The following is a 72,089-nucleotide window of genomic DNA, read 5'->3' on the forward strand; positions in this document are numbered from 1 at the left end:
AATACACATGCTGCTGCCTAAGTAAAGAACGTGTACGTCTCCACATCCACCAGAAAGGGAGGGAGAGAGGCAGACAGAGGCTAAGATAAGTCAGAGAGGGGTGGGAGAGTAAAACTTAAGCATGTTTGTGTCACACACCTACCAGTGCAGGGTATCAAACCCCCAACTGACTATGTATTGCTATCACATGTCTATGCAGTTATTGGATGCGCCACATAGGTTACATGTTGAGGAACCCTCCAAACGTATATGTGATTTTGAGTGACATCTGCAACAGTGATATGTTAGGTATACGGTAGGTGTAGTACACGTGCCTGTCTGCATGAACAGGTGTAAGCATCAACACAGCCAATTGACAAACTTGGCAGAGTCAGAAATACAACTCATCACTAGTTAGATTGCCGCAACACAGTACTGTGCAGGTATCACATGCACCACAGGGATTATACAGAGATTATACTGGCAAAGGGTATGTGGAGGTGTCTGACATAAGACAGCATGCTTCAGTATGCCAATGGGGGTTGTAGTGAGTGTGAATGTGGTCATAGGCATCATACACCACACACAGACACAGAGTGCCAGTACTGACATGCATGGGTGCATTGCTTCATGGGTGTGTAGTGGTCGACTGTGCCAGACTGCTATACAAGGCAAGGTGATGGGTATACCTTGGCATCAGGCCACATGACAATGGTCTGCAGTGTGGCTCAGGGGTGTAGTGTCTGGATTTGCCCACACAGGTGGGAATTGTAGTCACCATCAGGTCACCAGGGTAACTATTGTGTGTGGCCATTGCTGTGCATTGCTTGCCTGCATGTGTTCCTTAGTCCATGACATGGATGGTGTCTGGGATGTGCACACGTCCCACATGCATGTTCAGTGACTTGGAATTGTACCTGGGGTGTCTGCCCCACGTTGTGTACACAGATTGTTATCATCAGATGTGCCAGTCCTAGCCTCATTTGGCGTGAACTGTTAATGGACAGTAGATCAACCCTGCACCTACATTGATAGCATGATATAGGTATTCCCTGGTGTCAGTGGCATCTGTCCATACAGGGCATGTGTTTCAGGCATGGTATGTCCTTTGTGGGTCACATTTGATGGCACCACAGATGTTGCAGGTGTCCAGTGGGGAACATTGGGAAGGTGCACTGTCTGCATGTATGTGCCTATTGGACTGATGGACAGGATGCCATGCCCTCTGTAGCCCACTACAATCACATCATGGTTACTATCAGTGGGCAATATGCAGGGTATTACCAACATAGCGGATGTAGCCTAGGCAAGTGTGTGTGTGTATGAGACATGGGTTGAGAGTGTTCTCTGGGTGATACAAGGGTTGCTAACTTTATTCGCTTGGCCTTGATGTTACATGTAGGGGTATGGATTTGCACCCCAGCCTCTTATCTATTTCACATCTGTTATCCCTGTATGGTGGACATTGTGACATATACTAGGGCCACCATATAGGAAATATGCAAAACCCACTCTGTGATGAGTCCAGTTATTGCACACTCACAGCCACCTCCACACAGGATATGAATGACAAACACAGACACAGACACACCTGCCATGTCTGGGATTAGAATTCCTACCTAACTAGTTTAGTACACTACAGCACTATACAGTTATAGGACGTGCCATGGAGATTACTTGAGTACTCCTTCCCCAAAGGTGTATTTCACAGTGAATGACATCAGCAGGATTGCCAAATTAGGGCATTTGAATTGTAGTGAGTGTGACTAGCCTAAAAAGCATTGCTCTCTACACAGACATAGAAACACACATGCAAACAACCACACCTGCCATGTGTGGGAATAGAACACCTACCAGAGTTCTATATCACACTACACCATTATAGGACACACCACAGGGATTAATGGAGCATTCCTTCCCCAAAGGTGTATTTCACAGTAAATAACATCAGCAGGATTGCCAAAGTAGGGCATTTGAAAAGCATTGCTCCCTACACAGGCATAGAAACACACACATAACCATCCACACCTGCCATGTGTGGGAATAGAACCCCTACCAGAGTTTTACATCACACTACAGCATTACCCTGTTATAGGACACACCACGGGGATTACGAGAGTACTCCTTCCCCAAAGGTGTAATTCACAGTGAATGACATCAAAAGGATTGCCAAAGTAGGGCATTTGAATTGTAGTGGATGTGACTAGCCTAAAAAGCATTGCTCTCTACACAGACAGAGACACAAATGCACCCAGTTGCCATGTCTGGGATTAGAACTCCTACCTAACTAGTTTATCACACTACAGCAGTATGCAGTTATAGGATGCACCACAGAGACTACTAGGCTACAACTTTCCCAAAGATGTATTTCAAAGTGGATGACCTCAACAGGCTTGTCGTAGTAAGGCTATGGGGAGGGCAGTTTGTGTGCATGAGCCATAACCCATTCATCTAGAGGTTGACACACCACATGTGGGCACACACACGGTTATATTCTACAAGTACATGCATGCAGCTGCTAGATGATTACTTCTTTGTACAGTCATGTTGCACAGCTAGCACTTGAAACACATAGTCTGCAATGCTGACGGATACCAGTGGCTAATGTCTACAGTGAGTGACATTTAGACCTCATGTGGTTGTAGCCATTTGGCTGTGTGCTGGGTGGGACAGGCCTCATAATGGATGGCTCCTTGTCGCAGTCAGTCTCTTCCACACATCTATGTACATCTACGTTTGGCTTTTTATAGTGTGCTGTCCTTGGATATATGTCTGTATTCCTATCTACTGTGTGTGCAAAGCATGACTGTTGCATACTGAGGATTGTCTGCACTAACATCTGCAATTGCCAGATATGTATGGTCCACTGTTGTTTGCAGACATGGGCTTCATTTGTTTAAGTGTGTGAGCATGCCCAGTATTCCCTTCTGTATTGAATGTGTGGATCGATTCCAGGTAGTGTGTACTCAAGTGCAGACCTTTGTGTTGTACACCTACAGGTAGCAAACTGTATCTGCAGGGTATCCATCGATCATTTGGCAAAATGGGGACAAAGTGTGCAGGGGATAGTGTGTACTGTAGGTGATTCTGTCTGTGCTGCTTCAGCTACATGGTACTGCTGTTAGCAGAGTTATTCAGATATGTGTACTGTTATACACTGTGATGTTTTCTGTCCTCATGTACTGTCAGGTGGACATTCCTGCTCACAGTGATGTCTTGGGGGACAAGGGTGACTGCAGCTGTGTGCGGTATTGTGGGCAGACGCCTACATATTCATAGTAAGTTATGCCATTCTGGAGGGGGAGCTGCAGACACTTGCTGCTGGATCTGTGTATCTGGTTCAGCACCTTGGTACAGAGGTGGCAGAGGATAACGTACTTGTACATCCATTGACTTGGCAGTATGGCCTTGTATTGCTGTGGCAATACTTCACAACTGTACAGATTCACACAGGTTACCCAGAGGCAGGGGCCATGAGTCAGGACATAACCCCTATTGCGGTGTATGGGCATGTATGTAGCCACCCATTTATGTGTTTGCAGCCAGGAATAGTGTGTGCACACAGCTTTGTGTCGAACCTTGCACATTCTATGCTGCCAATGTCCCCACCCTCCCCCTCTGTTATTCTATCCTCTTCCACACATTATGCATACATTCTCTGATACTTTCCCCTAAGGTTATCACCTCATCACAGCTGAGTGTTGGTGTTGGTCCAGAGTTCATGCAGTGGGACATGGTGGCCATTTTACTGTGGTTTGTCCACATGGCCTTGCATATGGCTTATGCAGAGTGTGTTATGTTGTTATTTGGGTGTCCATGACATAACATGCATTGGCAGTATGTGTGAGACACAGGCCATTGGCAGAGGCCTGTGGGCCATTAGGTGTTGATGCGGGCCAGATGTGGCAGGCCATTGCATTCTATCAGTCCTACAGTCTCAGACCGCCATACAGTATATTCCCCTGGGGTGACAGGGTAGGTGTGCTAGGTGTTCATGCCAATACCTTCTATCAGTCTTGTTCAGGTGGTGTGGATGCTGTCAGGGTGCTACCTATGGCTAGCGACACACCTGCACTGCATGCTGCATTCATTCGCTATTGCCATATACAGGTAGGGTCATATTGTACTATTCCTCACAGCAGGGATATGACCAGAGGGATACCTGTGGGTGGTGTTTGTGTGAGCTGGGTGCATGTGTGCTATAGACACTACTTTCATCTGACACACAGATATGCATTGGGCATTCCAATTATGCTGGCATGTGCAGGTACATCAGCTGTTTCCCAATACATCAGTTCTACCTCCTTTGTGATCTGCAAGTGGTCAGGCAGACAACACCGGTATCCCCTACTATAGGGGACCAGATAATGTGATGCATACCTGTATGTACAGTTGCAAGGGTGTCTCCATTTCACAGTGACACAATATATACTGTATGTCTGGGGTACTTCCCCCTGTGTACTGCTTGTATATCTAGCCCAACAGCCATGCCATGTCAGTCTTTCAGATGGTGACACATATTACCACCATACATTTACAATGGCTTACTGGTAGCATGTGTTATACTGGTTGGTATTGTCTTTGGCACTGCAGTTCTGAGGACTTGTCCCTGTCATCAGCAGTAGTGAGCAATGGCCACCAGATCTTACCTCAACGTGCATACTTGCTGACCACTCTCACACAATATGAAACACACACCAACCTAACACACACATACCTGCATATTGTGCAGATGCTACGACCTATTCTGCTACCTTGGCCACCTCTGTGCATCTGTGCTCTACTGGTATTGTACCTACACATACATGTTACTACATTTCTACATAGGGTTGTGGGGGGGGGCACACCTGACTATTACGATGTGTGTACATCGGATTGGGGGTGCACACCAGACCGTTACTACATTTCTAAGTAGGGTTGGGGGAGCACAACCAACTGTTTCTACATTCCTACACAGGATTGTGGGAGGGGGCACACTTGACTGTTACTACATTTCTACGCAGGATTGGGGAGGGGGGGTAGCTGTCTGTTTCTACATTTCTACACAGTGGTTGGGAGGGGGCACACCTGACTGTTAGTACATTTCTACACAGGATTGGGGGAAGGAGCACACCTGACTGTTTCTACATGTCTACATAGGAGTGGGGGGGCACACCTGACTGTTACTACATTCCTACATAGGATTGTGGGGGGGCACACCTGACTGTTTCTACATTTCTACACAGGATTGGAGGGGGGACACACCTGACTATTTCTACATTTCTTCACAGGATTGGGGGGCACGCCTGACTGTTACTATATTTCAACACAGGATTGGGGGGCACACCTGACTGTTACTACATTTCTACACAGGATTGGGGGGGCACACTTGTACATATTTGCTATGACTGCACTGGTATGTCAGGTATTCCATTTCATTCTGTATTCTAACCTATCATGCTGACTAGAGGCATATCAGTGTACTACAGGTCTTAGCTTTGATTGACCTACATATTAGTTTCTGACTTTCTACCCTTCAGAACTAACATCCCACTGCCTGACCTGCTGTAGTCTGTCTGTGTAGGCCTGGGGGGGTACCCATATGCATCATTCAAATGCCATAGCACAGCCTTTGTTTGTGCTTGTCTACACCTGTCCTGCTGGCTGAGACTGTTGTTGAGTATGTGAGCCTCCCTGACAGGCATGAGTGAGTCATATGGACACACATGTGGCCCAGCACATTTCCTGTAGTGAGTTTTGTCACCCTGTGTAGTACTGGCTACTATAGTGACACCAGCATTTGTTACAGATCTCATGGTGCCACTATAGGTGTCTACTATCTGCTGGCATACAATTCAGCCACCCAGTTCCCTTGGATGCTCGCATCCATACCATAGATACAGGTAACAACATATTCTACTCCATTTGGCAATTGGTAGGTTGAGTGACTTGTCTTGTGGGTGTCCCAGTACTGAGGGTGGTGCTGCAGGTCTGCCCATGTTGGATGCACATAGTACACTCCCTACACATGGTTGAACACAGGTGGTGTCATGTTTGGCATCCGTTTTACTGTATGTGTGAGTCAGAGAGAGGTGTCATTCCCTGGGTCCCTCCTGTGTCAGTGTATGTGCTATGTGTTGCTTCTTTGCCAAGGCCAGGGCATACTGGGCATGCCCCCTTCTGCCTACTGGGGCAGGCTCAAATTGTTCCTCCTCTGAGTCACTCTGTGCCTGTGCAGGCCTTGGCAATGGTGGGGGGGGGGGTTGTGTGGTCCTGCCCCATGCTGTTTCTGTTGCAGCTGTTTCCACAGGATCATATTGTGTAACATGGCACATACGATGACAATTTGGGTACATGTAGCTGGTGAGTACTGCAAGGCTCCACCGGATGTGTCCAGGCACCAGAACTGTGACTTGAGCATCCCAAACACATGGTCTATTATAATTCTGGTCTGTGCATGTGCCTCATTATAGAGTTCTTGTTCGGGTGTGTGTGCATTTCTGGTGGGTGTCATCAGCCAAGTCTGCAGTGTGTAACCAGCATCCCCCACTAGGTGACCATAAGGGATGTCCCCATTGGCAAATCTCTGGTACAGTTGCATCAGATGCCAGATGTGGGAATTGTGATAGCTTCTGGGGTAGCCATCACACACATTCATTATTACACCCTGGGCATCAGACATGACCTGACAGTTGATAGAAGGGAAGCCCTTGCGGTTGATTTAGACCCTACCCCGCTTTGATGCATATGTGTGTGCAGTCTATAGCACCCACAAACTCAGGGTATTCTGCTATTTGGTGGAACAGTTGCATATTGCTGGCCAACGCCTCACAGGTGTTGGGGAAATATACATGCTCACCGACATGTGCTGACATGGCATCCAGGAACTGATGGAGTACCCTGGATGCTGATAACTGTGAGATCCCCATCATATCCCCAGTTGGCCTTTGGAAGGTACCTGTAGCTAGTATTCTTAAGCCTACACATACCTTGGTATCCACTGGGATGGGTTCCCCTCTGTTAGCTCTGTGTGTCAGGCGTGGCCGGCACAGCTCAACAATTTGCTGTAAGAGGTCCCTGTCCACCCTATAGCACTCCAGTATCTCCAGCTCATGTAACCCCTGGTAGGTTACCCTGGGTCTGTACACTCTTCTCCATCTCCTCACTGTGGGTTGGTCAACAGCATTCACATCCTCACCACCCTCAGTCTCCTCTTCCACATGTTGTATGATAGCTATTGCAGCCCCTATCATTTTGTTGTTTTGTTTGTTAAACCTTCCCTGCTTGTATACACCAGTGGTGTAGAGTATGAGACAAACCAGAGGGAAAGGTGTTTGCATAGTTTATAGTAGTGTTCTGGGCTGGGCTGGTCTGCTGCCTGTGTAATTGGCTGATTCTGATACATTTCACCTGCCAGTGATGCTAGTTCTCCTAAATTACCTTCCTACTGCTGTTTTCCCTTCCCATTGCCTTCCTGTTTAAGCCCGGGGGCACACCGTACAGACACAGTGCTCAAATGTGCACAGAGCTGCTATTTCCTGATTTACTTTTTTTCCTTTAAATTTACCTGGTGCGTGGCATGCACACCCGCTTAGTCAACGTAAAGACTGCCAGGCAACCTCAGACATGCTATGCTAAGCTTTGAGAAAATCGGAGCCACAGGGCTCCAGTCCACTTACAGCATGCCTGACAACCCCCCCATGATGTCAGCTAACTCCTAGGCTTGCACCAAGCTATTCTTGCTCTTACACTGTTGGGAGCTGACTAGCATGCAGGGTAAATATGGGATTCACTATCATTCCCCTCATTTGCATAGGATTGCCTGCTAATGCATAGCTACATGTCCCACACTGAGCCTCCCCCATTAGCAACCACTATTCATTGGCCATGTTGTCTTCTACCTGCCATTGAGTATAATAGCAGAATAGTGATTTTAGTTAGAATGCTTATTTTAGGTTTATTTCCTTATATTCCCCTCGATCCGGTTTGTGAGCCGCTGCCCTATGCTTAAACAGCCGAGATGGCCTAAAAAAAATAAAAGTTGATTTATTTTTTTTCCAAGTGTTTTCCATGCCAATGGCCCTTATAGTTGGCCATTGACATGCTTTATACATGATATCCACCCTTTATTTGGAGCTGTCATGGCTCTGTTTTGTAATTTGTAGAAATGTACTGCGTTACTGGCGGAGTATATTTCTGAAGATTACACTAGTCCTGCACGGCCAGTTTCCAGCTTCCTGGATCACAAATTCACCTCATTTGAATGGGTTTCTCCTGCAAATGGGTAATTTGCATACAGGGGCTGAGTCTGTGCAGGACTAGTGCAGGAGCGCTCGTGCACACTCCTACAGGTTATTCCTGGATCGCAGGGCAGACATATTGCCTGCTGGAGCTCCTGCACTAATCCTGCATGCCATGCAAGGCTTACAGAATCCAGGGGATAATTTATATTACAAAAAGTATTTCATTTTAAAGGATTTAATCTTTAACTGGTTATTGATACAATTAGTATTAACATTTTCAAATTAAATTCTGTTATATGGTTAGACTGTTTTCAAATGCAATAAAAAGATAGACAGCTAGATAGATAGATAGATAGATAGATAGATAGATAGATAGATAGATAGATAGATACTAATTATTTAATTAACATATGTCAAATAATCTAATCTTTTTTTATCAAATACTTGCTTATTTTCACAACAGTGCAGGAAACTAATACCATAAGTAACAAAGGCAATAATCCCTTAATGGGTTCTTACAGTCCTTACTGGTAGAGGTCAAGAATATTTTCAGACAATAGTGCTTCTTTGTTCCTTAGGCAGGGATTACAGCTCTTTATAATGTAAGAGAGGATTGCATCATTATTTACTTCAGTCTAGGCTTTTAAGAATCTAAAAAGCAAGTCTGAGAATGCCTTTCCCATAACAGTTATAGAAAGTAATACTGAACTCAAATGAACAGCACTGAAAAGCCATTATAAATAATGATCCTTGCCTTATTTAAGTGAGTGACCTATTTAAGCACATTGTTTAACAATGCTATTCTAACATCAAAACTGCAGACTAGTTGTGTATGTTGTTTTCTTCTCATAACTATTTAAATTTCAATGAATTTTTATAATTGTATATAATTCAAGTAAACATGCATGAGAGCTAAAAACGAGTAAAATATTTAGGAAAGCTAACTGTAAGATACCAGATTTTTGCCTCGGCTTATTTTTGTCAGCATGTGTTTGAAGTAATTGGACAGTGGAACTGCTTGGCACTGAATACTGTTTATAACAGTTTGCATATGGTCCTGCACGTTTAAAAGGACTGCATTTCTCTTACCAACAGTGATGAACATGTGACTGTTATTTCAACATTTATCAAACATTAGTTGAGAATGCACTATTACATTAATAAAATCAATTACTAGAGGTCTCATTCTATGTATTATATACATCTGCTGTATTTTGAAATGAAAACTGTGCAGACATTTAGTACCACAGAACTCCCAAGGTCCATTCTGTATTATAATTGCACACATGAAAGCATATTTAAAATATGCATCTGTCAGCTTTTTATGGAGCAGTGAGGAGATGGAGTCAAAACAATTGCGGACATCAATGCCCACATTAAAAGACAAATTTTAAATAACAGCTGAATAAGAAAATTAATAGATTATGCAGAGCTGTGTTAATATGCATTTTCTGAAGCATACACCATTTGCACCTCTGTATGGCATTATTTGAAGGCAGAATTAAAGGTTGCCTGCATCTAAGATCACAGTATATAATCTGTTTTTTTTTTATTCATGGTGTATATCACAATGTTTAGAATAACTTCTCTGCGAAAGTCATCAAGGAGTAATTTGTATATATCTCATGGGGTTCTACTACACAAGGTTTAAGGTATTACATAATGAAGACTCTAACGCTTCGTAGGTCTTTCTTGCAGTTTTTCCTGAATGGTTTGTCTGCGTGACCTTTTTACCCCTTGGTTTGCCTTTTCCAGATATGCTCACTCAAATAATCGTTTTATTGCCACTTTATTGAATATCCTCACTTGTCTTATACTGGATTGTTTTTGTCCCTGGATCTCCAGTGAAAATAGGTATCCAGCTGGTCATTCATTGTTAGCAAATGCAAATAAAATAAAATAATTAGTTTTGCTCACATCAAAAGTCAGCTTCTCTCCACTAGACAAAAGCAGCAATATGTGTAATAGTGGATGAAAACTTCTTTTTCTATGAATACTTTTGCCATTACAAGATTTGATACTTTTAATGTCACAGCAACATGTATTATAGCAAGAAAATATATTTTGAAAGGATCCATTACTTTCTACAAAATGACTCAAATGTGATTGGGAAACACTAACTCAGGATGTGATAAGTCTGGGCACTGAGGTAGCACAAGGGGTTTATAGGGGTTTCACATGCACAGCAATATGTTATACTATGCAATCTGACCACCAGTCTATGTATGAGACTCAGTTGTCTTTTATGGGGTGAGATGAAATGGGATCAAACACTCGGAAAAGAGAAGTCACATGGCCTGTCTACCTAATGGGGTCTGACTGTTTTCTTTTTGGCAAGTTTGGCCATTTCCTTCTTTAAGAGATATCAACCATTAGGAGGTTGACTGAAATTACATACAGCTGGTACTAACTCCTGTGGATCAGGTGAAGTGGTTTATAGTGCAATTCCAAAAAGCATAATTCAAAAAACAAAAAAAACACATACAAAACTAATATATTTAACATCTCCATGGCTGAATTACAGCAGATAAAAAAGAAACTAAACACCAAACATACACCACTGCCTCAGATAATTCAATAAACTGGGATAAAGTGAACCACAATATTTAAAATTCAAACTGCAGACCCTCACTTGTACTTCCCACACTGAAGTGTTGTTATGCCATGCAAGACTCTTTCTAATTATTGATTATGCTGTACCACTTTTACTAGTCCATGTCAAGGGTGGGACTATGCTTTTTAGTGCTGCATTTTATTACCTTTTGTTAGTTCTGAATTTGGGTTAGAAAAATGTAGTCACTGGATTTAGTACAGCATTGTATGTCTATGTAAATACAGACGATCTTAGAAAAGTACTATTTAAACTGTGAGGTATGTTGTTATTTATTTTTTTCTTCCAGAACATACCCTTCACATTTAGTTCCTAACTATTATTTCACTGCATATTTACTTCTCAGGTCTGAAACTTAGGGTCTGTGTTAAATGTTCGAACATCCAAAATATCAAACATTACATGGTCAAGACCAAATGTTTGACATTTGGATGTTCGAACATAAAAAAAAAAGTAAACACAGAAAAAAACACTTTACCAGTGTAGGCAGGGGGGCAAGCCCCTCTGCACCCCCCACACCCCCCTACTTAAATATACCAACTCCAAGACTGCACATCAGTGCAGAAAAGGTAAATTCTTCCTATCCGCACCATACAGTGCCATTGAAAGTCTATTGTTGAGCACTCAAAATTTCGAATGTGTGGTCTCGACAATGTAACGTTCAAAATTTTGAGCGTTCAAAGATTTGACAGGTACCCGAAACTTATATCTTATTCATTCTTCTTAGAGTCATGACAACTCTTTCTTTCTTAATGTGTTTTGGAGAAGGCAGCACTGAGTCATCAATAGGTTTTCTCTACATAGTACAGGGAATCTGCCAGCTTTATGAATCACTCCAGTGAAGTGATAGCTAATGATCCTGTTTCTATTCAGTCTATCCTTCTGTAACTCAAAGTACTCACATTTCTTTTTTGATTGATTTAACTGCAGGTAGATAAATAAATGTAAACTTTCAACTGATTATTTTATTATTTATCTACATAGGGTGTAGTGATCACCCTGGCAGAGGTTATGAAAGACAGTGGGATTAACTGGCAGTGTGATTCAGATCACCCCATCTTACCCCTTCTGGTCAGCTATGGATTTTCTCTTACATATCTAAACCAGGGCTACCACCATTAAGAGACCTAAATCTTGTTCTACTAGGACTATATAAATCCAGTGTGACACTACTCCAGGAAACCAAACTAACAGAGAAGGAAGCTGTACAATATGAGATAGTATTTAGGAGGGAATCCACGGTTACCCAACCCTGCCTGTGCTGGAAGGATGTCTGTACTGATCAGAGAGAATCCGCACCATGTAAGGTAATCTAGTACAAGGATGAAAAAGGATCATTGTCCTATACAGCTCTCTTCTTGGGAGTTTAGCATTGACAAGTTCATATGGTCCCAGTACCAAATTTTGTTGTTCATCTTCTGTTTGAATGAGTGCTCAAAATACCATCCTGCTGAAAAATCATTTGGACTGGCGATCACAGTCTTGCACTGGAATCTCAGTTATGCAAATTTGTGAGTTAGAAGGAGAGACATTAAGCCCAACAAAAAGATGTTTAAAAATATTACAGGTGCAAAAGGCCTAATAGGTGTGTGAAAGCCTAGGATCTCCAGATATCAAGCTTACACATTCCATATGTCTGCTGCTCTTCACTGGAGTAATTTATACTTCCTGACATGTTCCCTGCAACTTAATCCCCTAAGTAAAAAGAAATAAATCAAATTATCGCATATATCTGGCTACTCACTTTATCCTCAGCCTAAGAACATATTTGACCTCCCATCCAAAGAGTTTCTAGAGTTGAAACCCTCTGTTAATATAAAATCATAGAAGAGGATAATTTGTTATTCTAGGAATATGTCAGACTAAGTCAATCGCTTTCCTCTACGGTAGTGATCAGGAGATTTTTTATTTTAATTTATCCAGACCAAAAAGCAAAAAACAAGATTGAAGCTAACTCCCCCCCCCCCCAATTGTTAGAAAAAAATTAAAGATTTGGAAAGTCATGGAGAGAACACAAGTGGTTTGTGTCCAGTAGATTTTCTGTAGATCACTTGGAGGTGCTAATAAATTGTACTGAGTGGGCAAAAAAGAAAGGGGAGGTAAATACAGGATAGTCCTTATGGACATGCGGAAAGCTTTTGACTGTATTTAGTGGGATTATATGGAACAGGTATTGCTGAAAGTGATATGGGAAGTATGATTAATAGATAGGGCTAAGGCTTTATATACAAGCCTGATCAATGAGGCTCTTCATAAATGGAGATGTATAATAGGAAGTCCATGTGACAAGGCTGCCCCTTTCATTGGCATTATTTTCTGTGGTGCTTGAGTGTTTCAGTCATATAGTTAGAATAGTCTTGAGAAGTTAACAGGAAAAACAGAGGAAAAACAGTATTTGCTTATTTGCTGATGACTATCAGAGGATGTAAATAGAGGATCTCAGGGATTCTGAGTCTATTCCAGGATTTTCTGGACACATTGGGTTTGACATTATTCCCAAATAACTCTGTAGTTGTGAGAATTGGTAATAAGGGAAGATGTTTGGTGGTACTAGTAGAGATAACAGAAGGGAACAGATGTTTATGACTTCTGGTGTGTGAATCATTTTATACAATTGAGGAGGAAATTACAGAAAGTGTAAAGATAAAATAGGGAAAATCTGAGATAAATGGGAAGGAAGATTTAATATGTTAGGGTGTATAATACGTGTATGTCAGAAAAATATGTATTAGTAATATGCTTAGTGCATTTAAGGCTTGAAAAGGGTTAACGCATTTATTCTATTTCATACTGCATAAATCTGTACGAATTGCAGAAGTTTTCTAACCTTGTATTGTCATGAAATGTGCGCAGCTATTGCTTATGCTTTGGAAATTTACAGGGAAGCAGATAATTTCTGCTTGTGTCAGGAAAATAATGAATAGAACAATATCACTTGTATTAATGTTATGTGACTTAGACAAGGAGTTCCGCTTGTGCTGTGAGAAAACACACAGCTGCAGAAGCTATAGATAATCAGAACAAAGACTGCTTGAAAATATGAACTGCAATCAGCATTTGCTTGTGTCTAAGTTAGAAAAGTACCTTGAAATGTAACACATGTATTAGAACTACACAGTAGAAGTTTGTAACGGGCTAAGGCCCACCAAGTCCAGGTTGTTTTTCTCAAAATGTTTTTCATAAATCCAGTCATGTCAGCAGAAAATCTGAGTAACATCTGCTGTAGAACAATACTAAAAGTTGTGTTTGATTACGTCAGCCATAGAAGGCAATGTCTTGTAGAACCGTATAAGAATAGCATACTTCCTGTTAGTAGTTAGGCAAAATCCTGTATTTGCATGTTTTTGTCTCCTTGCAGCAAGTTATTAAATGTGCCTTAACTGAACCTTATGTGTATTGGTCTTTGAAGTTTTTTCCTTTGACAGATTGGTCCTTCGGACCGGAAACCCTCACTTCGCCTTGGATCAGACAGGCCAGGTGGCTTGAAACCGTACGGGGAAGAAACCACATCAGTTCTTCTTATTTGAAAAGCCCTCCGACTGAATTGTCGTACAAAAGAGGCCAGCCACTTTCTGATCTGCGACTGAAGGACGGGTTTTCACTAACCAGGTGATCAATCACGAAGGCTCAGGTAAGGTGAATCTACTTTTTTTTCTGTTTTAGATCAGGGAGAAGATTTGTACTGTTTTTGTCAGGACTGTATTTTTACAAGTCAGGGACAGAAAAGATTACTGTCTTGTCATAGATCAGGGAAAACAGAGTAGGTAGGCAGTCATTCTGAAGAGACTATAACAAAATCCGTGGTACCATGTTAAAAATAAGGAGTTACGTAATGATTAAAAGGTTAGAACAAAATGGGTAATAATTGCACAAAAAGACCCCAAAATCCACCGTTAACCAAAGACGTGAAATACATGCAGTCACAGCGTGCTGATAATATTAAATACTACTCAAAATGGGTTAATAAGTATGAATTTGACAGTAAATTAGAAAAATCCTTGCTTGTTAAACTTGTCAAACAGCTTAAAACCGATTCCAGAGGTCGGGTAAAAAAGCAGCGCCAATTAGGAATTCCTCAGGCACACAGGTGGATTGAGGAGGTAAACCGTAGGGAACAAAAGAATAATGATTCAAAAGCAATGTTTTTAGATAAGGAGGACAATAACTTAGCAACAGCATCGGCCCCTTCACCTCCCTTACCAGAATATGAAGCATGTGAACAGGTTAGTCCACCCCCACAATATCCTGCTGTCACCGTAAATAGAGACACAACAAAAGAAAAACCGTTTATTAGAGATCCCATTGAGACCAGGTCTCGAACATGGGCAGGTAACTCAAAAGGGGACATTGAATTATATCAAATGGGTAGGAGTTCACGATCTATGAGTGAAGAAGAAATATGCCCACTTATAGAAGTGCCTAATCCTCAGGCATGGCAAGAAGGTCAGGACCCAACTATTCTAGTGTATAGACCCTGGACTCCAGAAGACATCCGGAAAGCCACTGAGGGAATCCCCCATCCAAAAGTTAATTTTAGAAAGTTCTTAGAAGATTTACAAGGAATGAGGCTAAGTTATAATTTAGACGAAGAAGAGGTAGAAAAGGTAGTCAGACAAATTGTTGGACCAGATTGGCACATGATTAGTGGCAACTGGAATCCCCGTGAAGCTGCACTCAGGCCCCTCCCACATAGCAGCACAGAACTAGACAACAGAGTGAAAGGTCTTACAGACCGAATCTCTGAGAAATGGAAGCCTAGGGCAGACTGGACTTGCATTAATCAATGCATCCAACAAGAAAGTGAAACCATTGACAGATATTATGCCAGACTGTTAGAATGTTTTAATAACCATTGTGGAATGCAGGTTCCTGAAGATCAGACACAAGATTCCCCATATGAGCAGCAGTTAAAGAATGCATTTTTGAAAGCAGCATTGCACCCATAAGCAGTTTCATTACAAAGCACATGGTAGATCATCGTACAAGCAGGTTACAGTCATTACTTGAATATGCTAGGCATGCCGAAAGGCACTTTAATAGCAAAAAGAAAAAGAAAGCCTAAGTATTTTCAGGTAGAAGATGGAGCAAAAGTTTATGTAGTACAGTCCGGGAAAAAGGGCAAGAGAAATGCCCAGGGAAACAAACAATCTGATCAGTGATCAGAGGACTTTGAAGGGCGAAAGAAAAGGGGTGGCAAGAAAAACAAGAGGGCAACCACAGAGGAAGACAAGGAGGGTGAGGACTGACTATATGATAGTCAAGAATCACTAGAAGGGGATAGCAGAGAAAGGACAAATGAGAATGTGATAGAGGGAGTAGAGGATGTGACAGAAGAAATAGAGGAAGTGCAGGAAGTTACGGATAATGAAGAAAATGAAATATTGGATTTAGCTTTATTGAGCTTAGAGCTCTATTTAGCAGATGCAAAACCAGAAGTTACACTCCTGGTAGAAGGGAGGGAAGTCAAATTCTTGTGTGACTCAGGGGCATCACGGACCCTGATACATCCCTCCAAACTGCCAGAAAATTCAGAGTCACTTGATTACATACTAGTGAAAGCAGCTAATGGACAGCTGTATCGGAAGCCCCTCTCCCATAATATTGTAATGACTGATCCTGTTTCAGGATTGACCCAGAAAAGCAAAATTGTTGTTTCTACAAAATGCCCAGTAAACCTCTTGGGCAGAGACCTTATGCAGCTATTTGGTATAGCAGTAGTTCCGACTATGCAGGGTATGGAAGCACAGCGACAAATTGATACCTTTGCAGTGCAATCGGAGGGCGAAATGTTCTATTGGTACATCCAGGACTTGGTTACAACTGGTCCAGGGGCAGTGACCGAAGAGTTGATGAACGTAGCCATCAGCAAGTTCCCCTCCCTTGGCATTGATAAACAACATTTGTTGCACTGTACTCTGTATTATTGTAACACACCAGGACCTGATAAGGAATATGAGCAAGAGTTGTTTAGAAATCGTGCAAACAGATTGATATTACGTAATCTGTACTGGGACATGGAAGGGAACAGTGTAGCCAGCTGTTCATTGCCCCAGGAGTTCTTTGCACTCTATAAATCTAATTGATTACCACATGTTAGCTTAACTAAGGACAAGAATGTAAAATGGGTAGACTTGGGAGAAAAAGTCATGAGATGGGAAAAGCAGACAGAGTTAGAACTGTCAGAACAGGGAATACAAATGCAGAAGTTGAATTGGATAACTCAGACCCACCCAGCCATGCACTTGCAGTCTAGCAAGGACAGCTGATTAGCACTGCTATTAAAGGAGGAAGAGAATGCCTTACAGAATATACCAAAAACTCTTTGGTCAACAGGAAAGTCAGATGTAGGACTTATTCGTACAGTGGGACCAGTTACTATCATGCCAAAGTTAGCATTTAGACCACAGAAAAGACAGTATCGCTTAAGAAAAGATGCAGAGGTAGGAATCAAACCTATTATAGCAGCTTTACTTAAGGAAGGGGTGCTGGTGGAATCTCCTGACTCACCATGTAACACACCCTTATTTCCTGTTAAGAAAGCGAATGGAGAGTGGCGTATGGTCCAAGATTTACAAGCTGTAAATGCCGCAGTAATACCAAGGGCACCTACGGTGCCAGACCCACATTTATACTCTGTTGAATGATTTAAAACCTCAACAGAAATATTTTTCTGTGGTAGATATCAGCAATGCGTTCTTTCGATACCGATACACCCTGACAGCCAATATTGGTTTGCATTCACATTTCAGGGGAAAAGGTATACATATATGTGACTACCACAGGGATATTGTAAAAGTCCAACAATATTCTCACAAGAAATGGCAAGCAACTTGGCGGGATTTACCCCACCAAGAGGCAGTCAGATTTTACTTTATGTTGATGATATCCTGCTGGCGGCCCCCACCCAGCAAGATTGCAAAGAAGATACCATAGCGCTATTACAATTTTTAGCCACTGAGAGACATAAAATAAACAAAAATAAACTGCAGCTTTGGAGAAAACAAGTTAAATACCTAGGATATGTAATATCCAAAGAGGGTAGGACATTAGATGAGGACAGAAAAGTAGCGATTTTACACCAAAACCCACTACCAAGAAGGAAATTATGTCCTTCCTGGGTACGACTAATTTTTGCCGGAGCTGGATTCCAAACTACGCCTTGGAATCTGCACCGCTGACTAACCTGATATATAAAAAGCTTATGGCAGCACAGGATTTGTTACAATGGACACCAGAAGCAGAATCTGCTTTCTGCAAACTGAAACAGTTAATAGCATCCTCATTAGTTTTAGGATTACCAAACTATCATAAACGTTTTTTCCAAACTGTAGATTGTAAGCAAGGTTATATGACATCAGTGTTAACACAGCAGCATGGGGACAAGCAACGCCCTATTGCTTATTACTCATCACAACTAGACCCAGTGGCACGGTCTTTACCCCACTGTGTACAAGCAGTAGTTGCAGATGGAATGGCAGTACAGGCTTCGGCCTCAGTAGTTTTGTTCCACCCTCTCACATTGAGAGTGCCTCATGCAGTTGCAATTATTTTACTGCAAGAGAAGGTAGCATATCTTTCCCCTGCTAGGCATCTTTCCTGTATGACTATATTGTTGAGCCAATCTCATATGACAATTAAATGATGCATGACTTTGAACCCTTCTACCTTGCTCCCAACCCCTGCAGATGGCACACCGCACAGCTGCCTGCAGGCAATTGAGCAAAAGACACTGCCTAGAAAAGATCTCATGGATGTCCCCTTGGACAATGCCAAGGTGACATACTATGTGGATGGCTCGTGCAAAAGGGGTCCTGCAAGACAGAACCTAGTAGGATATGCAGTAGTTTCTGATACTGAGATTATAGAAGCGAAACCCTTACCACACAATTATCTGCACAGGCAGCAGAATTGATTGCCTTGACATGGACATGTACCTAAGCAAAGGGTAAATGTGTGAACATTTTTACTGACAGCCAGTACGCTTTCTCTACTGTACATGTTTTTGCGCAACAGTGGAAAAATCAAGGAATGATAACATCTACTGGCAAACCAATCAATCATGCACAATTTATTTTAGATCTTTTAGAATCTGTTCAGTTACCTCAGAAAGTAGCTATTTGTAAATGCACAGCTCATACCAAGCAACAGGATAGGATTTCAAAAGGTAATGCAAGAGCTGATACAGCTGCAAAGCAGGCAGCTTCAGAAGTATTTCTTTTGAATGAGGAATTACAACCCTCTGAGATTTTAGACTTAGAAATGTTAAAAACAATGCAGACACTTACTACGCAGGCTGAAAAACAAATGAGGAGCAATTCTCAAAAAGGGGCTGTACATCTCTAAAGAGGGGAAACCGATATTACCATCTAATTTGTTTAGATATGCAGCTTTGTTGAGCCATGGGCAATGCCATGTCTCAACAGGGGGGATGGTACAGCTGGTGAACCAAGTGTTCACGACATATGGATTCTTAAACTACTCTAAAAAATTTTGTTTAATGTGCCATGTTTGTAATAAACATCATGCACAAGGGGCGTTAAAGCCCAAGCAAGGGAGTTTCCCTACACCACCGTATCCATTTCATACTATCTGTATGGATTTCATAGAATTGAACAAATGTGAAAATAAGAAGTATTGTCTTGTCATTGTAGATATGTTTTCCAGATGGGTGGAAGCCTTTCCGACTAAAAATCCAGATGCGGCTACCGTAGCAAAAATTCTCGTTAAAGAAATCATCCCTAGATTTGGCATTCCGGAAAGGATCTACAGTGACAACGGTACACACTTTGTAAGCCAAACCATACAACAGTTAAGCAAACATTTTAGTATTTCTTTAAAAAATCATTGTGCATATCACCCGCAATCTGCAGGGTTAGTAGAGAGGCATAATGGGATTTTAAAGAGTAAGCTAAGGAAGTTAATAGTAGAAACACAGAGAAATTGGGTGTACTGTCTGCCCCTGGCACTGTTGAGCATGAGAACTGTTCCAAATGCAAAAGGATTGACTCCTTTTGAAAAACTATTTGGAAGGGCTTATTATATACCTCAGTGGAAACCTCTCATGCCCGCAGACCAGGAAGCTGACTGTACACTAGCAGAGTATATGAGAAATTTGTTGAATTCTAAACATCTGTTGCAGTCAAATTCTGTTTCAGATAAAGAACAAACCAGACCATCAGAAGTGGCAGTGGCACCAGGTACCTGGATCTGGGTGAAAACAATAAAGAAGAAGAATTGGGCATCACCAAAGTGGGAAGGTCCATATCAAGTGCTTCTGTCGACACCCACTGCAGTCAAGATCGCAGAGCGTGCCTTGTGGATCCACCTGACGCACTGCAAACTAGTTAAGAACTTTGAACTGGACAAAAATCTTGGCACATGTCAAGAACAAAAATGATAGAATCCAGAACAAACAGGAATGCAGAACAACCATTTCCTCAGAAGTATTGCATAATCATCCTGTTAACTGTACTAGTGACAATAATCTTTTTGTTGTGGCCATTCCTTTTTCCAGCCACACAAACTGAACCGAATAAACGTGAAGCGTTACTCATAGACTGGCACCCAAACTTCAACACTTACCAGGCAATTAAATATGTGTATGCTGAGACTTTCAATGTTTCAAATTGCTGGATTTGCACAGCTTTGCTAACAGCATACGGGGGATTATTAATGACTGCAGTCCCCCTAGGGGTCAACAAGACCTGGGAAAACTTGATTTATGATACCTCAACCATTACATCACAAGATAAAATAGCATTGCACTTGTCTGTTCCACAAAAGGGAACTGTGTGTTTTTATAAAAATGATACTGTTCAGGTGGGTTGGAGCAATTGCAATGTGACTGTTCCTTATAAATGTTACACTAAAGCTAACAATGCAGGTTCTTATTGTAATACAAACTATGATTCATTTCTTGAATTGATGCACAAAACAATTGATGAAGTAAAACATAATTCTGTTCTTTATAAACAACTGTCTATAATTGATAGAAAGATGTTTCATGCAGGGCAAGTGTATATTCTTAGCAAAGTTATTACTAAAGTAGAGGACTGTTATTTTGTGTGTGGCAGAAAGGCATACAAATGGTTACCTGAGAATTGGTCTGGCAGTTGTGGTTCCGGCCATATGACACAATGCAGTTTTACCTTGAGGAAAAATTCGGAATGTCCGAGAGGTCATCAAGTAACCCGTTAAGAAACCTGAAAATCCAGTGGGACAAATCGATGCGTGCTGGAAAAACCATCATTCTATAGGCGATAAACTGACACACATGGACTTGAGTGACAGTGTTATATCGTGGGCAGGCATATCACCAGCATATGGAGCAGTGAAATCGATCTGGGAGCTGAGAAAACTGTCTAAACATCTCGAAGTAATGAGCAATGCAACTTTTTCTGCTCTCGAATTGGTGACTGATGAACTGAATGCCATGAGAACTGTAGTGCTTCAAAACCGCATGGCTCTCGACTTCACCCTAGCGGCGAGAGGTGGTACTTACGCTTTAATCCAGGAGGAGTGCTGTTCGTATATTCCTGACCATAAACACGAGATAGACAATCATCTTGAGGTAATTCAGCAAGTGTCGGCCATGACCAAACCAGGACTAAACCCACTGATGGATTTTTTCCAGAAATGGTTTGGGGGGTGCGGTACCATCCTAATGAACATCCTGATCACCATTTGTGTAGGAATGCTCCTATTGGGAGTATGTGTTTGCTTTGGCATCTCCTGCATGAAAAGACTGATTAAAGACTTTATAGACATGTCAGTTTCTGAAACCTTATATCAAAGTGCTGAGTTTGAAGAACTATAGAAAAACTGAAATGCTTTCATAAGTTTAAATTGAATGACTCTCTTAACTGCAAATCCTGAGTAGGAAGAGGTTAGGAGAAGAAAAAACTGTTTATGCTTATTTTGAAAGTAGAGTAAAAGTATTAAAAGGGGGGAAATGTCAGAAAAATATGTATTAGTAATATGCTTAGTGCATTTAAGGCTTGAAAAGGGTTAACACATTTATTCTATTTCACACTGCATAAATCTGTACGAATTGTAGAAGCTTTCTAACCTTGTATTGTCATGAAATATGCACAGCTATTGCTTATGCTTTGGAAATTTACAGGGAAGCAGATAATTTCTGCTTGTGTCAGGAAAATAATGAATATAACAATATCACTTGTATTAATGTTATGAGACTTAGACAAGGAGTTCCACTTGTGCTGTAAGAAAACACACAGCTGCAGAAGCTTTAGATAATCAGAACAAAGACTGCTTGAAAATATGAACTGCAATCAGCATTTGCTTGTGTCTAAGTTAGAAAAGTACCTTGAAATGTAACACATTTATTAGATCTACACAATAGAAGTTTGTAATGGGCTAAGGCCCACCAAGGCCAGGTTGTTTTTCTCAAAATGTTTTTCATAAATCCAGTCATGTCAGCAGAAAATCTGAGTAACATCTGCTGTAGAACAATACTGAAAGTTGTGTTTGATTATGTCAGCCATAGAAGGCAATGTCTTGTAGAATAGTATAAGAATAGCATACTCCCTGTTAGTAGTTAGGCAAAATCTTGTATTTGCATGTTTTTGTCTCCTTGCAGCAAGTTATTAAATGTGCCTTAACTGAACCTTACGTGTATTGGTCTTTGAAGTTTTTTCCTTTGACAGTATAGTAAGGAAGAGGATGGTATTGTTGCATTTAATGTGTCTGAGATGACACTTACAAGTATGACTGCATGAGAGGATGACTGGGGAGACACAAAGGACATGCAATAGATTAATCTGGAGCAGTGGGAGAGGGTGCTGAGAGCAGAGAGGAAGGTGAAAGAATAGGGATCCCTGATGTTAGAAGCTATATCATCTCCATCAACATTATACAGAGGATAAGAAGAATGGAGGATAATGGACAGTAAGGGTTAGACGGGAAGAAAGCTAGGAAAGGTAGTATAAGTCGACATATAATGGAGTACAGAAAGCAGAGATAAATGGAGAAAAAATTATGTAGAGAGATGGAGGTCCAAATAGAGAAGTGAAAAAACAAAAGGTCATTGATAGTTTATAGAGGGATACCAAGACAGCAAAACTGCAGTCTGAGGAACTGGAAGATACTAGGAAGCCACACAAAGTGAAATATGAAAGCTGATGGCAGCAGAAAATGGCTGAAGTATGAAGAGATAAGAAGGCAATATAAGACTGACATTGGTGATTGGTAAGACTGATGATTGGTAAGACTGACATTGGCGATTGGTAAGACTGACATTGGTGATTGGTAAGACTGACAATTGGTAAGATTGACATAGGTGATTGGTAAGACTGACATTGGCAATTGGTAAGACTGACATTGGTGATTGGTAAGACTGACAATTGGTAAGACTGACATTGGCGATTGGTAAGACTGACATTGGTGATTGGTAAGACTGACATTGATGATTGGTAAGACTGACATAGGTGATTGGTAAGACTGACATTGGCGATTGGTAAGACTGACATTGGTGATTGGTAAGACTGACATTGGTGATTGGTAAGACTGACACTGGCGATTGGTAAGACTGACATTGGTGACTGATTATTTCACAGAGGCTTAAATGCTAAGATTCCAAAAGTTATGGTTTGAGTAGTAATGAGGGGAAAACAATGATACAGATGATAGCCACAATGTAAGGGAGGGGTGGGTAAGAGTGAAAACAGTCAGAACAGGAGTCATTTATAAATAACTGAGGGGAGGTTGCTACAGTAGATGCTATGGCAAAATAAAGAGAACAATGGGTGAAAGTAAGTGAATCATGGAAAAGTTAGAGATTTTGGGAGTGCATATGGGAAATGTTAGGGTGGCTTACAAAAGCTGCCCTTATAGGGGATATGTACAATTCGCTAGTGCACATATGAAATAGGACTCCAAAGATGGTGTTTAAAATAGATGAGGACCATCAACTAACTGTTGGAGATGCGGTGAAGAAAACACATTGTAATTACTTATGTGGCAGGCTTGTAAAGTGATGAGAGAAGTTTGGAATCTGACTAGAATAGTACAGAGAATAGTGTTTAAGACAGTAATCTGAGGCATATTCATTCTTTATGTTTGTATTGTGCCATGAAGAACAGTTAGAGCTCCAACTAACACTGGGGAAGTATTGAAAATGATAGCAAAACCACTGGAAGGGGCAAGTGGATGAGATTATAAAATGTGGGTGAGGAAAGTCTGAATGGGAAGCGGTGTATAGTTAAAGAAGTTATTTAAAAGTTTGATCAAATGATGAGGACTTGTGCTGATTAGAGAGGTCAGGATGAGTGAAGTGATAAGTATGCCAATGAAGGCATCAATATTGGGGTGACAGCAAGGATGTCTATGAAGGTATACAAAATAAGAGACAATATACTTGTATATATGTGTGCCTTTCAGTCTCAATAGAAAATTAGGTGGACCAAAGGTGCAAAATAAATTAGTGTGAGATAAGATGCATTTCATAGTCAGTTGCAAGTATACATTGAAATGAGATGATGTACAGTATTAGGGGAGAAACAACATTGTAAAATGTGGGAATAGTGAAGGAAGTTAATTTGAATTGTAAGTGAAGTAAATGCATGTATCCGGCCTCTATGTTTTATGGTATGTTGGAATAAAACACAAGTGAGGTTTAGGTTAATTGGTGAATATTAGGTTAACTACCTTGAAGGGTCATTTAAGACAAGCCAATAACATGAGTTCAGAATCAAACTCTGTATCTTGTGTTTATAAGTTGAAGACCTTAACCATTATGGTAAACTCACCCACCTCACTGCCTTTGTGCAGTGCAAAATAAAAGAGAACAGAATAAGAAGAATAAAGAAAAAAAGGGAAGACATTGCCCACAATGCATGTTCAGCTGATCCACATTCTCATAAAAATCTATTGTTTAAAACCCTGGCTGGATACCTTGAAGAATGGCCTGTTCCTGTTTAGGCTCCATAGTATGAAGCAGCACATAGGGGCCTCAGGTATACATCAAATCAGTCAGCTCATTATACAACAAAGAAGTGGAAGAAAGAGGAAAACTATTGGATTCATTACAATGGCTAATTATCCCTCTTTTGATTCAAGAGAGACTAATGCAAATGTTTTCACTTTTTGAAATGTTGGACTGAAATTAGCGAATGGTAAAGAAAGCGGGTTGTTCAGATATGATGTGACATGGTTACATAGCGTAAGCCAAATGCATTCCCCATTGGCAAAACCAACATGTGCCTCTATTACCACTGCAAATCTTGACTTGACAATTAACAACAGGACATCTCCAGGATGTAATGGGCATCTTCTTGAGTTTCATAAGTGAGTGATTCCTCTAGTTAATGGTTTATTAATGGGCTTTCAACAAAAGGGTACCTCACCAGTATACTTTCCAAAAAATAGAGGAAATACTTACCAACCTCATCCAAAAGCCTAAAACAGATCACATTAAGCCAGAACATATCAGGCTTACCTTGTGTATTCATTTGTAGAGCAAGATTCTGGAAAATATTCATTCCATTCTTTTAACCTATATTGCCTCAGCCAATTTTTCCAGTGGTACTTTAGGGATATCCTGTTAACTTCCAGCATGTTGGCATCACCACCGGGTTACCTTCATCAAAGCCATTGCTACTGCTAAAGGATCCCTGCTCCAATTAGCCATCCTTTGCACTGTTTGCATAACCAGTATATATTAGATTGTTTTGGCATTGATCTTACCTTCAGACAGTAGATGAAGGTGTAATTTTCCATTCAGTTTGTCTTTCAATCTGTCTACTTCTATGCAGACTGCTACATAAGTTTCAGCATTCCCACTCCAGAAGATCTCCATGGGCGGCACCCTTTGTCACCTTTCTTCTTTCTTTTACCATCAAATCCATTTAACAAACATTTGAACAAATTTGTTTTTGGACCAAAATCCTCACTGAATTGTAGACTACACCTGTCTTGTTTTATGTAGATAATTGTCTGGTGCTGACATCTAACTTAGAGTACACCCTTCCTGCAGTGTGCACTGTCCTAGCTTTTCTGCAACCTTGTGATGAAGAATCAGCTAGCAGAAATCTATACTTCCCCTCCATTATAGCTTCACTTTTAAACAAATCCCAAAATGCTTGCCCTTGGAGAAAAAACATGCCTGCTATGACACATTTTTCTTTTTATCAGTGTCCATGCTGAGACCCTAGACTTCTTACTGAAAGAAGACTCTCAGAACACCATTGAGTCATGTATGAGGCAGTCTCCCTCATGTCTGGCAAATTGTTTTTGAACTAGTCAACCTCATATTTAACCTCCCTTGTCAAATACTATTTCCTCAACATATTACCAGGTTAATCTATTTATTTATTGCATTTGTTTACCAGGATAGTCCAACTGGGCAGAAAGCTACCCCTTTTCAGTGGAGACTTGAGGAGAAAAGCAACAGAAAAATGCCAACATTACATAAAGAACATAGTAAGCACAAGTATACAAGCATTCAACAAATATAAAAAAAATCAAATAGAGTATCATTAATTAAAACCAGCACCTTGTAATAATCAATGAAACTTCTTCAGGTAAGAGAAACAAAAAAATAATTATATAAAGAACTTACTAAACAGAGGTTTACAAGTAATCATCAAATATACAACATTTAAGCATGTTGTTGTTTGTCTTTCAGCTTTTTCCCGGTAAGGGGTCACCACAGCGGAACTCCGGTCCACTAATGATTGGCAGTAGATTTTTATGCAACGCCGAGATGCCAGCTTGATGCCCAACCTTCAACGAAGGCACGCCCATTTACGCACGCATGTCTTTCAAATGCTACCCAACCACAGGGAGGACATGCAGACTCTACACAGAAGGCACTCCCAAGCCAAACTGAGAATTGAACAGGAGAACATCTTGCTGTGAGGTAACAATGCTACTGCTGTACCACCGCAGAATACAATAACTATACAGCATTTAAGCATAATATCACTAATTCATTGCATCATGTTAAGAGCTATGAAACATCTTTGGAAAAGAACTTGGTAGAAGGAGAGAAGAGGAAGAAATGAAGGATTAGTAGTAGGAGGTGAGAGGTAATGTTTAAGGACAAGTAGAAGCAAGAAACCAGAAGATATAAAGGATAAGGAAGAGAGTTTGGAACAATAACTAAAGTGATAGTGCTTGGAACAAAAAGGAGAAAGTATGGGGCCCGACATTTATCATCTAGGAGTTCTGCAACACTGGATGTAACACATGGAGCAATGCAACACTTCCCTTCCTTATAACTTCACATATTTTAAAGAAGTCCCAGTACAAAAAGTCCACTTTTCTGTAAGAGCCAATGAACTATACAGAGACATCCTTTTTTATCTTAAGAAGGGATGTTGGATAAAGTTTGTCTGACTTGAGTTGCTATCAGTCGGCCTTTGCAGTGTTTACATGCAGTCTGTCAAAACTGTTCTGAACTCACTTAGCTTGTCAAGACACTACTTTAACTTCTGATCTAAGTGTTCAGTATGTGATGCATGTGCAACAAAGAGACAGTCTGAGTTACTTCAAATCTATACTTGCTATACCCAGCCATGCCCACATAATACTAAATTGGAGTACTGGACATTTGTCTGGCAGCTATATGCTTCCCCCAAGAACAGAATGAGAATCATCTGAGATTATCCAGTCTCTGTTTCTAAAATATGTCCCTAATTGGTGTTTGTATTGAAAGTTCTATCTCTGTATGTCCTAGTACAAACTAGTATAACTTTTTGGAAACTTCATATAGAGAATGACTAATTTATGTTGTAATTTCCAAAGTTAATGTAGAGAACATATGGATTAAGTTGTGTCTTTCGGCTTTTCCCGGTTAGGGGTCGCCACAGCGGAAATCCGGTCTGCTAATCATTGGTAGTTGATTTTTACATGCCGAGTTACCAGCCCTGATGCACAGCCTTCAACGAAGGTATGCCCATTCACGCATGTCTCCACGCAGAAGACACTCTAGCTGAGAATCAAACCGGACAGCGTCTTACTGTGAGGCGACAAAATATGGATTAAGTAAATGCAGCAATTGGTTCACAAGTGGCTGTTCATCATCTGATTGTGTTGATCCTCCCAAATAACTACTTCTGCATTTCCCCAGTGTCCAGGGATACTAGGCTCTACAGACACACACACACACACACACACACACTTACACACACACACACACACACACACACACACACACACACACACTTGGAAACCTTTCATGCAAGATATCAAAACATTATCACATATAGAATAAACATTGATACATGTTTTACACAGAGGATAGCTTTTGAAAAATCATATTTATATCACTGAAGATAAAATCATTATCACTTATAAATGATGGCTGCACAGCTTGGAGACAATGTTGGCAAATGCTGAGTCTCCAAAATGATTATTGGATTGGGGGGATGCATGAGGTTTTTCTTTTAAGAAAAATTAAATGATGTTTTCTTCTCAGGTTGCCGGATTCAAATTTACTAGTCCTGGTATATGTTTGTTCTATTTTTAAGGACTGAAGGTCAAGATGGATAAACATATTCACTATATTTCCTTACAAAGAAAACACAGTAACAACCCGCAGAAATTCTGGGCTGCACTGAACAACATCCTCCAGCCAGGAAAAGCCACTACACCACCACCAAACATTGAAGGCACAGACCTTGACATAGCCCCAAACTTCAAAAACTATTTTACCTCTTCCATACTTAAACTCATAAATGATATAACACCCACAACCCAACCACAACCTCCAAAATGCCAAGCCAACTCTACCCCCTTCTCCCTCAAACCAGTACCAATACCTACCATTCAAAAACTGTTAGCACACCTCAAACCAACCACTCTCGCAGCTAACACTCTACCAGCTGAATATCTCCAAATTGCATCTAAGGCCATTGTCTACCCCATCTCCCTACTAATTAATAGATCTATTACTGAATACACCATTCCATCCTTCTGGAAAACCTCATATATCATCCCCCTCCACAAGGGCGGCCCGTATACCAACCTCTCCAACTGCCGTCCCATTGCTATCCTATCACCCCTATCAAAGATTCTAGAAAAATATATACACCACCAACTCCTCACACTCCTATTGTCTAATAACCTACTATCTAAAACCCAGCACAGATTTAGACCATCCCACAGCACCCCCACTGCTCTAATTAACTTCTCTAACACCATAAACTCATACAGGAGCCATGGGAAACTTGTCTCTGTCACCTTCCTAGACTTATACAAGGCATTCAACACAGTTTCTCACAATAAACTCTTAACCTGCCTCTCCGAACTTAACCTCAATAATCCCACCCTCCATTGGTTCAACAGTTACCTACAAAACCACTCACAGTCTGTTAAATGGGTGAGTTCCCTATCCCTCCCACTTTCCGTCACATATGGTGTACCCCAAGGCTCAATCTTAGGCCCCCTTATGTTTAGCATATTTACAAACAAACTCCACTTAGCAACCACAAAAGCTGATATTGTCCAGTACGCTGATGACACCACCCTAATCTGCTCAGCACCCAACATCCATCTTCTACAAAGTAAAGGCCAAGAGTCCTTCACTGAGATAGAGAACTGGCTAAACTATCATCAGCTGATACTAAACCCAAAGAAAACACAACTGTTATTCCATCCAACTAAGCCCAATGACCCAACCTTCTCCATTCTCTCAGGCAACAACACCCCCGTCACCCCAGTACCAAAGGCAAAAGTACTAGGCATCACAATTGACCAACAACTTAAATACAATAAACACATATCCCAAACTATCTCTAAAGTCCACAAAAAGCTAGGATACCTCTATCACAGCAAACAGCTCCTCACTTCTACATCTAAAACTGCCATAGCCAGAACTCATCTCTTACCAACATTACTTTATGCCTCTCCGGTCCTAACCAACATCAATAAAACTGGCCTGAACAAACTCTCCACATGCTACAACAAGATAGCTAGGTTCACAGACAATGCTAAATCACACTCTCACCACTGCCCATCCCTTCATAAACTACACTGACTAGAATTTCCAAACTTACTAATCTACCACCAACTCAACACAGGTCATCAAACTCTATACCATCGTGAGAAAATCCCAGACCTAACTGGCATGTTAAAGTTACACAATTCCAGTAGGGAACTACGATCTAGTAATAAAGTCCTGATCAAAGTCAATCCATGCAAGAACAGCTCTGGAGAAGCCCTATTCTCCCATGAGATTGCAAAAGCATGGAATACCCTCCCTCCCGACCTCAGGTTACAAAACCACACATCCACATTTAAAGACCTCCTCAGATCACATCTTTTCACTAACCCCTTTTGCAACTGCAATGTGCCCCCTTGAATCCTCCACCACCATAGGCAGGTAGTCAGGTTACCCCCCTGAGGCCTCGGATGCATACCTTTCAATGCCATCTTGGTCCACCCATGTGCATTGTATATTTTGTAAATATGTACTTACTCTCAGTACCTTATGTACACATTTTGTACCAGTAAGGCAGGATGTCTGACCACACAACTGCACTATGAGCATGTATTGCATATAAGTGTTTTGTGCTTTTTATATGTTAGCATTGTACCACTTGTTATCCTGCTACTATTATTGCATTACCAGTCTTTGCCTTCTAAATAATGTTAGTATCCCACCAGTTGTTATTGTTTAACTACTATGTACTTGCACTGTAACTTCATGGAGCTTTTCTCCCCAGGACTCCGCTGAAAACAGACACTAGCTGTACAGTCGGATTATCCTGGTAAAACAAATGTTAAATAAATAAATAAACTGACTTAAGGGCTGGTAAGAACACTATGCATGTGTAGTAAGCATGCAGTAAGTTAGGATGGGAAGTAGTTATGAGTGTCTGATTCTTTAAAAAATGCTTAGCTCTCTTCTCTTTAGTAATACCTTTGCTTTGCACTACACTGATTAAATTACTTTGTGATTTAATATGGTACTCAGATTGTTAGTGTTTTGATGGTGCACTTGCCTTTAGATATGATTCGAAAGATAGAGAAGTCAGGAAAGTATATGGTATAAGCTGTGTATAGCACTGCCTTGTTTTTTATGATGTAAATGTTATAGGAGTTATTTTTGTAACTGCAGGGTCCCCTTCAAATAAGAAGAACAGAGCAGAGTTGTTAGACTACTGTAATACTCTTCCAGGGCCATGGTAGAAAGACACACTTTTCAGAAAGATGGCAAAAAAGCTATTGACTACAAAGTCCTAACTGAACACTAAATAAGATTAACTGCTCAGCATCATTCTAAAGGCCCGCTTGGGAGTTTTCTCCAAGATAACTATCAAGCCAGATGTCTTGAGTACTTTGACAGATCACATTGCACTAGGTGTGGTAACAAATGAGAAAATTCAGTGTCCTAGTCAGGAATCTTAGCTAATCATTTCAGCTGTGCTGAATTTCTCTCTGGTGTAATTGTGCAATATCTGCCCATTCCCTACATGAAAAACATATAAACTAGAGAGAGAATGATAGATAAACTGTGTTGTTCTTATTTATTTATTTTTTTATTTAAATCTGTTGACTAGCATACAGGCAAATGTAACATAATATGATGCATAACTTATGCCTAACACACACAAAACAATGCTGAGGACAGTTATGTACAACAAATATATTGGTAGGAAGGAATGTGGACAGTTACAGCTCTGCTCCACACAGAGTACTCTGCAGATTTTTGTTTATAGGATATTCTGACAACCTCAGTGAGCTTTGTGCTTGTCTTATATAACTGACAAAAGCTGTTTCAGAAGGGATGGCAGTGCTAATGCAGTACAATAGTGTTGAAAAACAATGACTTTAAAGTGGTACAGCTGTTGCCATCAGCCATCACTTACTACTACTACTATATAGTTTGTAGTGCCCATCTCTGAGTCTGCCAACTCACAAAGGGTAAGAAAGGATATCGTCTCAGAGAATATCTAGTAATGACATCATCAAATGTACCTCACCAAGAAGAACATCAAGTGAGTGTTATATGACTAGGCGAAATGTAATACCTTCTCAATGCGACTCCATTAGCATTTTTTGATGGGGAAGGGGTTGCGCACTGGTTCTCTGTTGATCCATTCAACCCCTCCCCCCGCTCCATAGTATAGGAACTTACGTGAACATGAAAGCAAAGTCAGTGGAGTTTGTAAAGTTTAAAAAATAAGTTATAAAAAATATAAGCTGTGAAATTGTACAAAAGAGAAAAATATAATGACAGCAATGAGAGGCTGCAGAGAAACTATTAACTCAAAATAAATCACAATAAATAATGCATTATTGCACTGTAGAACTCTTTTCTCCACTCATCAGTCACCAGACACTATCTGCAATGAGCACTGTTTTGCACATCATCTTCATCAAATAGTTCTGTTTTTTTTTAAATAGGCTATAATGTTGATTTCCAGGATTCTGTAACCATTTATACACTGTGCATACAGAAGCATCTGCTTCAGTATTGGAACTGTTATCATGTAAAAACAACCGAAGGAAGCAACAGGCCATGGCTGTAGAAAAATAAAAGCAATTTATTCCACACAAGACAAAGGTGAGTGCTTTCGTGGACTAAGCCACTTCATCAGACGATAAAAACAGAACAAAACCCCATTTTATACCATTTCAGAACAACTCAATTGATAAAATCCCCACCTTCATTTAAAGGCACACAACACACAAATTACCACTCTCATGAGATTCACTGTGTCACCTGAAAAAAGCTTAAAGTCAAATTGCACTTAAAATAAAATTCATAGCATAGAGATGTACAAATAGGGACATATAAATATATAGAACTAAACATATGTAAGTACAACTACTTAAGCAAATCCCTGCCTAACAAAATAGGCTTAATATTTATTTTATCATTCAGTCCCTTCCCTGTACTAGCCCTAAGTCTCACAATCCATTCAAGTTCTTTGGTCTCAACTCTCAGTTTCATATCTCCACCTCTGCCATTGTCTATGACCCTATCTATGACCATAAAAACAAATATATGTGTTTCTCCATGCCTCTCAACATGTCTTGCCAAAGCATTTGTTTCCACTAACCTCCCTATGTCATAACAATGCTCTCTCATTCTGTCCCAAGTCTCCTGGTGGTCATACCAACATAGAATGACATACAGGCCAGAAAATGGGCCAAGGAAATAATGTTGACACTATTACAATTTGCTGAGAGTTTAAATTTAAACACTCTATTCATATCTGGATGCTTAAATTCTCCACTGGTGTCTATATATGCACAGAAATTACATCCATTGCAAGGGAGAGTACCACAGTCACTCACAGCACAAGCCTGTGCCACCCCGGGTTGTAACCGAGGTCCACATAATATTCTCTTCAAGTTCTTTTTATTTTTAAAGCTGTACTTCGAGGTTTCCCCCACAAACTGTTTAACCTCATCATCGGCACATAAAATATTCCAGTTCCTGCGGTGGATCTCCCATAGTGCCTTGACATTACTGGAATAAGTAACTGAAATCTTCATACATTGAGCAGTATCCCTTACCATAGATGATGGCAATACAGCATCAGAAAAATCAGGTCTCCCCTCATTATTCCTACTATCCAGAACTTCTGTTAAAATACCTTGAAGCTCATTATCAGCATAACCCCTCTGTAGGATCCTTGTTCTAAGCTCATCAAGCTCACCCTCAAACTTAACTTGGTTTGCTGTTAATCTAGATGTTCTGAGTCCTTGCCCCCTAACAATATTTTTGAAAATATGCTGGGGGTGCATACTTGTTCTGTGTAAGCAACTGCTCCTATAGCAATCCTTCCTATGTATCTCAGTCTCAAAACAGCCATCAGACCTCTGGTTCACCTTCACACCCAGGAAATCAACCCAGTCAAATGAACTCTTCATCGTAAATCTCAGAAAAGGGGTGCTTCCATTCAGATGTGAAAAGAAGGGTGCAAAACTAGATTCATCCCCCTCCCATAAAAGGAAAAGGTCATCTACAAACCTCCTATAGAACTTCAGGCACTTGCCATACTCTCCCATGAGATGTGCCTTCTCCCAGAAGGCCATGACAATACTGGCGTAGCCACTGACACAAGAAGTGTCCATGGCTACGCCATCCAACTGCTTGTACAATACACCCTCAAACATAAACAGATTATTATCAAGAATGAGCTCCATGAGTAATGAAAGGAAATCAGTGCATTGCCTATCATACATACCATCCCCTAACAAATACTCTCTAAAATACTCAACTCCCACCTCATTGGGGATGACAGTGAATAAGGGTTGCACATCCATAGTAAACAGCAAAAGCCTACCTGCATTCTGATATGTACTAGTGAATGAATGTAGGTCCCTCAGGAACTGTTTAGTATCTAACAAAATAGTGCTGTTCCTTCTAAGTACAGATTTGAGATGTCGTTCAACATAAATGGATAGAGTTTCCATGGACCAACCCCTCCCCGACACAATGGGTCTCATAGGTGGCTGCAGTGGGTTCTTGTAAACTTTAGGGAGACCCTGTACTATTGGAATCACTGGGTTTTAACAATAAAATAGTGAAACAAATCCAAGTCAATAATATGGCATTGCAAACATTCATACAGAGCATTATATATTGAAACATTACACCTCTGTACTTGCTGAAGATCAACCTTAAAATAAAAACCTTTGGCGAGACATGTTGACGGCATGGAGACACACATAGATTTGTTTTTATGGTCATAGATAGGGTAATAGACAATGGCAAAGGTGGAGATATGAAACTGAGAGTTGAGACCAAACAACTCGAATGGATTGTGAAACTTAGGGCTAGTACAGAGAAGGGACTGAATGATAAAATAAATATTAAGCCTATTTTGTTAGGCAGGGATTTGCACTTACATATGTTTAGTCCTATATATTTATATGTCCCTATTTGTACATCTCTATGCTATGAATTTTATTTTAAGTGCAATTTGACTTTAAGCTTTTTTCATGTGACACAGTGAATCTCATGAGAGTGGTAATTTGCATGTTGTGTGCCTTTAAATGAAGGTGGGGATTTTATCAATGGAGTAGTTCTGAAATGGTATAAAATGGAAGCTTTGTTCTGTTTTTATTGTCTGATGAAGTGGTTTAGTCTACGAAAGCACTCACCTTTGTCTTGTGTGGAATAAATTGCTTTTATTTTTGTACAGCCGTGGCCTGTTGCTTCCTTTGGTTGTTTTTACGTGATATTTGACTGTTTTTTGGGAGCACAGCTTACCATTACCACTTATTCTTTGCTTTTCTACATTGGAACTGTTATATTTGTATACTGGTGAACTGCAATGAAAAAAATAAAAATAAAAAGACAGCAAACAACAAATGTCATTTTCCAGGATCAAAGCAAATTTCTGCCTTCATTTGTTTTATTAAGATCATTCCTACATGTAGTATGGTTGATGCAGGGACACACTGCTGACCAGGGTATCACCATAGAAAACTGTAATGATGTTTACCAAGGCAGGCTTATTCTAGACATATACTTAGCACAAACACACAAGAATATAGAAGAATGAGCATGATATTTTGACTTATGGCTTATCATTAGGCTGTACAGCAAACCGACGTGGCCTCTCAATTGCACTTCTCCTGAATGAACATGACTCAAGCACATGGTTATCCAGATACACAGATACCCAATGCAGTTGTAATGACAAAAATGTAATATTACAAAAGAAGCAGTAACCTTACGCTGATACACCTACAACCTTCAGCAGTTTTGGTCTGCCTTCAGTGGTAATGCAGCTTGTTTACTTTACAGAATTGTATTTTTGGTTATTACTGTGTGTTACACTCTTAACTGGTGCCAGTATTTGTTTTGGTCATCTCTCTGAGTTTGTCAGTTTGGAAAGAATAAGAAATAGTACTGTCTCAGAGACTACACCAAACTCAATATTATTTGCTGCAATACATATTCATTTAAGAGAATTTCTCAATGCGATTTCGTTACATGTTTTTCCTTTGTGAACTAATTATGCATTCATCATTTTAGCTTCCCTGCTCAGCAGTAAGACACACTGTAAACTGCTTTTATATACATATATGTAGGGATGGTCATGTCACATGTATATTCCTATAAGAATAGTCTGTTAATTGCTGACTGCCTTGTCATGCTTTTAGCCATTCTGTTTTGACACCCTTGTTCCTTTATATGTTCCTGTTATTCAGTTTATACTCATAAAATGTGTTCATTAGCACTATAACGTCTAAAGTACCATGTCTTCTAATACTCATTACATGTAATATATAACTTCATTGCCTCATGGGACCTTGTTACATGCATCGTGTTGTTGCATTCTGACATCTACTGAGTATGGACTATGCTGCGTAGTACATGCCATTTAGCAGCCTTGTATAGCATATCTAGTGTTAATTCCTGAGGACGCTAGCTATCATTGCACATTATGTATATGTTTATCTACTACATGGTCTGTATAAGAGCTTTTCATTCCTTTGCACGTCACACTGCTTGTATTGTTCTGTAGCTTAACAGTGGTCAGAGTGTCTGTCTGCATTATGGCTATGATATCTAGAAGGACATTTAGGTTTTTACTGCAACACCAAGTCACATTTTCAAGGTATGGCTATTTTGATTCAGTACTTAATTCAGTGCATCTCCACTGCAAATCCATAGTTTTGTCATACCTGATAAAATCTTCCAGCCACAGCTATGCAGAGTAAATATTTATTTTGGTGTACTTTGGCTGAAGCAGTGTTTATTGGGTTTATGTTGTAGGGTACTACCTATATATGTGACTCTCAAAAACATACATTTATGAGGGCCTTTGCTTGACTACATCAATAGATTTATTTCAATGCAAGTTACTGCTATTGCTTTGGTTCACTATACCTTCCGTTGTAATTTCCAGAAAATGGTACGATGGAAATCTAAGAATTTTTTATAGGTGCAAGTAAAATATTCAATATTTCATAATGACTATTGCTTAAGAAATTTTATTTGGACATATATTAAGTCCATTTGTAATATACAACCATTATGTATACATTTTTCTTTCTTGATTTCTTCTAAGGTGTTAAATAACTAGCTTAATGGGCTTATTATTTGAATGTAATACTTGGTCTACCTAAAATAAAAGCCCTATTTCTAGAATATGATGAAATATAGAATTTTCTCAAATCATGATAGCAGTAGTCTGTTGGCTTTTCCCAGTTAGGGGTCACCACAGCAGAACTCCAGTCCTCTAATGATTGGTAGTGGATTTTTACAGTGCCAAGGTGCCAGCCCAACACCCAACCTTCAAAGAAGGCACACCCATTCACCTGCATGTCTTTAAACATCACTCGACCGCAGGGAGGCCATGCAGACTCCACACAGAAGGCACTCCAGCCGAGAATCAAACTGGAGAACCTCTTGCTGTGAGGTGACAACATTAACTGCTTCACCACCACAGCTATGTCACCAGCAGTTCAATCACCCTTTTTCTAGTCTAATGCTAAGGCTACATAAGTGTGTTTCATAATTTGCAACAGATTATAATGAAAGTTGACATGACTACATCGAGTGTCACCAGAAATGGTCACAACTTATGTAATATTAGTTATTGAACATAGCCATAAAATTGTGAAATTATGCTTTGACAAAACCTGATACAAAACAAAGAGTTCAGTTGTAATTGTAATGGTAGGAGGGTCATTTTCTTTGAGATTTATGCAGTGTTACCTATTAAACTGTATTGCAGTTTGCTAGCTGTTTCTGACATAGTATGTTGCTGCTTACATTTGTCACTCAGGAATTCTAAAATTGAATTAAAAATTAAGTATGTGACTGAATTGTTGGCAGGGTTCTTATTGTGGTGAACAACACTCACACATACAAAAGCAGCTGCAGTTATTTGAGTTCTCTGAAGAACAAGTATAGTGTGTTTGCCATTATGGCCCAGCTGATTGTAATTGCAAGTTGTGACTGGTTTTGTGCATGGGAAACACAGAACCCAGACTGTAAAGAATGCTTTCTATTATTGTGTCCTTGGTGGGAGTATCCTTAATACAGATGCCTGCTGTGTCTTGGAATTTCCTCATGTTTAAATGTCTCCGAATGAAAGGAACACTGTCACCCGACAAAGGCCTGATACTGTCTATATGCTGACCTTAATGACAATGAGAGAAAGTTAAGTGGAATTTTAGCATACTACTATCACTCTGGTACAATAATGTATAAGATCACTTTAAATTTATTCTACAATATATTATTTATTAATGTTTTGTCTATTAAATATATTTCAAAGTGGTAAAAGTACATTTACTGCTGTTACTATGCACAATATGGGGACAACATTAGAAACTAGCTTTCCTCATACAAGTTGTGCAGCTTCCGATTTTTTACTGATAAATTCTATATTTTCTTTATACTTATTACCTTTATTGTTAAGAACTTTTACTGAATTAATAAAAAACAAAAGTTCTGGATTGCAGTGGTGTTTAAAAGACGCATAAACTTCAGAAGGAAAAATAACTCAAGAAATGTGTAATAGTTCCATTTCTTACTTTACAAACTAATAAAGAACGTAACTGGAAATATTTAAAATTATTTTACAATATTGCATTATAAAGTTACATTGTAGCCATACAGAATGAGAACAGAATAGAATATCATAATATAGAATCTTTTATTTCAAATCTCTCTTGCAAAGTTTTATTCTGAAATTGAAAATGTAACATTATTAATGTAAAACTTGAATAGTTACTCATATCTAACAGCTGAAGGCCCTCAGAATAAGTTTACCATTAGTCATACAAAAATAAGGTAGACCTGTCTAAAAAACAATTCAGAAATATTTAATTTGTGATTTTTCTTCAGTAATGGTCATGTGCTATATTTATTTTGTGATGAGTGCACAAACATTTAAGACTGAAGAATAGATGCAAGCAAATAGTTTTGCCAACACCAAGTAATACAGGAACAGAATGCCAGTGCTGGTAGATCATGTCTAATTTTGTAGTTATGTTGTAAGCAAAGAGGAACAAACTACACTGTCAAAACCCTGATTAAAGTGTTGTGTGAATGATGAAGAGGTAATCTGTCACTTGATGCCTACTGTCCTCTCTATAAACCATGCTTACATTTTGTTCCACTACTGTACACTGTAACATCCCTCATAATACTTCCACTGTCCGAAATTCATAAAGTCACCTTGTTGCATGGCACACATAAATACCATATGTGACTGAATGTCCTGAAAAGCCATGAAATATTTCATATACAAAAAAATCACTGGCACATTTGTCTTATGGTAAAAGACAACACAACATTTTTTTCATTTCTGGCAACTATGTTACTGTTACTACTAGTACTGTTATTACTATTAATATGTACTGTTCTTCTATTGCAAACAGAAATATATGAAATGTATTCCTAGATGTCCTGGTCTATGATATGCAGTTTGGACAAGCCATGTATAACAAGCTTTGTGTTCCCCACAGCTGCATATTAACAACATGCATGTCAGTCAGTTAAGACTCAATTCATGAAAAAGAGCAACAAGACAAACTGTAAGGTCAGGCAGCCATGCAATATATTTTGCTGAGCTCTCAGTAGGTGGAAATTTGTAATCTGTTTGACCACATAAGTGTAGAAGCAGAAGATCTGATGTGTCTATCAGATCATCCTACCCTGAATCTGTAGATGATAGTAGTGTGCTCATATAATTCAGTGACAAATTATTTCAGAAGACAAAAATTCTTAAAACTGTGAGCCATGAGCCATCTTTTCCCTTGGACTCTATATGAAAAAAAGTTGGGTTGCTTCTATGTAATTTCAGGCTTGGGATAAAAATATTTATGATGGCATTGTATAAAAATCTACAGGACTTGAATAAAGTAGCGTGGTGGCAGCAGTGCATGGTGGCCAAAGTTAGGAATTCTGTAAAACAGAGATATGGTGAGCAGTGTGTGCTTCATATCTATGGGTAGTCATTTTAGCTACTCAAGCAAAAGGCAGTTTGGATATTTAAGTAGGAATTCAGGATGAATAAACAGAGGTTGTTTGGTATGGTATGGTATGGTGCGGTGTGGTATGTTATGGTATGGTACGGTATGGTATGGTGTGGTATGGTATGAAGACTCACCAGGCAGGTACCAGGTCTATATTCTGTAAAGGGAAGATGATTTTCCTGAGTATGTATGATATCATATTTCCCAAAAGCCATTCCATTTTGGTGAAATAGCAGGTAGAGAATGACATTGACACACATAAGCTAGACATTTATTCTGGCATTTGTAATCATCTATTGTTTTTCTAGGGAAGGGAAAGGAGGAATACCTCATTATGTTTTTCCAAATGTAGTTTGGCAGAGATGCCAAAAAACATGGGCCAGATTCATTAATGCCTACACTAAGTGTGTGTACACTAAGTATACTCTAAGTGTATATGATCTGTATTCAAGAACATCCCTACTACATTTTCTGTGCTTTCTAGTCACGCATAAAGATTACACTAAGTGTACATGCAGTCTACACTTTGTGGTAACCTTAATGAACTGCCCTTGATGTTTAAGGCTGCAAGAAAATCAGTAGGAAAACTAAAATAAGGAGGAAGAAGGTATGAGTTATGCTTGTGTTGTCTGTTAACTCTGAATGGTGTACACTTAGTGTAGAAGTTAATGATCCCAGGGATTATCATCTTTTTTATCAGAGTTGATGATGTTCTTCGTGTTTCACTGTTGCAGTCAATACATTTGGGTGATCTACTGGCAGGTTGCCCTCAGTCGACCTGAATATCAAAGTATTGGGTCCTGTGTCAGTTGCTGTCTCCTCTTCCATGACGTCAGGTCGTCAGGGGTATAAAACATGCAGCCGATGCCATTTTATTTAGTCTTTCTTGCCGCGCGGTGCCCGAAGCAGAAGCAGTTTGCAAGTGCCGGTCGGCCGACTCCTGAAATTTTCGCATTCGAGTTTCAGAACCGAAGTCTTCAATTAAAGCTAAGTACCCCATTGGAGAAACTTTTTGTTGCTTTTTACCGATGTCAGTAAAAGTTAATAATTGCATTACTTGTGGGAAGCAAATACCTCATAAATATTTTCATTTGTACTGTATTCCTTCCTAGGCCCAGATCATAACGTGCCTTGCTGTCGGTTTTGTGCTAGATTTAACCAACGCACTATTAAGCGTCGGTATATTTCTGCTTCTAAATATTTTGGATCCAGATTTAATTACCCTGAAATGTCATTGGATAGCAATCCGACTACCGGAGTACACAAAAAATCCAAAGAAAAAGAGACAGACTGTCGAGGTCCAAAACCAACGACAAAGCTTCTCCTAAGCCAGTCGCCGGTTCGCCTGTACTCAGTCAGGTGCTTTCGCAGCCCCTGATACCCGCTACTTTTGAGTCGCAGGCCTCTACCGAGACCCATGCGGTATGCCGTGAGATTCTCAGAGTATTGAACCCGTGGATATCTCTCCCTCAGATAGGTCCAGAGCCCCTGAGCAGGCACCAGCTTCTGAGGGTGTTTTCAGGCCTCAACATTTTTATATAAAACCGATGCCATCTTCAAAAACAAAAACAAAATCAATTTCTAAGTTCAAAAAAATGATGCATGAGCCACGTGGCCAGGCCCCTATGCCTAAAATACAGATGATCAAAATGTCTGAGGACTTTATTACCTTGATCAGGGGTTCCCAACCCCCCCTGCTAAGAGGCCTAGGCAAGACACTGAATATGAATCTTCAGATCAGGTTTCTATTTCTTCTGATTCCTCTTCTGATAAGGAATTTTCTATACCACCCTATGAGGATTCAGATGCAGAAGAATCCATTGCATCTGCATCTCCTCCTGAGGATTAGTCTTTTGGAGAAACCTTGCATACTTTAAGGGAATATTTTCATTGGGAGAGTCAGGATTTCTCTGAATCAAAAAAGAGACTTAGGGATGTTCTTATTCTTCCTCAGCATAGGCCTTTGGCTATACCTCCTGTATTAGACATTGTTGATGATGTGTTTTCGGAATCAAGCATGACTCCTGATTCCCTACCTCCGGCTCCTAGTAAGCCAAACAGATATTACAGGGTTCCTGACTCCCATAAATTTCTATTCAAAAATCCTGCTGCCGATCCTGAAACTATCTCACAGGGTCCCAAAGCTGTGAAGGCCTCTACAGCCAAAAATCCTACCCCTTCTGATAGAGATTCCGGGGCGCTGGATAGATGGGGAAAGAAGGTTTACACATCTGCAACCTTGGCAATTAGGGCCTTAAACTGCCAGTTTCATATGATTAAATATCAACAGCATGTTATGGACCTATTGAAACAGAAAATGATGTTGATTTCTGATTCTTTGCAAAATAAAGAATTACAGGAATCATTGCATGCAGCAGAACAGGTTGGAAAGCATACTTTGCAATGTGGTGTTGATTCCTTGGAGGCCTCTTGCAGGGCCGCAGTTACTGGATCTGTGATTAGAAGGCATGCCTGGATCAAGGAGCAAAATCTGCCTGATCATGTTAAAGCTAAATTGTTGGATGCACCTTTACAGCATGATACTCTGTTTGGTAATAAGGCAGAAGAGGTTTTAAAGAAAATGGAAGACAAAGCTAAATCTATGCAAACTGTAAAAAATTTCTTACAACTGCAGCCACCCAGATTCAGTAGGCACTGGCCTACTAAAAACTGGTCCTTTCCTGTGTCCAACAGAGCCTCTCAATGCAAATCCAGGCGCTCAAAAGGCACTAGATACCAAATGCAGTGTTCTTACAGGTCAAAGCAATGGGGTGCCTCTACCTCCAAATCTGGAGGAAACAAAGCACAACCTCTACCATCACCAAGCACTTATCATTTGACAGCCCCCTTGGGGGGAAAATTAGCACTTCATGCTCAAAATTGGCAGTTAATTACCCAGGACAAGTGGGTATTAAATATAGTATCCCAGGGGTACAGATTTCATTTCCATACTTTGCTAATTTCAAACGGTTGGCCAGATCTGCCACAAAATCAATGGGCAGAGGCTCAGAAACAAGTTACATCCCTCATGGATATGGGGACTATTCAACCAGTACCAGAACAGGAAAAGGACAAGGTTTTTATTCAAGACTATTCCTGGTACCCAGAAAAGGCAATGCCTGGCATCCAGTACTAGACTTATTAATTTTGAACACGTTCTTGGACATTCCAAAATTCAAAATGCTGACTTTACAACAGCTACTGCCCATGCGGGGCAAGAACACTTGGCTAGTGAATCTAGACTTAAAAGAGGCATACCTGCATATCCCAATAAGGCAATTGTGCAGAAGATACCCCCGCTTCAAGGCAGGTTTTATGCATTACCAGTTCTCTGCACTGCCCTTTGGCTTATCTACTGTGCCCAGGGTCTTTACAAAGTGCCTGGCACCAGTAATTGCATTCTGCAGACAAAGAAGCATACAAATGTATCCTTACCTGGACGACTGTCTCATTCAAGCAGAGAACAAAGACATTCTTCTTCAACATCTGGCATTTGTAAAAAGGCTTCTAACATGCCTAGGGTACATAATAAATGAAAAGAAATCACAACTGGTACCCTCTCAAAAAATTACATTCCTGGGTGCAAGCTTGAATACAACTTCCCAGATGGCTTACATTATGCCAGAAAAACAAAGGCAATTGACTATATACTTCAAACAGATGGCAACAAAAACCCAGTTATCTGCAAGACAAATTCTGCAGTCTTTGGGGTTCATGGCATCCTGCAATCTACTAATTCCATATGCAAGACTGCATATGAGGAAATGGTATCTAAAAAGTTTATGGAGTCAGCATTGTCACAGTCTGGAAACAATGATTCCTCTCATTCCCTGCCTACAACAGGAGTTTCTTTGGTGGGTAGAAACATGTCACCAAAATAAGGGACGGTCTTTCAGCCTACACCCTGCCACCCAAACCCTAACTACAGACACATCAGACTATGCTTGGGGGGCCCACCTGGTGGGGAGATGCATTCAGAGCATATGGAACCCAAAACAAATGCATCTGCATATCAACCAGAAAGAGATGCTAGCTGTTCAAAATGCCCTGACAGCCTTCAAGATCTTACTTCATCCAGGACAACTACTGATAAAGATGGACAACACCACGGTTATGTGGTACATAAACAAGCAGGGCGGTACACATTCCTACCCCCTTTGCAGACTAGCCATGGCATTGTCGGACACAGCCTTGACTTACCAAGTACATCTTCAAGCTCAATTCCTGCCAGGAAAACAAAATACTCTGGCAGACGACCTAAGCAGAAATCTTATGGACCCTCATGAGTGGAAACAGGATCCACAAGTCTTCAGCATGGTAACACAGAAATGGGGGGAGCCCAGACATAGATCTATTTGCCTCTCCCCAAAATTATCAACTGGACAAATTCTGCACAAGGACTTATCACAGACAAGCATGGAAAGTGGATGCCCTATCCTTCAGTTGGAAAAACCTATCAGTCTATGCCTTTCCTCCTCTGCCTCTTCTTCCCAAGGTCTTACTAAAGGTCAGACAGGAAAAAACAAAAATGATCCTAATTGCTCTGGACTGGCCTCGCCAGGACTGGTACCCAATTCTAAAGAATATGTCTCAACCCCCTCCTTGGTACTTGCCTCAAATACCTCATCTACTGTCTCAGCAGAACAATCAAATTCTGTACACTCAGCTCCAAACTCTGAACCTGGCAGCATGGCTGATCATGTAATTATTCAAACAACACCTCTCAGTAAATCTGTGATAGATGTCATTTTAGAAGACAGAAGGCCTAGTACTAGAAAATCTTATGCTGATAAATGGAAGAGATTCTGTGCTTGGAACCAAGCACAAGGAACGGACACAGCAAAACTAAATATTCCTCAGATTTTACAATACTTGACTGAGATGCTTGACAATGGCCTACCTTTTTCTTCAATAAAAATCCATGCCTCTGCCATCTCATCCTCTGCTAAAACAGTATCTTAGAGGGGCCAAAAATGTAAGGCCTCCCAGAAGATCACCAACTCCTGCATAGGACCTCAATTTTGTGCTGTAAAAACTCACCTTGCCTCCTTTTGAACCAGCAGCTACAGCAGATATAAAGTTTTTATCTTGGAAAACAGCTTTCCTTTTGGCAACCACTTCAGCAAGAAGGGTTTCAGAACTACAGGCCCTCATGGCTGTGGAGCCTTTTATTACATTTTACCCGGACAGGGTGTCCCTCAAGACCAACCCTTCCTTTATGCCTAAGGTGGTATCCAGTATGGCTCTTAACCAAACTATTCACCTGCCAACATTTTACCCAAATCCGCAGAACAAGGGCGAGTGGATTCGGCATTCATTGGATGTACACAGACAAATAAGATTCTACTTAAACAGGACCAAATCTCTAAGAAAGACTGAGCAACTACTGGTGGCATTTGCTGCAGGATCAGAGGGAAAAGCTATAACAAAGCAGACTATTTCCAAGTGGATAAGCCACTGCATTTGTTTCTGCTACTTGCATCATGATAAACCAGTGCCCAAGGGAATCAGGTCACATTCCACCAGGGCTGCATCTACCTCATCAGCTTTTCTCAGAGGAGTTCCAACCAAAGACATTCTAGAAACTGCTACTTGGAGCTCTGTTCATACTTTTACAAAGCATTATCATTTACCTCTCTTCTCTAAGTCCAGGGCAGGCTTTGCCACTGCAGTTCTGCAGGGCCTTATAGCCGCTCCTAATGCTATTTAGCTCCATCCTCCCAGCCATAGCTTTGGGATTCTACCCAAATGAAAGGACTGCAACAGTGAAACACGAAGAACATAGTACAGTTTTGTACACTTACCATAAATGTAGATGTTCGAGTGTATTCACTGTTGCAGTCCGGGTTACCCACCCGCCATCCCCCTTTTTTCTAGAACTTCTCTTTCCTTCACTATATTCCAAAGCCTTTGTGGTGTATTTGCTTTTAGATGAAGGTAAAGTTTATGTTGATAAAAATGCATTTACTTATATATTGCTGTTTATATATATATATATATATATATATATATATATATTTTTTTTTTTTTTTTTTGCTCCCCATTTGGGGGGTACCTGACATCTGGGGCAAAAAAAACTGAATAAAATGGCATCAGCTGCATGTTTTATACCCCTGATGACCTGACATCATGGAAGAGGAGACAGCAACTGACGCAGGACCCAAGACTTTGATATTCAGGCCGACTGAGAGCAACCTGCTAGCAGATTACCCTAATGTAATGACTGAAACAGTGAATACACTCGAACATCTACATTTATGGTAAGTGTACACAACAGTACTTTTGGCATCTCATTTTCAAATCAGTAAAGTAAAAAACAATGCAGACGTACCAGGATCTGAAGAAGATTTTACTGAAAGTGCTTATCCTACTTTCTCTTCATTTGTTTTGTCTTTTAAAAGTTTTATTAAATCACGGATTTTATCACGTCTATGGTGGCATGTCTGCATTGTTTTTATACTTTGGTTCTTTTTTGGCAAGACTACCTTCAGCAGTGTGTACTTAGTTTTTGTTTCATTTTCAAATCAGTGGAAGATTTTACTATATCTTTACAAAGTGTTTATTGTAAAGGGATGCAGAAAAGTCTGTTCAATAGAAGCCAACATCATCTGCAATGAATATTACCTTGAGACTGGGAAGATTAATAAGTTTCTAACTGAATGAATACCAGGGAGCCAAGGACAAACTCATTCAGTGCAACTTTGCATATTTGTTTTAGAAATTGCAATTTAGCAGTAATCTGTCAAACTTAATTCAAGACAGCTTCTGAGCCAGACAATGGTTCAGACTTTGATCCAGTAGCCTGTAAATTCCTTTAACAGGAGCTCATGAAATACTGAGTGACTGATAATTTTACTGGGTCAGTGGGTTTCTATTATCCTTGTACTTAAAGGTGGGAACATGTAGAGCTAACATCATGTACCATGTATGGTGTCTCATTATATAAGATATATCATTAAGGTCAGCAGAACAAATCCCATTCTGTAGCCATTCCTGAATATGTAATGCTGCTGACACGGTAGACCACAGCTGCACAGGAATGATGCAAGGATACTTGGAAACTTTTGCTGTACATACTACAGTGTACAACTTAACTGATTTGGCAAACAGTACCTGAAGAGTTCAGAATCTAAACTTTCTGATTCCATTGTTGCCCCATTAAAAGAAAAATCTATGCTTTGTTAGGAAACCTGCCATATATCACTTTTCTTCAAGCTTTAAATGTAGTAATTAAAAACATGGCTTGTGTCACTCATTCTATGTTATGATTCAAGATGAACAGTAGTAGTGGTAGGGTAGTTCGTTTCTATGTTTTATTATATAGAAACACATCAGGATGGATAGCAGCAACAAAAAATATAAACAAACTGATTAGGTGACAGACCATTACATACATGCATGCTTACATCTCAACAGCTCTCTACAAAATGGCTGTCTTGCTTACACGTGCTCAGTATGTATGCACATGTGCAAGCCCATGAAAAGCTTCTTAAAGGTATGCACACATACTGATCTACATCCTCCATCTTTAGTGAATTGCCCACAATAAAATGACATCTGGAAAAGACATGCAATTATACAGACACTAAGAAATAAACACAAAGTTCATGTCCAAGCTGCCATATATCTGGAGCATGATCTGGAAATGCGACCTGATCTAGTGATATAGCATTTAGGACTGGGTTTAGCAACAGGGACAGTCATTGGTGAACAATTTGTTTCAGGAGTTTCAGGAATCTTCTCAGGAACAGGGATATTTTCTGGAATGTCCTCTGGAACTGGAACACTGGATAACTCATTCTGAGATCTACATTCTTTTTCACAGGCAAGATGCTGCAATACAGGCTTGGATACTGGTACTAAATTTTTCTGATTCCGCCTAATTTTTGATTCCACAATGTATAATCTCGGCTCTGGGCATACACTTTTCATAACTCCAATCTGATCAAAACCTTTAGAGGTCTGCATCCTCACTATCTCCCCTTCTCGTAATGGATTGAGCAGTTTGCAGGACTTATCATAATAGGACTTCTGGGACAAACACCTTTTTATAAGTTGAGCTCTCACTACTTTGTTGTTCTTAGCACAGGGAACCAACAGATTACTACTAATTCAACAAAAGCCTTTATGCAGGTGAACCAAGATGTTTATCAAGAGAAATATTTCTGAGAATCAGGAGATTCAGAAGAACATCGCTATTGTCTCATTTTGACTTCTCCAATAATTGTTTCTCACTTTGAACTACACGTTCTGCCAGACCATTTGACTGTGGGTACTTAGGGCTACTCATAACATGAATAAAGTCCCACTCTTCAGGAAATCTCTTGAACTGCTGGCTTGTAAATTGTGTAACATTGTCAGAAATAACTTTGTGCGGACTACCATGGACTGCAAAATGATGCTTCAACTTAGTAATGACAGTACTGGATGCTAGATTAGGAAGCAGGTCAATCTCAAACAAATTTGAATAAGAGTCTACTACCACCAAGTGATGTTGACAATTCCATTCGAAAATGTCTGTAGCTACTGTCAACCAAGGTAGTGCAGGAATCTGGTTTAAGTGAAGTGGTTCTTTTTGTTGATGTGGCTTAGTACTATTACATACTGAACAAGATGAAAGTACTTTCTTGATATCCTTTGACATAGCAGGTCAAAATACTAGTCATCTTGCCCTTCTTTTGGTAGAATCAGTTCCTGGGTGGCCATGATGCAAGATGGTAATATACTCTTGTTGCAAGGATTTTGGAACAATCTCTTTTGGACCTTTAATGAGGATTATATTTTCTGAAAAAATCTCATCTCTGTAAGGAAAATAAGGTTGTACTTCTACTGGTAAACAAGATTGCTTTGAAGGCCATCCTCAACTGATAAAGTGGTTGAGCTTCTGAAGTACTGGATCTAAGGCTGTGTGACTTCTAAGTTCATCAAGATGTGTGAAAGAAAATTTCTCACTTCATGACTTCAAAATCAAGTTTCTCATTTTCATGCTGTTCAGTGGTAATTCTGGGTGATCTGAATAATGTATCAGCAAGATAAAGAAGTGTGCCTTTTGTGTATTCAAGATTGAAATTATACTTTTGCAATTTCAACATCGTGCATTCCAATCTGGCAGGAGCTGTATGCATAGGGTTTCACAAAATAGTGAATTTCTTCATCACCATAAGCAACATCATGCATTGCAATCTGGCAGGAGCTGTATTCATAGACTTTCAGAAATTAGTGAATAGAGGTTGGTGATCTGTTTCAATTTGAATTGGGCAGCCATAAATATAATCATGGAACTTCGAGCATGCAAACACAATCTGCGCATGCTGCATCTCAGTTTGGGTTAGAGTTCTGGTTGCATAGGCTACTGGTCTACTCTCTTGAAGAATGACTGCATCAAAACCAAACTTTGAAGCATCACAAGAAAGAGTTACTGGTTTGTGAACATCATAGCATCTGAGAGTTGGTGGACTGTCAATTCTCTGTTTCAGGACATAAAATGCTCTTTGGTGTTGTTCTCACCAGGATGCATATTTGCATGTCAGCTCTCTTAACGGTGCTAAAAGTTGGCTTAAATCTGGAATATACTTGTCTAGATAGTGAACCATGCCAAGAAAATGGTGTAAGGCTTGAACATTGTCTGGAGCTGGCATCTCAAGAATTACTTTTTGCTTGGAAGGATCTGGTCATAAGCCTAAACTTGTAAACAAATGACCAACGTAAATAATTTCTCGTAGCCTGAATTTGCACTTCTGAGGATTCAGCTTAAGATTCACGTCACGTGCTCTTTCCAGACATTTCTTGAGGTTTCTGTCATGCTTGGCTTCACCATTACCTACTACTAGAATATCATCTACTATAATAGCACATGGATAACCAGAAAAAAAAGCTTCTTAAAGGAATACATACATACTGATCTACAGCTTGCTTCCTTAGTCTCATCGGCTACAGAGTCAATATTCAAAGTGGTACAGCTTTGCTATTTCTTTCAGCACATATAACTCAGCTATTAAGCCTAAACTAAGCAATCTGCCCTGCTTTAGTTGTTTCTCTTGACTCTGTATCCCCTAACCTAATTAAAATGTTAGAATTGCTGATCTCTTACACCTTGCTATTGTCATCAGATATTTGCATAATGTATATTACAGTGAGCCTGAGTCATGTATCCTGGGCCACTGTGAGTTAAATAATGTTTGATTGCAGTCTGAATTTGGAGATTAAGCACAAATAGTTTGTTGCAACAGCCAATTAACATCACTGATTTAAAATAAATATAAAACAACAGTACCCACTTCTGTGGTGATAAAGATTATATGTGTTTGAACTTTACACAGCTAAAGCTAATAATTAAGAAGCAGAAATGCCTTGCTTTTTTAACCTACTAACAGCATTTGTTGTTGCTAGAACTGAGCAATCCTTACTTGCATAAACTTCCATATTTACAGAAGCTGTGAATAGAATAGCTACTAAAAGTGTTGCTTTCTATGCCTCTGCACATAGTAAAAATGTTTCCAGGAAGCAGTGCCAGTTTTAAACGTACATGATAAAGATGACCAATACTGAGGAAATACACAGTCTTCATTTTCTTGCTGCCCCTTCCAGACACAAAACCCATTAAACAGTATTACAATACATTAGACTGGAAGTTCTGCTAATGGACTGTATAGTCTTGGTAGCAGTGAAAAAGAAATGTGTTTTAATATATTTTAAACTGATTGCAGAAGTATGACATTCTCATATTAAACTGCTGTCTTTGTGTCCAAGGTTCATAAATACTTAAAGCACTGGGATCAACTATTAGGGTATGCACAGTGCATGCACAAAATACCAACTGAATTTACCAGTGTACAGCTGGTGTAAGCATTCTACCAATGTACAAAACTATGTTATACCATTTAAGGGAAATACTTCATCTTTTCCAACTAGGGATGCCTAAGCAGTATTTAAAGCCCTATATATTACTGAATACTAAACAAATTGCTAAAAAAAATCTTTTCTAGCAGTTAGAGCAGAAGATTAACGGTATCAGCTGTTAACAAGCTGCTTCCTTTTCCAGAGTCTAATTCCTTAAACTTCCCATTTAGTGACTGGGTGACTCTGAGTAAATAACCAAACAGCACTCTTTCAATGAAATGCAGACTCCAAACACCAGTTCAAAGAAGGACATAACAACCCCATTGGCATATACATGGGCATAGATAAAATATTTTAATGTATGGAGAAAGATCTACTTACCTGCAGCATATTCCTTGGCTTAAAATGTGCATTTGATGTTGTCACTTGTAAGATCATCTTCCACTATCAAACAATACAGTTTCATTATAGAATACTGAACATGTTATATAATTACTTATCTCATGAAACTTTCAATATTCAGAACAGCAGTGATTTTTCTGAAAGGGCACGTTTACAGAGGTTTTCCAGCTTTCCATGCTAAGTTCAATCTTTACTAAGGACATAACTATATCCTCTAATACTATAGCCCTGTATGCTGGCAAGTGGCAACATTCTTTTGTACAGATCAGACCAACCAGCTAACATTATTGAAATACAAACAGACTTCTTAAACATTTGCTCTTGAAAGCAAGAAACAAAGTTTTATACTGCCCCTTCCCCATAGAAACTGCCTTTAAATGAATTATTTTTATAAACAGACACTTCTACACACGCAAACACACACACACACACATACACACATAAATACAATTCCCAGAGAAGGCTGATAAAATTCTTTAGTTCCCCACATCTTTTGTTCTGACAAGGTAGTACTAGTACTAACCTACATATGGATAGAGACCAGCTTACCAGTTACCCGAGCCTCTCCTGATCTTTACCCAAATAAAATAGTAATAAATATAAAATGATAATATGAAGAGCAATTCGTGGGGTTAAAGGCAGACACAGGAAGCTTGAAAACTTACAGTGCTAAATAATGCCATCTTCTCAGGAATAAATAGTACATAAATAAATACCAGCTGAAATATTTTAAAAGTTCATTAGTTAACAGCACTTTATTTGGACTTTGATCTCACGGGATAATGTCAGGTTTAAGAAAATTTAGTTAAAATGCAATGTGTTTTTCTGCCTTATTATTTCTTATTCATCTGCATTCATCATGTTTCCTCTCATGGCTTAGGAATGTGTTACTTTTTTCTGTCGAAAATGTATTTTAAAGTGCATTAGATTTCCATACTTGCTGACTTCTCTTGTGAATTAAAAAAGGAGACACCAGAAACTGCCCTTTGAAATGAAATTGACACTGGACTTCATGACTTGCATATAATGAAGATGCCATAGTGGTTGAAAGAGATAAAGGAGACAGACATTTATTGGCAAGTTCTGTTGTTGCAGAACTGATGTGATTAAGTTTTGATCCTACAAAATGTTGATATGACTATGCATAACACAAATTTAGCTGTTTTGCAAAGGCCAACAACAGAAAGATGATGTCATGTGATGAACACTGGGTATTGGTGAAAAACATTGTGTATAACTTTGTGATATGCTGTGCTGTGCTAACAATAATGATGCTGTCTTGTTTATGGTAAATAAATCTGAGAGTACTTGTTATTAATTTATCTCACATATGATGGTTATGGATAGTATTTCTACAATAAGAGATAGCTAGAGAACTTGAGTATCTGAAGCAGAGGTTTTTCTGCAGACAACCTCTCTATATTTATTTCTGTGTGTGTATGCTGACGTGATTATTTTAAAATGTACTTGCATTATTTTCTTTATTATTTAGGAAAAAGGTAATTTAATAACCTTTAAGCTCTTGTAACTGGTATCTGTTATTTAGTTATTATATGTTGGTACTCTATTTTTTCTGTGATGTAGGTAAACTTTAAAATGCTGTTAAGCTGTATTGCTCACATCTCACATTAAACTACTTAGGCCTACAAGTATTGAAAAAAAAAGTAAACAATATGACTTCATATTTTCTTTAATTTAAGACCAACAGATAACTTGAAATCTCTGGCTTGTTCACAGTGGCATCCAAACTAACATTCTAGGGAAAAAACAGTGGAGAATTGTAGAATTCTGCAAGCCTTCCCCAGGAATTGTCTGTGCATCTGTATATATGTGTGTGCAAATAATTTGTAGAAAAGGCAGTTAGCATGGATAAAGAGGCACTGAAAGACACTGGGCCATATTTATGGAGGCTTGCACAGAGTCTAAGATTAGTGTAAGACGGCAGACAGCCAATATGTCTGCCGAGCGATCCAGCAACAGCTGGCAGGGGCGTGCATGAGAGCTTCTAAAGCTACTCTTGCATGGACAGTGTTATGGTATGCAAATTACCTCATTTGCTGCTGAAAGTTATGCAAATGAGGTAAATTTGCAATCCAGGAAACACTAACCTGTCCGTGTAAGAGTAGTGTTATTTGTAGAAATGTACTCCGTTGGTAACGGAGTACCATTCTGCAAATAGCTAAACGGAGCTATGACAGCTCCAAATAAAGGATGCATCTAGTTGATGAAGCATGCCAATGGCCAAATATAAGGCCATTGGCATTTGCTAATCTTGTAAATCCTTAAAATCCATTTTTTCCCCGATCTCTGATGTTTAAGTGTAGCGCAGCGCCGCTCAAACATGCGGTGGTTTAAATAAAATGAAAAAAATTGAAAAATAGCCAAAAATGGGCATTTTCACTAAAATGCTTGTTCTGCGATGCAAATGAATGGCAGGCTGAAAACAACATTGCCACTGAGTAGTGGTTGCTAAGTGGGGAAAGCTCAGTGTGAGAGATGTAACCAAGCATTAGTAGGCAATCCTATGCAAATGAGGATAAGGATAGTGAATCCCAATTTTCCCCGGCATGTGAGCCATGTCCCTAGAGTGTAAGTGTAGGAGTAGGGGAGTAGTAGAGTAGAAGATAGGTGACATCATGAGGGGGTATGTCTGAAAGACTGCAAGCTTATTGGAGCACAGTGGCGTGTGTTTGCCCTGAGTTGCTCAGGATTGCAAGAGGCGTGTCTACAGTTGTCCTAGCTGAAAATCAGAAACCAAAGGTGTACGCCATGGATATATCTGAAATTTCTTGCAAACGTGCTTACACCGTGTGTGCGCACATGTGTGCGCATGTGCGCTTGTTTGTGTGGCATTGCCCCTTGTGGAAACAGAAAGGGAAAAGGAAGGAAAAGAAGTAGTAGGAAGTTAACCAAGGAAAACTAGCAGAGCTGCCAGGTGAAATATATCAGAATCAGCCAATTACACAGGCAGTTGACTAGCCCAGCCCAGCCCAGCACTTTAAACTCTGCAAACAGCAGTCTACCCTGTTTTTTCCCAAGAACTCTGCAACACTGCAGTATACAAAGAGTGGAAACTTAATAAGCTTAAGTCAGACAAAATGTTAGGGACTGCTGTTGCTATCATAAACCAACATGTGCAAGATGTTGAGGGTGGTGATGTTGGGAATGCTGCTGAGCAACCCACAGTGAGGAGACGGAGAGGAGTGTACAGACCCAGGGTAACCTACCAGAGGCTACATGATCTGGAGATAGTGGAGTGCTATAGAGTGGACAGAGACCTCCTGTAGCAAATTGTTGAGCTGTGCCGGCCACGCCTCACACACAGAACCAACAGAGGGGAACCCATCCCAGTGGATACCAAGGTATGTGTTGGCCTACGAATACTAGCTACAGGTACCTTCCAGAGACCAACTGGTGATATGATGGGGGTTTTACAGGCATCAGCATCCAGGTACTGCACCAGTTCCTGGATGCCATGTCAGCACATGTCGGTGACCATGTATATTTCCCCAATTTCCGTGAGGCATTGGCCAGAAATATGTGTCTTTTCCACAAAATAGCAGAATACCCTGAGGTAGTGGGTGCAATAGACTGCACGCACATACACATCAAAGCACCACCCGGTGAGCAAGGTAGGGTCTACATCAACTGCAAGTGTTTCCCCTCCATCAACTGCCAGGTCATGTGCGATGCCCAGGGCATAATAATGAATGTGTGTGCTGGCTACCCTAGAAGCTATCACGATTCCCACATCTGGCATCCTGACGCAGCTGTACCAGAGGTTTGCCAGTGGGGACATCCCTAACAGTCACCTTGTGGGGGATGCTGGATACGCACTGGAGCCGTGGCTGATGACACCCATCCGAAATGTACACACACCTGAACAAGAACTCCATAATGAGGCACATGCACAAACAAGAAACATTATTGAGCATGTGTTTGGGATGCTCAAGTCACAGTTTCGGTACCTGGACACATCTGGTGGAGGCTTGTAGTACTCACCAACTACATGTACCCAAATTGTCATGGTATGTGCCATGCTACACAATATGATCCTGCAAAAACAGCTGCAGCAGGAACAGCATGGGGCAGGGCCGAACAGCCCCCCACCATTGCCAAGGCCTGCACAGGCACAGTGTGACTCAGAGGAGGAACAACCTGAGCCTGCCCCAGTAGGCAGAAGGAGGCATACTCAGTATGCCTTGGCCTTGGCAAAGAGGCAACGCATAGCACATACACTGACTCAGTAAGAACCCTGGAAATGACACTTCTCTCTGACTCCACATACAATAAAAGGGATGTCTAACTTGACACCACCTGTTTTCAAACATATATAGTGAATGTACCATGTGCATCCGACATAGGCAGCCCTGCAGCACTACCTGAGGCATGATTGCCCTATTTTAAGCACTATAAAGCAATGCTAAGCGCATTTTACCACTATTTAGCATATTTAAACACAATTGCATGGAGCTGTGCACCGCGCTAACTAGCGCAATGTCGGGCAACGTTGAGCAATGTTGGGCAATGTTGGGCAAAGTCGGGCAAAATCGGGCAAGGTCGGGCAAAGTTGAGCAAAGTCAGGTAAACATGCTCACACCTGCTTTACTGTTCCTTAAGCAGTCTGATCTACCCAGCAGGAAAATAAAAAGCAGTGACAGGGCTCAAACTCAGGATACTGTGCACTATAGTCACAGTACTGAACCATTAAGCTATGACAGCATTTCACTGGCACAGACACAGCAGGACAATTGTAGACTAACGCAAACACAAACAAATGCTGTATCATGCCCTCTGAAGAGGCATATGAGTAACTTCCCCCCAGGCCTATGCAGACAGATAACAGCAGGCCAGGCAGTGTGATGTGGGTTGGGTAGGCTATGAAGTCACAAACTAATATACGTGAAATTGGAAGCTAAGATCTGTAGTACAGTAGTATGCCTCAAGCCAGTATGATAGGCAACAGTACAGACTGAAATGGAGTACCTGACATAGCAGTGCAAGCCTAGAAAATGTGTATAAGTGTCAGGTGAACCTCTCATCCTATGTACACTCACAGTAACAATCAGGTGTGCCCCCCGGGTGGAAATGTACAAATAATAGCTGTCTCCCCTGTATGTAGAAATGTTGATAAGTCTATGCAAAGTGACTCATGGAAGCCCTGCAGGCACAGTGTCCTTTCGGTCGATGTACAACACAAAGGTGAGCCCTGAAGTAAAAACCAACTTGATTTTTCATACACATATAGTATATATGTCCATACTAGGCATGCTCACACACTTAAACAAATTTAGCAAATTTCAGTCAGCAACATACTGAAAAGTCATACTGGGCATGCTCACACAATAAACGAAGCAAATGTCAGTCAACAACATACTGAAAGGTCATACTGGGCATGCTCACACACTTAGGCCATGTTTGAGTACAGCAGTGGGCCACACATATATGGCAGTTGTAGTTCTTACCCCAGAAACTTGTCACTATTCACCAATCCTGCCTTGCGCACACAGTTATATGAAAACAGACCCATATAATATATTGGACTCCTGTCATAATCAAACTATGTACTACAAGTACTTAAGTTGTTCAAAGAAAAGAAGATCAATAAATCTCCGATCAGTATCATCAATAAACAATGAGCACTCCTAACATTATCCAATCCATGTTCTGGCAAAAATATTGTCAAAGAGTCCATAAAGAACCATGAAGCTTTCTTTTGCTATGTCATAAATATCAATGTAAACTCATATATGTTCTGAGTCAGTGCAAACTGTAAATGAATACATGTACATGACTGACATTGCCAACATCTTGTCAGACAGGTCCATACATATTTATTCCCCTCTCACTGACAAAAGGGCCCATTATCATACCTGGAGATTGTGAAAACCCAGAAATCACATATACAGTGGTTAAACAGCTCTTGCCAAACCTAAAAACATGGTGTCTATGGGATGACATGGTTTCCCTAGCTGTGTCATATGTGAACTCCAAAACAAACAGACCCTGCACCTGAACAGTCTGTTGAGACTCACCCTCTGTACAGGATATGAAACTGTTGAATGGGTTACAGCAACATTTGGCACACTCTGCAAGTGTTGGTGCAAAACAGACCATGGGAACTATTGTCTTATAAGCCTATTAAGCCTGATCTGCAAGGTCATGGAGTCCATCATGATGGAACTCATAAACAGAGCTATTGGGAGCCTACAAACACCCAACCCTACCCATTTTGGTTTGGTCAGGGGCAGATCATGGTTCCCAAACCTGCTAGACTGTTTTCAAGGCAGTCACCCATGACATACATCAATGAAATGAGCTACACACGTCCCACATAGACCTTGAAAAACCCTTTTCCAACATCCCAGACACATGTCGTAGCCACAAAATCAACAACCTGTGCATAAATATGTATGTCATCTGATGGATTGCCAACTGGGGCACAGATAGATCCCACAAGGTAAGAATTGCGGTCTCCTGTTCAAGATGGTAATAACTGCTGTCCCCCATGGCTCAGTCCTGGGACCCCTCCTGTCTGGTGTATACTTTTCAGATATACAGTCAAACACATGAGGGCTATGTTTAGCAAAGTTTGTGGATGACTAGAAAAAAGTTGTCCTAATCGATGTTTGGGACAACAGAGACATCTTTAAAAAGGGTCTAAGTCAGACAGATGTGGTGTTACAATTATGGCCTCGAGCTACAGTCATACAAATACCACATAGGTGCCAACACCATAAACATGGAGGTGATAATAAGGGATCTATGGACACATGTGGATAGTCATCTCTACTTCCAGAAACACATTCACAAAGTGGTTAGAAAATCATGCTATGTGTTCCCACAAACTGCCAAGGTCTTTGCATGTAGGTCAAAGAAGGTTCCCTCTACTCATCAGTCATCAGACCCGTCAGAGAGTAAAACAACACACTTGCGATGAATCTGACTAGGCACCTTCAGCAGCTGGAAAGACCACAGAAGTACCTCAACAAGAGGATTACTGGCCTCAAACAGTTGCCCCGTGCAACAAGACAATTTAACTCAATCTGTACTCTGTTGCATACTGTCTACTCAGGAGATCTCTGCCCAACAGACAGGTCCATGTCCAATGCAGAACTGATGTACATGCGCTATCTGAAGTAAACCTAAACTCACTGTACCACATGCTCTAGGGATATCATCATCACAACATTAAATAGAACATGTTGGAGGGATACATTACTAACTCACAGACTTACCTTGCTTTGGAACAGGCTCCCAACTAACATTAAGCTGAGTCCCTCACTGACACTCTTCCAGAGGAGCCTTGATGAGTGTATGTGAAACTGAACCGTCACACCATGGATCACTTCATCAGTTCTACTACACAGAGGCCTAGGGAACTAACTCCATGCGTAGCGATAGCTGCACACTCTGGCAATACTAATATATGCCTTCAGGCAGATAGCCTATTACATACCTATGTACCTATATATATAGGTAGGGGGAACACAGTATAATAAGCCAAAGATGGATGGGCAGAGATGTGTGTAAGAGGATGACCATGACAGGGAGCCATCCAGAAGTGTCCCACCCAGCACACATCTCAATGGCATGAAAGACATGAGGTGCATATCTCTCCCACTGTACATAACAGCCACTAGTATCTGTAAGCATTACAGTGTATGTGGTCCATGTGTCTGCTGTACAACATGACTGTACAATGAAATACACATCTGCTATCTGTAGACATGTACCTGTCACATAGGTTCATAGGTATGTAGTAGACTATCTCCACGAAGGCATATATCAGCCTACGCAAGTTGTGCAGCTTTCACCACACCATTGGGTAGTTTCCCAAGGCCTAGTTCTAATAGTTAGTACCCTAAGCCCCTTTCTCGTGGGGCTGCTGATGTGATGCCTGGCATGAATTGTCTGTTTCCCATCCACTCATCATGGTTCCAATTGAAGAGTGTCAGCGATGTACATTGGGACTCTGTCCCACAGTAAGGCGAGTGTCTGGGATGGTACTCTATCCCACCAGCATGTTGTATTCATCATTGTGATGAGGTTCATATCCCTGGAATGTGTAGGGTGACTCAATGTTGTTATCTGTAGATGGAGCATGTTCAACAGTTATGTGTTGGACATGGCTCTGTATGTTAGACAGAGTGTGCCTCTGAGTAGGTGGTATGCAACGAAGAACAGATTTAGTTTTACCAGTTGTGTTGCATAACACAACTGTTTGAGGCCAGTAATCCTCTTGGTGAGGTACCTATGTGGTCTCTACAGCTGCTGGATATGCTAAGTCGAGTACATCCAAAATGGTGCACTGTACTCAATGATGGGTCTGATGATGTAAGAGTAGAGTGCCAACACTACCTCTTTGGATCCTGATGCAAACCCTTTGTTGATTAGGTGGGCCACATAGGATCTCCCAATCACTTTGGCAACATGGTTGTCAAAGGAAAGATGACTATCTACTTGTGTCCCCAGATCCCTTATCACCTTGTCATTTTAAGGGGTAACACCTATGTGGTAGTTTGTGGGTATTTTGTTTTCAACAAAGAGGATCACTATGCATTCCTCCACAGTGAGCTTGAGGCCATGATTCTGACACCACACATCTGTCTCACAGAGTCCCTTCTGGAGAATATGTCTGTCTTCTGGGGAATCTATTATGGCAAACACTTTACAGTTCCCAGCAAACTTAGTCAACCACAACCCTCCTGTGTTGGCATGTACATTTGAGAAGTCTATACCAAACAGGAGGGACCCCAGGACTGAACCCTGGGGGACACCAGTTGTTACCGGTGTAGAGACTGACATGTAGCCAGCAACTCTTAATGTGTGGGATCTATCTGTGAGCCAGTTTGCAATCCATCTTGTGATGTATGGATTCATGGCCAGGTTGGTGAGTTCATCTATGATACCTGACTGCAGAATGGTGTCAAAGGCCTTAGCGAGGTATAGGTAGGCTATGCTGAGCTCATTTCAATCATCTGTAGTCTGGGTAACTGTCAAAGAAATCCTCCCAGTTTAGGAGGCGTGGTCTGCTTTGACAAAGCCAAACTGGGTGTGCTGAACTGTGTGAAGGTTCCCAATCTCTGTATTGTTGACTTCCATTATGATTGGCTCCATTGCCTTGCAGAACACATTTATCAGGGTCATAGAGCATGAATGCCAAGTAGTTTTTGTGGCCCCACCCCTGTGGAGTGTGACAAATGTTGCTGTGCAACATTCTATGGGTACAGATCCTGTAGAGAGCATGTAGAGAGAGGTGTAGGTATCCTTGATGAATATGCATACATCCCCACCCTATGTGCTATAATTCAGGTTCTGATGCTGGAAGGTATGGAATGAGTAGTATCCTGGTAGTGCTGATGTGCTGTCTGGAGCCTTGAACTAGGTTGCTGTTACTGCACAGATATCAATATTCTCTATAATGAGAAGTGCCTCGAGTGTGTGCATCTGGAGGCTGAGACTTCTGGCAATGAGTAGCATTTAGCTCACTTTGTGGTTATTTGTGTTGGTTATGGGGTTTCGTTTGTCCTGTGTGACTGGTATTCCACACCTGAAATCAGCACCTCATTGGTCCCATCTGACCATAAGCTAATTACCCTACATATCCACATTTTGGACCCACACCCCCATTAAGGAAACCATGTTAAAAAATGTCTCCAAAGCCAACTTCATGCTTCTTAAGACAGAAGTGCTGAACTGCAGGACACCCATGCAGATGGAAAATACAGTTATGACTACTGAATCCTTCACAATTGCACTTTATAAGCACTTACATGACTGCATGCATCGTGCTATCCCAAACAGAACCAAGATGCTATCCTCCAAGAAAAGGAAGCCAATCTGGTGTTCCCCTGCCATAAACAAACTGCACAACAGAAGGAAGAAACTGTTGCAAAAGAGAGTAAAATCCCATGAGTGGAGGAGCTCCATGGTCAACATCAGTAAGAAGCTGTGATCCCTGATAAAATCCTCCAAAGCTAGTTATGAAAACAAAATCGACACAGATTCTAAAGACAACCACAAAGCATTCTATAGCTATGTCAAGAATCTCAATGGCAACACTCAGATCTGCTCTGAGTTACAGCACAACGACACTAAATATACAGACCCAACTGATATTGCCAACATCCTGGCAGATAGGATCAGTGCTAACTTTACCCCCCTCTCACCCATGAAAGAGCACATCTCTATAATGGAAGACTGCAAAGTTGCTGTCATCATGACTGCACAGGTAGAAAACACTCTCCAAAGCCAGAAACACAGTATCCATGGGACCAGATAACATCCCAGGCTGTGTTCTACACAAACTACAGAATGAACAGGCACCACACCTACATACCATGTTCAGTCATAGCCTCACCTCAGGCTTTGTGCCTGCTGAATGGCGCACAGCGATGGTTATCCCACTACACATGGGGGGAGCCAACATGGACTCCAGGAACTACCGTCCCATTAGCCTGATGAGCCTGCTCGGCAAGGCCATGGAATGTACCATCATATAACTTATAAAAAAAGACATTGGTAATCTCCAAGCTCTGGACCACAGCCATGTTGGGTTTGGAAAAGGCAGATCATGTCTCCTAAACCTGATAGATATCATTGAAGCAGTCACCAGAACCATAGACAAGGGTAAGGTGGTTCACACAGCCTATGTAGATCTTGCTACTGCTTTCAACACCATCCCCCACTCTGGAATTATAGATAAACCCACTAAACTAGGTTTAAATCGCTATGTCACAAGATGGGTTGCCAGCTGACTCACTGACAGTGCACACACTGTGAAAGTAGCAGACTCCAAGTACGACTTTGGACCAGTGATGAGTGCAGTACCACAGGGTTCAGTCCTGTCCTGTTTGGTATCTACTTCCCTGAAGTAAACGTTAACATTGCAGGTCTATGGCTAATGAAGTTTCCAGATGATTGCAAACTAGGAGCCATAACTGAAACTACTAAAGATGTGGATATCCTACAAAAGGGCCTCACTGAGACAGATGCCTGGTATCAAAGCCATGGCCTCAAGCTCAGTGCCAAAAAGTGCATTGTCATCCCCTTTTGTAAAAACTCTATAGCCATGAACTACAACATAGGTGGTAGTATACTTAACACTGAAAGTGTGATAAGAGACCTTTGGTCACAGGTGGACAGTGGACACACCTGTGATAATCACATCCCCAGAGTAGTCAGGAAATCCTTCTATGTGGCACACCTCATCACAAAAGGTGTCTCATGCAGAATAGAAAAGGACACTGTTCCTCTCTACTCATCACTCACTAGATCCATAATAGAGTACAATGCCCCTTTTACTATGTACCTCACAAGACATCTACAACAACTGGAAAGCCTGCAGAAATACCTCACAAAGAGGATTAGTGGTCTGAAATACATGCCATACACAGACTGTTTCAAAATGCTCCAGCTGTACTCTCTCACATATCGCCTACTCAGAGGTGATCTCTGCCTAACATACAAAGCTATGTCAAACACAGAGCTGTTGGACATGCTCCATGTAAAACACTCACAATCCCTCTGATCTTCGGCCCCAAAATCCAGAGTGGAATACAAAAGGAAAGGGTGTATCCATTTACCTTATGGATACCCATACCTTCAGGTTAGTGGCACAGCATGAGGCCTTGGAGACCATGCAAGTGCAACTAACATTGGGCAAAGCTGCTTATCAGATTGTAGCTTGCTACAGATCACCTACCTTGTCTCAGGAACCTCACTCAGTATTCCTGAGAACACTGGAAAATATAAAGGTCCTACCAAATACCATTATATGAGGAGATTACAACTACCCAAACATTGACTGGGAGAATTACTCGTGTACAACGTCCTTTGCCCAATGCTTCCTAGAGTTTAAAAACTCAAACGCCCTGGAACAAATGGTCACCATGCCCACTAGAGGTGACAACATACTGGACCTAATCATCACCAACATGGGGTACCAGTGTTCCACACCAGAGATAAACCCCTCACTGGTAATATCAGACCATAAAGTAATCACACTGGACATCCACACCCCCCTCAAGGAAACCACTGTGAATAAATTTTCAAAAGCAAACTGTACACTTCTCAAGACCAAAGTGGAAAGTTCCAAAGCCCCCTTGCTATAGGATAATGCTATACAATCTGCAGAATCATTTACAAGTGCATTCTATGAGCATCCACAGGGATGCATGGATCGAGACATCCCAAATAAAACCAAGACGCACTCCTCCAAAAAGAAGAAACCAATCTGGTGGTCATTGCCCATAAATAAGCTATACAACAGAAGGAGGAAACTAACACATGGTAGATCAAACTTCACAAAAGGAAAGGCATCACTGATCATTATTAGGAAGAAACAATGATCGCTCATAAAATAATCCAAGGCCAGTTTCTAAAATCAAATTGCCAAGGAATCTAAGAATAACAACCACAAAGTCTTCGTTAGCTATACCAAACATTTAGGTGGCAACTCTCAAATATGCTGTCAGCTACTGCAAAATGGCAAAAAATACACTGAACCAACTGACATTGCCCGCATCCTGGCAGACAAGTTCAGTGCAAACTTCACACCCCCACCCCCAAAAGGGCCTGTGTCCATCCCAGAAGAATGCAGAGCCCCAGACTTCATGGACATGCAGGTAAAAACAGCCCTCTCCAAAGCTAAGAACACAACATCAATGGGACTGGATGGTGTCCCAGGCTGCATCTTACACCAGCCCCAAAAGGAGCTACACCCTCACCTACATTCACTGTCCAGACTCAACCTTACCACAGGCTATGTACCCAAAGAATGGCATGCAGCAACAGTCATTCAGCTACACAAAGGTGGTGCCACAACAGAACCTGGAAACGATTGCCCTATAGGCCTACTCAGCCTGGTCTGCAAAGCTATGGAGCAAATTATCATGGAACCCATAAACAGAGACATTGAGAACCTCCAGACACTGGACTCTACCCAATTTGGATTTGTTAAAGGCAGATCCTGCCTCCTAAACCTAGTTGACGTCTTTGAAACAGTTATCAAGGACATAGATGGAGGTGAAAGTAGTCCACACAGCCCACCTGAACCTCATTAAGGCCTTTGACACCATTCCCCACTCTGGCATCATGGACAAGCTTAGCAGCTTGAACATTAACCCCTATGTCACAGGATGGGTGGCCAACTGGCTCACAGATCAAACACACATAGTCAGAGTTGCGGGTGCCATGTCCGACTCTAAACCAGTCACAAGTGGCATCCCACAGGTCTTGGTCCTGGGACTCCACCTGTTCAGTAGATACTGCTCAGAGGTACAGGCAAGCATGGGAGGAGTATGGCTGACTAAGTTTGCAGATGACTGCTAACTGTGGTCCATAATCGACTCTACGGCTGACACAGACATCCTTCAGAAGGGTCTTACAGAGACAGATACCTGGTGTCAAAATAATGCCCTCAAGCAGAATGCCAAAAAATGCATAGTCATCCCCTTTGGATAAAACAAAGTGCCCACAAATTACCACATAGGTGGTAATCCAGTATGTACGGAGAATGTAATTAAGGACCTGGGGACCCAGGTAGATAGTAAACTCTCCTTTGATGATCACATTGCTAAAGTGTTTAGAAATTCCTTCTATATAGCCCACCTAATGTAACCCACTTTGTCAAGTCTGATAATGTCACCATCCTACAAATATACCCATGGAAAGGAGAACTCCCAGTAATGTGTATAGCATGTTGTGTAAATGCATACTGCTGTAGTATCATAAAGTAGTTAGGTAGGGATTTGAATCCTGCACTTGTGTGTGTGTGTGTGTGTGTGTGTGTGTGTGTGTGTGTGTCTCCTTGGAAAGGAACAACTTTTTTGAAGACTACTGAAACACCTTAAAAGTGGTATACTCATCTTTGTCAAGTCTGATGATGTCACCATCCTACAAATATACCTGTAGAAAGGAGAGCTCCCAGTAATGTGTATACTGCGTCGTGTAAATGCATACTGCTCCAGTATCATAAAGTAGTTAGATAGGGGTTTGAATCCTGCACTTGCCACCTGTATGAGTGTGTGTGTCTCCTTGGAGAGGAGCAACCTTTTTTGAAGACTACTGAAACACCTTAAAAGTGGTATACTCATCTTTGTCAAGTCTGATGATGTCACCATCCTGCAAATATACCTGTGGAAAGAAGAACTCCAGGTAATGTGTATAGCATGTTGTGTAAATGTGTACTTCTGTAATGTCATAAAGTAGTTAGGTAAGGGTTTGAATTCTGCACTTGGTGACTGTGTGTGTGTGTGTGTGTGTGTGTGTGTGTGTGTGTGTGTGTGTGTGTGTGTGTGTGTGTGTGTGTGTGTGTGTGTGCTCCACGTGTGTGACACTCTTGGTCAGTGTGTTGTGGGTTTTGCTTTTACTACTGTATGACATATCACAATGACAACAGTATGTGCATTACACATGTCAGGTAGCTGTGTGGCAAATACATATACATACATGTGACCTCAATTATTTCATAGGTGGGAACCCTGCTTTCTCCATGAACACATCTGTTATCTTTGCCAGAGTGTGCTGCCACTTTCCAGACCTTAGGTCACATCTGTATGCTTGTGACAAGCCTAGCCACTGCAGTGATCCCTGACCTATGTCATGCATTTCACATACACTCATTACAGTTTCTATTAAATAGTGTGAGTGAGGGTTTATGCCTGAGGTATATTTGAAACCTGTTCAAAAGCAGCAAAGTCTGTCAAAGATGGCTATTTATTATAGGTGTGCAACAACCTTTGTGGATATGCATGCAGACCCCTTATTGCTTATGTGATCCACAGAGGGATTTCCAAAACCCTTTGGAAATGTGATTATCAAAGGAGAGATGACTTAACACATGGCTCTATGTATACATCGGTACCTGTTCCACATTTTGGGGGCTACTACCTATGTGGTACTCTGGGGATACTATGTTTTGTAAAAGTGGATGACTATGCTTTATTTGGCTTATAGCTTTACAGCATGGGTTTGACACCAGGTATCTGTTTGTATGATACCCTTTTGGAGGATGTGTCTGTCATCTGGAGAAAGCATTATAGCCCACAGTATGCATTGCCAAATGTGGCCAGACATATCCCTACTGTGTTTGCTTGTACCTAAGAAAGCTATATGCCAAACAGGAGTGGTCCCAGGACTGAGTGCAGGTGAATACCACTTGTTACTGGCATAGAACAGTACTTAAAGGCTGCAAATGTTACTGTGTGTCCTACATCTCTGTGTCAGTTGTCAAGCCATCATCTAACATGGGCAGGCTGTTGAGGTTATGTATACTACCAGAATGCAAACCAATGACAGATAGTAACAACAGTATCACCCACAGCACAGTGTCAAACCGTGTCATACACACGTGTACTCAAGTTCCAAAATGTGTGTAGTACAATGCATACTGGCCACCAACATAAACTATAGAGTGTTAACACTGTGTAATACAGGGCATGTCACCCTGCCCATGTGTCCAATATGCACGTACATGCAGACAGTGCACCTCAACCATGTTCACAAATGTACACCTGCAAATCTGTGCTGCACACATCTGACACTTACTGTCCACTCTATAACACATGCTGACAAAACTACACACATCAGCCAAGTGGCACATGGGCAGACAATACACAATTGGAATAAACACTGGTGTAAACAATACTACATTGATAATTATAGCTTTAATGCATCATGCCTGCTCAGCTACACCTTCAAGGATATCATTACACTTTATTGCTGACAACATACTACACATTAAAACTTTGCTATACTGTAATAAAGTCACCCTATGCATCAGCACCATGTTAGCCTGTTCCTGCATCAATGTTACAGATGACAGGAGGTGGCACAGGTTTCATCATATGCACAGGGTGTGTTGTTGGTTTGCCAGAGGCCTACACTGAGCCATACAATCAACATGTGTGTGTGAGTGTGTGTGTGAGGGCCAAGAGTACTGTTATGGGCCAATGTGGATGTAATGTGTGCGGGTATGTGTTTGCCCTAGGTGTCTGATTTATGTGTGTGTGTGTGTGTCTGCATGCACAGAGTTCCACCATGTGGCTGTCATATACGGGGATTTGTGGGACAGCTACAGACTGTACATGGCAGGCTTTACAGATCACCGTCTCTGGCCACGGATATGGGTTCTGTGCCTTGCAGGGGTGCTACAGGCAGTATCAGGTACTAATCCAGATTGGATACTATCCTCAGTGGTTAACATATGTCCACTGGATCCAGGACCCTGCTGGGACTGGCCAGAGCCACATGCACGTGGTCTTCTAGGATGGTCTATGGACAGCCCCTCCAACATTGCTGGGGATGGTACTGGCACTACAGGAGCGGCTATGACTTGATGTACATCCGCGGTGACTGCCAGCTGATGATGTTGCTGGCATACGTCCACATTGACATCTCAACCATCCCGCACTGTCCTGACACATGGACATGACATTGTGGAGAACATCTAATGTCTCACTCCAACGTCTATCAATGACCTCAGTGTAATTACATATGGCACCTGCTAGATCACAGATACTGTCATTTACAGAGGTGTTATGAGCCCTCTGTGCCCTTAGTCCCTGTCTGGTGCATCGCTCCATATGTGCCTGTGCCTCCATGACAGCCTGGAACATGCGTGTTGTTGTAAGAGTTGTGGCACGTCTGCCAGGGGCATGATGACCAGCAGTGCTCTGATGAGAACACCTGGGCATCTGCCTAAGTGGTACCATTCCAGACATCTGGCTATGAGTGCTGTGTCCTGATGCATGTGCCATAGATACCACACTGCCCTGGCCAGTGCCGACTGTACACTGTCCATCTGCTAAGAACATTGGTGATGATGGATGTACAGGCAGTATGACTGTGTGCATGGATGGGGTGGAGACTTGTGTACTGTCAATTGGTGGCCCAACAACAGACCCTGACAAACCTGCCTGTGCCTCAACACACCTATCCCCATTATCACTATCTGTGTCAGTGACATCAGGTTCCCTGCTGCAGTGAACCAGCCCCATCTCAGCACCTGTGAGAGGAAAACAGGAAGCACACTTTAAGACCTGTACATGATGTCAGACCACATGCACACATGCACATGCACACATGCACATGCACACATGCACACACACAAATACACTCCTCACTAAAGCAGACACACACACACACACACACACACACACACACACACACACACACACACACACACACACACACACACACACCACCAGCAATCTCAGAACATACTCAATAGCAATTGATGGTGGGGTACAGTATCACAAGCAAAACAGTCATATCACACATGTCAGCATGCAGGACATGTGTTGCTCAACAGCATGTAGTGCAAGTGTAGACAGTCCTTGTTACTAACAGTATACATGGCTTTGATGCATGTGTTTTCTTGTTCGGTGATTGTCCTCCCCCTGGAATGCAATGTATACATGGACACAACGTTGCTGTGCAAGTATTCAAAACTCTGTAATGTACTGTGCACCATCACTCACAGGTCTGCATGACATGGCTGGATGTGTATCTGTGTGTCACATAGATATCCAGTTCTGATTAGAGCCTCTGTGTCTTTAGCAAATAATTGTGGACACAGTTTTAGCTCATGCATGATGTGTATACACACAAGATCAGTGGTGCACATATAACTGATGGAATACCATTGGTCCACATACCCAATGTACAGTAGTTATGGTGAGTGTAGATCATATTGTGGACATGCCAGTGTCATCCATGACATGGCATGCTAAAACACAACTGCAAATTTAAACATCACACATACCCAATGTGTGTCATATGACCTAGCCACTCAATAGCATCACAAGACATATATGTGTCAGTTGTGCAAATGGTGATTGGTATGCATATTGTTTAGAGGTGCATATGTTTGCACACACACAACATTGAGGTGTATCGCAATGAAAGCTATGTGTAGTACTGTGGTTACAATAACTGGATGGGGTGTAGTACCATAAGCCAGCATCATGAAGCATCATGTGGTCACTCAAGGCTACAAATGTGTCCCAAACCAAACCCTATAATACTGTACTGGAACTGCACTACCATGGCTACATTCACCATTTCACAACCAGTTGTTACATGGGTATGTAAGGAGGCCAATAAGGAGCATTCCCTAACATGAATGTGTTGTGTGTTGTAGAGTATTTCACTGCCCCATGATAGGCCTCTACCTGTCAGGTATATTATGTGTGCTGTGTGGATGACATTTGGGATACTGGAGTGTGACTTTACAGAGGGTTTGTGAATCCTTCATGTGTAGCATGTTAACATGCTCTGTGTATGACATAGTTGTGTATGTTATGTGCATGTTGTGTATTGACTCTGCCTATCCAATGGTCACTACAGTGTAGCCACATTTGTTTGAGATGTCTGTGTATTGCATGTGTTTGGAGCAGCTAATCACATTAGTGAGATGTGCGTGGTCTCACAGCAAACATGCACAGCATGCATTATGGGTAGGTGTGTTACATGTATACATGGCCTACACCTTAACTATGACAGGCACTTTTTATTTGCAATAATAAATGTAGAACACACTCACCAGCATCTGTCCACTGCCTTGCTGTCACACCAGAGGGACCTACATAGATATGAGACAGTCAGTGGCGACAACTGTGGCATTGCTACTGTGGGTTTGCAATCTTACAGTAGAACAACAGTTTACATTCACAGGCCTACAGATTATGTTCCAAATGATCAGTATTGCACAACAACAGGCTCCACATCTTCTAACTACACAGTACACATCTCACATATGCATGATCTACCAACAGAGGTAATAGTAATCTACAGATATGCCATGTTACCTGCATGGTCTATGTGTTCTTGCTGGGTGGCTCCAACCTCCATTATGGTAATTGTCTGCTGCTGTTGTTGCTGGGCAGGTGCCACCAGGCTCAGGAGAAGCTCATCCACTCTGGTGAGGGGGGATGGATGTTAACCCCACCACCTGTTGCAAGCTGTTGTCTCCATACATCAGAAGTACGCTGATGGACATGTCTAAGTAGATCACTGCAGTGGTGGCATACCTGCTCATATTTTCGGTTATGCAGGCCTACCTCGTTTAGCGTCCGGACAACATCTTGCCACATTGCAGTACGCTCCTGCTGGTCTTGGCTGGTTCTGGAGAATAGTAGGCTGTAGTGCTGAATCATACAGCTGGTAAGAATCTCATCTTCAGCACTACTGTAGCTAGGATTTCTACAGTGTGCCATGATCCCTGGAAGACATAAAGAAAAAATATGTCTGTGCAAGTCATATGGCACATTTAACATTATACAGTACAGATATCACTGAAATGCCATATATAGCAACCTATTAACTGACTGAGATTAAACACTTTCACTACCACGTATCAGTGCTCACCCCACAACTGCTTGAAAGTGCCTGGCATGCTCTATATAATAAACCATGTTCTGCACAGCAACAAAATAAAATCACTATACAAGACTATACAAGAGTACCTGGCACACTGTATGCAACATAATGCACCACCTAGCCACAGCAGATATAGATCAAGCCAATGCATAAAGAAATATGTCATCCATAACAATGTTCTAAGGTCCAGTTACAGTATTACCATTATACCATACAACTTTTTGATGGCAAACCCGTGGCCAAAATATGTGCACAATTGTGAATATAGGTGGCATACTTCTGTAGTAAACTATAAATGTTGCTAGATATGCAGTTATATGTTGTAACACACATATGACAGAGGACATGTTACAGGCATACCCACACACACACATCAGACATAATTACAAGACACAAAGGTATAGCAACCCAGATAAGCTTTACGTGTGTACCATACAGTACTGGGTGTCAATATTTACAAAACCTTAAGCTTGAGGAATGTAATCTGTGATGACTACAGGGACCACAGAAAACAATGGCTCCAATCAATGTGGACATACACCATACTTTGCTGTTTAGGCCCAGAGCTTCAAGTAGTACTACAGTACATACAGGATTTGGATTCAACATCAGTACCAATCAATAAGCATACATGTCGTGCTTTAGCCTCCAATGACACACCCCAATTAACACCAAGAGACTACATCAGACTGTATGCCATAGTGCTTTATCTGCCTAGCAACAGCATACACAGCTTTTGCTGGGATCAAAGCAAGGACCCATAATACCATGACAGAATTAGTTTCCCACTAAGCTATCTCACAAATACACATCTTTGACATATTCACCAACACATTGACCATCAAACTTAGTCAACTTTACATAGAATCTATTGCAACAAGTAGATGCGGGTGTGTATGAGTATATATGACTCTCTCTCTCTCTGTGTATGTGTATATATATATATATATATATATATATATATATATATATATATATATATATATATACATACATACACATCCATTGCTGTACATATACATATACATATAGGCACATATACAGTCCACCTTTCATGGTGGGAATATCAATTATACAAAGGATGTGTGGTATACAGTAATGTAATAATATTGCACAGTCTTGTGAGAAATGCATTTAAAGTGTTCACAGCCCAGTTAGCTTTAGCAGACCTCATTGGCTGCAACATTGCAAACTGAACAAAACACCCACAGTGTTTAACCACCACATGTCATATACCAGCACTGTATGCTGTCTTGTTTGTCACACACTAAAACCTACATACAAATATGCACATAACAACCTTCACCAACATATATATGTCCGCCCTTCACAAACAGTTGCAATATGTCCCTTGCTCTATGCACATATACAGATATTAATATATATGACACATATATATCTCTCTCTCTATATGTGTGCGCCATACACACACAAGGTCCACACTGTTGTAAGTCCCTGGACTTCACAGCTGAACTGTTGGGCCTTGCTGCAACATGAGCAGGTGTCACATGTGAACACACAGTAACATTAAAGGGGGTATATATAACTCCAAATGCTAGATTAGCATACTAGCCTGGTACAGCAGTTGCCAATGCTAAGCTACACTTTAATATGACTATCATGCATGTGTTACTCTGTCACACCCATGTTTATATAAATGTTTGCGCTAATCCCCCAAACAGCCATTGGCCACACTACTGTACAGAACACAGATAACATGGATCAGATGT

This window comes from Protopterus annectens, chromosome 10.part0, assembly GCF_019279795.1.
Source record: "Protopterus annectens isolate FY-2018-M chromosome 10.part0, PAN1.0, whole genome shotgun sequence".
Lineage (NCBI taxonomy): Eukaryota > Metazoa > Chordata > Ceratodontiformes > Protopteridae > Protopterus > Protopterus annectens.